This window comes from Ursus americanus, chromosome 17 (genome assembly GCF_024610735.1).
Source record: "Ursus americanus isolate L20-20 chromosome 17, mUrsAme1.1.p, whole genome shotgun sequence".
NCBI classification, from domain to species: Eukaryota; Metazoa; Chordata; class Mammalia; order Carnivora; family Ursidae; genus Ursus; species Ursus americanus.
The window spans coordinates 22,652,722-22,724,810 of NC_142143.1; the positions used below are offsets into that span (position 1 = coordinate 22,652,722).

The 72,089-nt window shown below is 39.4% G+C and overlaps 1 long non-coding RNA gene across 2 annotated transcripts; it reads right to left on the bottom strand.

The window, feature by feature from the left end:
- Positions 1–41,735: 41,735 nt before the first annotated feature.
- LOC123780936 (uncharacterized) lies at positions 41,736–46,655 on the bottom strand. 2 transcript variants are annotated; one of them, XR_006776546.2, is made up of 3 exons: positions 46,320–46,655; positions 44,432–44,622; positions 41,736–41,823 (listed from the first exon to the last, which is right to left on the bottom strand). It is a non-coding gene; the product is annotated as an uncharacterized LOC123780936 (long non-coding RNA). The 2 variants fall into 2 exon arrangements; XR_015727229.1 differs by lacking the exon at positions 41,736–41,823 and having other exon boundaries at positions 44,301–44,622.
- Positions 46,656–72,089: the final 25,434 nt, after the last annotated feature.

Here is a 72,089-nt window from a genome sequence, read left to right on the forward strand (position 1 = left end):
CATTTGATTTTTGAAACATATGAAAGAATTATTTAATCAAAGGTGTTGTAAAGTCTTTGTCCTCTGGGCACTTATAGTTTAGGGGTGGAGACAGAAAATAAAGAGACAGTAAGTATATAACATAGCGTCTAATGATGACAATTACCAAAGATGAAAAGGAAAGTTCGGTAAGGGGATGGAAAGTGAAAGATGTGCTATTTCACGTAAGAGGTCAAGGATGGCCACTCTGAGTAGGCAGCAGTAAAAGATAAAACTGCATGAAGAGGGACCATGCAGATATCTTGGGAAAGAGAGATCTGGGGAGAGGGAACAGCAGTTGCCAGGACCACACGGCAGGAACATACTTACACTAGTCGAGGTATAGTTTGGAACTTTCAGAGAGGTAACCAAAGCGAGACTGTGTAGAACCTTATGGGTCTTTATGAAGGCTTTGGATTTTGTTCCCTCTGTGATTAGAAGATAATGGGATTCCCTTTATCTTCCGATGCTCTCCCAATTCTTGTCCCTTCTCTGTTCTGGCTTAATTTGCCTCCCCCCCCCCCAGCCAAGATGCCATGATCAACAGTAAAAATGTTCCCTGATCCTCCCGCTGCTCCCTTTTGCCAATCCCCATTCTTGAACAAAATCTCCATCCATACTGCAATGCTAGAGAGTGCCACATGCATGGAATTGAGGGACATTCTCCAGTTGTCACCTGGCAAGAGATTGGGACCACTATTACAACAATCTTCCAAGAATTGAGTGCTCTCAGCAATTATGTGAACTTGGAAGAATTTCTTCCACAGTCAAGTCTCAGGTAAGATCATAGCCCCAGCTGACTTCTTGTTTGCAGTCTTGTAAGACTCTAGAGAGAACCCAGCTAAGATGAGCCCAAAACCTGACCCACAGGAACTGGGCAAAAATAAATATGTGCCATTTTTAAGCTGTTAAATTTGTAGTGGTATTAGGTAGTAATAGATACTCAGTCCAGTATCAATCTATGTTCTCCAAACACTACCACAGGCTTTATTATGGCTTTTATCGCTTGCTATTGGAAGTCTCTGCTCACTGTCTTTCTCCCCTCTGGCACTAGAGATGTGTGAGGGAGATGATTGCATCTTTCTTCACATCCTGAGATCCTGATACCATGTAGGGCCTAGTTGGTACTTAATAAATGTTCATTGAATGCATTTCCCTTCCTATAATGCTTTCCAAATACTTGAAGAAAACCAATTGGATTCTTGATTGTGTACAAAAGGATAAAACTTGTTTTGCAAGTGAATGACACTGAAATAGATCACAGAGGAGTAAAAATGACAACTGCTGGTGACATGTGTCTAATGCCAACTTTCCAATGGAATCATCGTGATTAATGAGGTCCTTCATTTGTGCAGTCACTAGGAAAATGAAAAAAGGTCTATTTTCTCTTACAGTCTACTTTCAAAGGCCCGGCCTTCTCATTATGAATAATCAAATACTATTCTGAAGGAAGGGCAAACTCGAAATGACTAACTTTTAGCTTTTAAGGCCTCCTCTTCAAGTAAAGTGTAAAGCATTTTTTATAAAACTGATGTTATGATTTCACTTGGATAATTTAGTACTTTGAAAAATGACAGTGTTTCTATTCCATCTTCTGGTTAACAAATCTGTTTGAGGAGTCTCCTCGCTGAGAACATTCCAAGGGTTTGTTTTAAATTTTTTTGAGCGAGTTAATGAGATCAAGTGGCATATTATATATATATTTTTTTAATAAATGGGTTTCCTGTGAAATTAAAACACACATTTCAGACAGAAACCACTGTGACTTAGTATAATATTTATTTTGTACCAATACATATTTATTAATGTGAATTAAATCCTCATGTTTATTGTAAATACAGCACAGGGATCAACGTCTTTGGAATTAAATGATGCAGGTTTGTGTCACAGATCCAACTACTGCCAACTATAAAACCTTGAAGAAACCTGCTGATGTTCTGTGGGTATCACTACTCCTACTCCGGTACCTAAAGCCTAGAGACAAAGGTTTAGGAGGACTATGAGTGCTTGATGTGAGACCGACATCACTACTGATTTAACATAGCACTAAAGGTCCTGGCCGATGTTGTGAGGACAGAAAAAGAAACAAAAGAAATGAGGATGGGAGGAAAGATTTTAAAAATAATAATTGAAACTGACAAACTATTGGGACTAATAAGAGAGTCTGACAAAGTGGCTGATACAAGACCAAAGTACAAAACTTCATAGCAGTTTCTACAAAAGCAGTAAGCAACCAGAAGATTTAATTAAAATTAAAACTACCCACTAAAGCAACAAGTATAAACAATTTTTTTAAAAGATTTTATTTATTTATTTGACAAAGAGAGAGACAGCCAGAGAGAGGGAACGCAAGCAGGGGGAGTGGGAGAGGAAGAAGCAGGCTCCCAGCGGAGTAGACTGATATGGGGCTCGATCCCAGGACTTTGGGATCACGCCCTGAGCTGAAGACAGATGCTTAACAACTGAGCCACTCAGGCGCCCCAAGTATAAACAATCTTAAACAGGAATAGGTAAGACTTACATGGAGACAACCTTAAAACTTGAATAAAGAGAAAGAAAATGTTCTGAATAAGTGAAGAGACATTTTATGCTCTTGGGTGGTTCCATCCTTATGAAGGTGTAAATTCTCCCCCAAATTAATCCACACAAAAGCAACCCCGGTAAGATCTCCGTTGGATGTTTTGAAGAGCTCAGTAAACTTAGTCTAAGATTTTTATGGAAGATTAAATATCCCCAAATAATCACGTCAACATGAAAAACCACAGTTAAGAAGGAACAACTTGTCTTACTGACGTTGAGACTTCTCACCAAGCCAAGGTGAAGATGTCAGTGCGACCCGACTCCATCTCTGGAGTGAAGGTAATCACAGTCACAATCCAACAGGGCTTTTGTGTTTTATTTTGTGGTGTGTGTGAACTGTGACATGCTCATTGTAAAATCCGTATGGACAAGCAACAAGCCAAGAATAGCCAAAATATTCCTATTGGAGAACTATGTGGGAATGTGGCACACAAAATATCAAAACTTATAATGAAGCTTTAATAATTAAGGTAGGGTGTCATTATTGCAAGGGAAGACAAACTGATCAATGGAGTAGAATATGGAACTCCTCAAACAGACTCATGGATATATAGAAATCTAATGATAGATATGAAATTACAGAACGGCAAGGAAACGATGGATCTTGTGGTAAATGGTTCTTGGAGAGTTTTTATACTGTATCATATGCAAAAATCAATTCCAGGTAGATTATAGACAAATATGAAAGGCAAAGCTATAAAACTTTTAGAAAACAATATAAAGAAATATATCTGTAATCTTGGGTTGAAGAAGGATTCTTCAATAAAACTTTAAAAACATAAAGCATAAAGGAAATTATTGATACATTTGATTACATTAAGTTTAAGAACTTTTCATCAAAAATGGCCGTAAAGAAAATGAAAAGACAAGCTATGCATTGGGAGAAAATATTAACTGCTCTCACAGTCAATGGATTAGGGACCAGAATATAGATATCGATATCTATATCTATATTTATCTATCATCTATCTCTCTATATAGATATCGATATCTATATTCTGCTCCACATATCTATAGATACATAGATATCTATATAGATAGAGAGAAAGTGAGAAAGAGCTAACAGAGAGAGGAGAGATACAACTTCTAAAAACTAGTAAGAGAGGGACAACATTAGAAAAATACACAAAAGACAGAAGAGGTGATAAGAGGAATGAACAATAAATATATGAAAAGATGTTCAACCTCATCAATAGTCATAGAAACACAATTTTAAAGCACAATGTCCGTCCACAAATTACAGTAAGTTCACACAATGAAATATGAAATGAATGCAAAGATAAATTGGCATAATGGAATTAGGAAGGCACACAGAATGTTCTATTTCTTAAACTGGATATTGTGTGTATATGGGTTCTTTATGCTCTTATTCTGTCTTATACATACCTTATAACTATCTGTTTCGTCGAATAAATACTGGATCTGAGCTATTTTTTAAAGGAAGGCATGAGTGTTTCCAGGTGTGGAGATCTTACTAGAATCTGTCCTATAGGACTGTGTAAATGGGCAGGTAGGCCTGAATAGGAATGCGAAATATGAACCAGGGGATTTGGAAGCTCAGGAAGAAGTAGCTTTTACTTTAAATATCCTTCATAAATTAGATACTAAAACCGAGATTGTATTTTTTGGCTTAAGTAACTGTAGGAGTTTTTCTTTCTTAAGAGAAGCCAAGGAAATTATGGGGCCCGACCATGTTTCCAGGTGGGGTAAAAGGAGCTTTATCCCTGCACAAATTTAAAAAAAAAACAACACCGGGCGAGAGACAAACAAAAATGCTTATGATTATACCCCATAAACCCTGCTCATTCAACCCACTTCACAGGGCAGTTAAGGAAATCAAATGAGATAATGACTATAAAATAGACCTGCTGTATGCGTAAGTGCAACAAATATTAGCTTATATAGTTATCATTACCTTATCATAAGGGAGAATTACAAAATGATTTTTCAGTTTTCTTTGCAATACCATTATGGGAATTTTCACATACATGGGTCTACTAAAAGCAACCACTGAATTTAGGAGAATTAACTAGGTTACTAAACTTACAATCCATGAGAATTGCTGATGCTGAAGTTTTAAAAATTTGCAGTGTTCAGACAATTTGCTTGTTCAGAAGAGCCATCAAAGGCATAGACCTTCCCCAGCAAGGGGCTTGCAGGAACGGTAGTCACAGTGTGCACGTTGCTGCTGTAAACCAGTAGCTGACCTGTATGCTCACATGCAGCCATTGTCTGCTTTTAACCTTTCCTTTCTAATTCATGTCTTCATTTACTTATTTGTTAAGTATTTTTTAGGGGGAGAAACTAAAGGCTACTTGTCAAATTAAGAGTTTGAAACTTTGGTCCCAGGTTTCGTTTCTTGTTTTGTTTAGTTAACACAAACTAGAAAACAAAAACAAAACAGAAGTTTGGGGCAAATGCTAGTCCCCAGTGTGAGCGTGATGTAGGATTACTGAGTAGAGTCAGGGACCTAATAAGAAATGTCACATATTAGTGATTTTAAAAATAAATATAAGTAGAAATTTGAAGTATCAAATTGTATCTGGGGACGTATGTAGGGAATGACATTGGGATCATTTGAGGGAAAGGGGACAAGAAAATATTTGGAGGGGTTTATGTAATAAGTAATTATAAAACAAAAACAGATAGCATTTTGTAATGTAATAGAAGGTATGCTTTATGTAGTTTTCTGCCAAATAAGAATTTGGCGACTTAATGTATCTACAGGGAAGTCAGTGCTTAACATCCACATATCGGGAACTAAAATAACCAAACCGTGTGTTTGTTTGCGGTACTGTCATACCTTTTCCTTTAGCCTTACTCTTATGCCTAATGTGCCTTGGTTATGCTCTTTTGGAATCTTTATAGCATCGTGCATAGGATGGAAAAAAGACAAAACCATATGTTTGTTGATGACCTGGGTCCAAGATGAGAAAGAGAAATGATATTTTTATGTTTTATGTATTTCCTATGACCAAAAATGTGATTTTCTAGCTGTTACTGTCTCGCAGAAGTACGCATGCCCTATGGAGCAAATGCACTTCCGTTCTGTTTTCATCAAGATGACCAGCTAATTCTGATCAATCCCAGGCCCCAAGTCTGACAGACCACTCCTTGATTTCAGACTATGCCTAATCTAGAAAACTCAACACCGAACAGGTCTCCCTATAAATCGTTCTTACCTCCGATGTATTCACCAGCCCACTGGTCCCTAATCCACCATTTTTTGTCAACTCTTAGTGGAAACATATTCTTCTCTGTTACTGTTGTAAAATGCCAATGTTGTAATCTGTAATTAGAACCACTCCAAAAATCCATCTTTTCTTTATCCCCTTTCCCCATGAACTTACAGAAGAATAAATGTGCCAGCATTATTCTCACCCACAAACAAGAATCAATCTATACCAAATTCCCTGGTGTAATATGTATTAGCTTGTCACCAAGGACAAAATTTATATTTAGTTAAAAATGTGTCACTCCACACATAGCTTCTGAGAACTGCAGTAAATAAAAATGCATGCCTGTTTAGGCATTAAAAAAATAGAATTATTTTGAGAAATACAGTCCACTTACACAATGAAAAGTCATGGGATAAACGTACCATATGCCAATAGTGATGTGCTTCAAAGGGTAATGAGTTCTATTTTGGTGCCTTGCTTTAAAGTGCATTGACATTATAGCCAATATATTTACTGCTGGCCTGTGAACAAAGCCCAGGTCCCAGGTTTCTGAATAATGGTGTAAAAGAACGATGTGACGGAAAGATGCTGTGTGCAATTTAGCGTTTTGCATTTTTTTTTTAATATGGCAAACTGCCTCGCTAATTTCATTTCTTCTTTCTATTTGCTTTGGAGTAATTTAACTTACAGAATTTCATAAATACAAGGTTATTTTAATAATTAATCCTGACATATCAACTTCAAGGCAAGTCAGTCCATTTATAAGAAATCCTTTTACGTTTTAAATTCAGATTGGATAAGCTCTTCTTGGGGGGTTACCTCTTTGAAGATGCTTATTTAAAAAATGGCAGGGCATAAAGACACTGTTTTCTTGCAGTCATTTGTATTATTTTTACTCTTTGCTAGAACCATGCATACAGCAGGAGTAGAATAAATGCCTGCTTCTAAGAATAAAGTATTAAACTTCTGGCAGGTTATATTTTTCTATTAGAATTTACGTAGTCTAATAACTGGATTTTTATTTTTAAATCACAGTTTGAGACGACCCGAAGCAGGAAAAGTCAGCATAGGATAACAATAATGCAAATGAGGGGCGCCTGGGTGGCTCAGTCGGTGAAGCGTCTGCCTTCAGCTCAGGTATGATCCCAGGGCCCTGGGATCAAATCCTGCATCAGGCTCCTGCTCAGTGGGGAGCCTGCTTCTCCCTCTCCTGCTCCCACTGCTTGTGCTCTGGCTCTCTCTGTCTCTGTCTGTATCTCTCTCTCTGTGTCAAATAAATGAATAAAATCTTTAAAAAAAACCCATAATAATGCAAGTGAAAAGTTAAGTCTAGAGTTGGATGTAAGAGATTATGTATTGCCTACCCTAAGTACTGTGAATGTAATTAACCCTCCAGAAAAAAAAAAAAAAAGACAAACAGACCAATAACGGACAAAAAAACAAAACTAATTAGAAAACTGAAAGATTTCCTAACCACAAGCTTCAAAAAACTAATTATCAAACGAAATCATTATATTAATGTTAACAATATCCATTTAACCAAGGTATCTTTTTAAAGTGACATTCACTACAATTACAGCAATTAAACTAATGCCAGATTTCCTTCTGAATTAGGTTAACTAAAATTTTGCTTTTCTTTGAATATTTCATAAGCCAATTTTCCTAAGTCTGGTCTTAGAAAAGAGTGGAATACTGTCCTATCTTCTGGCTCATAATTTGCTTTTTGTACTCCTGAAATGCACATGAGAAAGAAACATTTGGAAGAGTGGGTGTCCAAAGTTTTCTAGACAGGTTTTATGTGTTTATCATGCAAGTAAGTATTCATTCGCTCAGTTTTTAGTGAGAGCCCACTGTGCTCTAGGAAATGTGCAAAGAAAAGTGCTTACAGTGATGAAGGAGACAGCGAGGCCCCTGCTCGCACTGAACTTAGGTTCTGTTGGTAGAGAAGACAGAGCAAATGAGCAGACAAATATGTGGAAGTATTGATGATCGTGTCGTGTTTGAGAAGGAAACACATAGGATGCTTTGGTCAAGAACAAAAAGGATGGGGCCCTCCTTAGATTTAGTGCTTAAGGAAGGCCTCTCAGAGTTAGCGGCATTTGAGATGAGACTTGAAGGATAAGAAGCTGGACGTTTGGAGAACGGTCCAGGTTGAGGGAGCACCAAATAAATTGGTCCCGAGGCAGCTAAGAGCTTGTGGTTCTGGGCATTAGCAAAAGACCACGTGGCAGGGAGTGGAGAGCCACACGTGAGCGGCACGAGTGGAGGTCGAAGAGCTAGCTCAGGACCTGGTCATTCAGAGCCTTGCAAGCAGGGTGAAGAGTTTGGATGTGGTTATTTTATTCTAAGAGTACTATGGTGCTACCAAGGCCTTTTTGTGAGAGTGCGGAGCGAGATGTATGAATTTAAGCTTGACACAATTACTCTGGCTACTTTGCAGAAAATGTCCCAAGTATCGTAAGTAGAAGGGAAAGATCAGTTAGCAGATGCTATAGTGGTCCAGGTGGGGGGATTCAGGTTTAACCTGGAGTGGGGACAATGGAGATGGAGAGAAATAATGAATGTACAGTAACTTCAAGGCAGAATTGACAGGACTTAGACCAAAGGCACGGATGTGAATAGCAAAGGAAGGGGCCAAAGGTAATCCCTGGGTTTCAGTATCTTCCTTACTTGTAGGGTAGAAAGACAAACTTTTCCCTTCCCATGGGTGTAAATTACATGGCATTTGAATTTGATAAATGTAAATGCCTGAAAATGTAAGATAGCCTAACACTGATAAACTCAGAAGAAATATTACAGACACTCACGTAGTATACTATGGAGAACGAAAGTACTGTGCTTTATAATTAGCCGGACATTTGTCCTCAATTCCACTGTTTTCTTTGTTATTTGGCAAATTACTTAGTATCTTTGCAGTAAAGTTGTTTTTTGTTTCCTGTAACACTGCAGTAATGTCAAGCTCAAAAAACTACTGTGAAATTATTACAATAGTGTATGTGAAAGTGTAATATGGAGTACTAGGAGAGAAATAAGCTTTATTAAAATATTTCCATATGGTTTATCTGACATATAGAATATGAACATTCTATTATGTCAACATATAAAGGAACATTCTGTATCAATGACCAACAAGTTTTCATAACTACTTTTTTCCACCGGAAGACAGTCTTTAAATGCCTCGTACTATGAAAGAAAGCGTTCATTGAAACCAGAATGATAGTAATTAGCTTCATTTTTTTGGTATGGTGAAAATATTTTGATGAATCCTCTATAAGAAAATTATAATATAAAATAATACCTATATGAATAAAACGTTTTATGTTAGAATGTGTAAAAGTACATTTTTAAAAATTTAATTATAATTTTTCTAGAAGAGAGCTTCTTTTACCTCATTCCAGACACACAGTATTTAATGAACAGCCTTACTAATATTTTTAAGCCTCACCAGATTTTCAATCTACTGACATTTTTCTACTACAAGATAAAATAGAAGTGAAAATAGAAAGTACTCTCTGAAAAAGCCACAAATTATGATCATCTGAATGAGAGAGAGAGAGAGAGCAAGAGAGAGTACATGTAATCCAAGCACAGCAGAGTATGTAATTTCAAAGGGAAGAGGTCTTCAAGGGAACATAATTCTATGTTGGACCAAGTCTTTATGAATACAACCCCATTAACTAATTATACTGTGTGCTGAAACACATTACTGAAATCTATTATGTGAAATAAAACTTAGTATTGAAGCATAATTTTCACATACTGCAGAGAGTTAATTATTAAATATATTATCCATTGCACAAAAACCACAGTGTGGATAATGATGTTTTTGCAGGGCCCAAGTGTGAACGACAGAAAACAAATATTATCATCAGCCTATTTCACACTGATAAAATCATTTTATTAGATTTTACTTCTGTGGCATACCTTTTTTAAAAATACAGAAAGTAATACATTCCAGTTATGTAAAATTGAAAAAATAGAGGAAAATATTTATCAGTATTCCCTGTCTTTACCATCCCATCCCAGTGCTTAAATTTTGTGGAATTTTTTTCTAGATACTTTATACGTATTGCTTCTGTATTTTTGTAAATCAAAAACCAGGAGCAATACATTCAGTGCATATAACTTTCTATCCTACTTTTCTCACTTCATATTGTGTTGAGAAAATTTCCTCATATTATATAATATTCTTTTAATTATGGTTTTATTAAGTATATAATATCCTCAGAAGTTCCATTGGAATTTCATTAAATTTATTGATTTATGTATATAAAAAATCTTCACTAGGAATTTTATTTCCATCCAGGCAGATCACATTTTCACCTTCACTTAAATCTTCTTCTTCTTTTTTTTTTTTTACTTCAACAGCATCCAAGTCTTTTTTCCACATAGGCCATGCACATTGCTTGTTCAGTTCATTGCCGGAATTTTTCCTTCCTTTGTAGATAAGAAGCCTTATTCTAGAGGCGCCTGGGTGGCACAGTGGTTAAGCGTCTGCCTTCGGCTTAGGGCGTGATCCCGGTGTTACAGGATCGAGCCCCACATCAGGTTTCTCCGCTATGAGCCTGCTTCTTCCTCTCCCACTCCCCCTGCTTGTGTTCCCTCTCTCGCTGGCTGTCTATCTCTGTCAAATAAATAAATAAAATCTTAAAAAAAAAAAAAAAGAAGCCTTATTCTACTCTAATTTCTAACTGCTTATTGCTGATAAAAAGGAAAGGCTATTCATTTGTCTGCTTATTTTGTCAGCAGTCACCTTATTAAATTTACTTATGGTTGACTCTCTGGGGTTTTATTGGTAAAAACATATATCATAAGCAAATAAGAAATTAATTCACTTTTTTCAGACATTTTTATTTCATATTTTTCTTGACTTATTGCATTAGCAACAGTTCCTAGAATACTGTTAAATTATAACTATTACAGCAAATATTCTTGGTATTAGGATTAATTATAATTCTTCTAATAGTTCATTGCTGGATATGATATTGCCTGCCATCTTTATACAGCTATTTTTATCTTATTAAAGAAGTTTCTTTTCTATCTTACTTATAAAAGTTCATATATTTAAATCAAGAAGGGTATTAGACTTTTATCCAAAGGTCAACATTTCTGTGGGTGCTGACATGCTATCTTACCTATAATCTATAATAATAATGGTAAGAATAAAAATAGCCAAGTTTATTGAAATTTAATACTTGCCAGGTACTAAGCTAAGCACTACACAAAATATCTTATTTAATCCTTATAACAATTATATTAGATACTGTTATTATCTCCTACTAATAGTAATTATATTCACATTATAGACCTAAGTTTCTAATAATGAAATATATCTGCATTTGAGGAATAAACCTTTCTTGTTTGTAATGAATTATTTGTTTATTATATTGCTTAACTCTATTTACTAGTCTATTATCTAGGATTTTTACATTTATAACAATAGAGACATTTGTTAATAGCATTACATTTAATTCTAATCACAAACTCTATGAAAGAAAGGTGATCTCTAGTTTCTAGGTGAAGAGACAGGAGCAAAATGAGGGCATAAGTTTAGAATTCTTCTAAAGTTGCATAGCTAGTAAATGATGAAGCTGAAATTTGAATCCAGTAGGAGGAAAAAAGAAAGCGTAAAACCCTACGAAAAGCTCAGTGTTATGGATTGAATGTTTGTGTGCCTCCAAAATTCATATGCTGAAACCTTAATCCCCAATGTGAACGTATTTGAGATGGGGACTCTGGGAGGTAATTAGGTCATGAGGGATGGGATTAGTGCCTTTGTAGGAAGGGACATGACCAGAGAGAGCTTGCTTCCCCTCACTCTCCACTATGTGAGGAATACAGTGGGAAGGCAGCTGTTGATGAGCCAGAGGGGCTCTCACCAGACACTGGATCTGCTGGCACCTTGATCTTGGACTTCCCAGCTTCCAAAACTGTGAGAAGTAAATGTTTGTTATTTGAGCCACCCAGTTTACTGTATTCTGTGACAGTAGTCTGAACTAACTGAGACACTCATAAAGAAAAATACACCAGGATGGTTCATGGGATGAACTGTGGAGCCTCTGCCTTTTCTTATAAATCTGTAGAAATTATTTACCTATTTTTGGATACTAGTTCTTAGTTGGTTCATATATTGATAATAAATTCTCTCACTCTCAGACAGTGATTTCATTTTAGAATAGTAATAGATTACACGGAGAAAAGCATCTAAGAAATATGCAACCAACTTTTTAGAGCAGTTACCTTTGGGAGAGTTACCTTTTATGATAGTGGTTCATAATGTTTGAATTTTATATAATTATATCACATATGTGATCTGAAAAAATATGTGATGATATTAAAAATGTTTTCTAGGTCTTCTTTGATAATCTTTTCTGCTATTTCAACCACTCCTGAGAAGCTCTCTCCTTTTTCTGCTGTGTCGGCATAAGCATGCATGCTCTTATTTGTTTTTTTTACGGATTTGAGATGAGAATAATTGGTTTTGTCCTCATTAGATATTTGAAAACAATTATATCACAACTCCTTTAACCTTTCCTTTTGAATATTTAACATTTCATGATTTCAAAGAAAGGTGACAAGATAACATTTTAAACAACTGTAATATTCAAGCTAATTAACTTATTTTAGATATTAAATTGTCTCTTTACTCTGAAGTATGGGCTAGAGTAAGAAATACCTTAAGAACTAGCCTAACTTTTCTCATTAATTATTTTTGTTCTTTGAACAATATTGGCCCAAGCCTAGCTATAAATGAGGATTAGGCAGAAAAATTCCTTCCTCAGGCAAGAGCCCTTTTAATTTGAGGACAGTCATTATAATACATAACTCGATATGTGTACCTTATAGGTACTTTCCGAAATAAGCAATAGCAAATAAAAGGGATTTATATTATAAATCATGTTTAATATGTATCCCTGTGTACAAATATATCATTATAGAGCTTATGTGTGCACTTCCTAAATGCATTGTCCTGGTTGTTTTATTTTGGGGACATTAATCATGTTTTAGTACTTTTCCAGTGGACCCAGAAATCTGTTGGATGACCAATGTATTTTTTCTTCCTATTATAAAAATCTGGTCATCCTTGTTCAGAAATAAGTGCTGCTAGATTTCAAATTTAAATATTTATGAGGGGGGTAATTCAAAACATGTCCTGTTGTGGAAGGAAACACACACTCTTGCTTGATTTGTCTCATGGGAACTAGGAAGCACTTTTCTCCCCTTGTTTTCTCATCTCATTTGTACAGAAACAAATTTCATTAATATTTAAATCTAAATATAAAAATAAACAAAATTTCAAACACAAAACCTTTGACGTGCAATGCCTCTTTATGGATCTGTGTTTGCCAGGCTTATTGTCAGCACTGTAACTTTACACAACCATCAATTCTGACTAGAAGTCATCTATTGGAACGCAACATAGGCCTCTAAGGAATTGTGTGATACAAACATGGGCTAACAACGGAAGGGCCAACCACTCTGAAGAGAGACTTGGGAGGTGCTTGGGTCCAAACTGTGAAGAATAGTTTTGATTGAAAGTGCCTCTTAGACATAAAGAAAACAAATTGGCTGAACCCCTCAGGCAAGCAGTACAGGGTCAGTTTCTAGATAAGGAGATAGGAGGCCAGGAGCAGAGGGTGAAGTCCGGGAGGTCAGTAAAAAGGGGTAAGTTCAAATAACTCAGTAAGTTCTCATTGCTCAGATTTCCTCCGAGGCTCTCTTCTAGGGACTTACGATCCGGAAATCTCTGCTCCAGACGTGAAGCAGACAGTGACCAGAAGACGGACAAGCTCTGTTTTCGTAAAGCATATGCAGTAGCAGAAAGATGGGCAAACAAGTAATCACAAGGTACTGTGATTTCTTTTAAAAAGGAGAAGGAGAGAAAGTACAGGGTGCTATGGAAACATAAAGCAGATGGACTTACCCTTGGCTGTGGGATCAGAGAAAGTATCTCTGGAAAAGTACTATTTAAACTGAGATCCAAAGAAACGACAAGTGTTAGCAAGGATGTGGGGAAAAAGGAACCCTCGTGTACTGTTGGTGGGAATGCAAACTGGTGCAGCCACTGTGGAAAACAGTATGGAGTGTCCTCAAAAAGTTAAAAATAGAATTACTTTATGATCTAGCAATCACTCTACTGGGTATTTAACTCAAAGAAAACAAAAATACTAATTCAAAAGGATGCTGCACCCCTATGTTTATTGTAGCATTATTTACAATAACCAAAATATGGAAGCAACGCAAGTGTCCATCAATAGATGAATAAAGATGTGGTGTACACACACATAAATACATTATACATGTATATATTATTCTACCATAAAAAAGAATGAAATCTTACCATTTGCAACAATATATATGGAGCTGGAGAGTATAATGCTGAAGGAAATAAGCCAGTCAGAGAAAGACGAATACCATATAATTTCACTGATATGTGGAATTTAACAAACAAAACGTATGAGTAAAGGGAGAAAAAAGAGAGAGGCTAACCAAGACACAGACCCTTAACTACAGAGAACAAACTGATGGTTACCAGAGGGGAGGTAGGCGTGGGGTTGCGTGAAATAGGTGAAGGGATTAAGAGTATGCTTAGGATGAGCACTGAATAACATGTAGAATTGTTGAATCACTGTATTGTACAGTGAAACTAATATAACACTGTATGTTAACTATACCGGAATTAAAATTAAAACCAAAAAAAAAAATAATCTGGGGGGGGTGCCTGGGTTGTTCAGTCAGTTAAGTGTCTGAATCTTGATCTCAGCTCAGGTCTTGATCTCAGGATCCTGAGTTCAAGCCCCAGTTGGGCTCCACACTGGATGTAATGCCTACTTAAAATAAATAAAGAAAGAAAAATAGACATACTAAGGTCTGAAGCATGATTAAGTATTAGCTAGTTCAGAAAAGGAAGATATGGACATTCCGGGAAGAAAATGTTCCAACACTTCCTGTCTGAATAAGGACTGGTACAGTTGCACAAAGCTGTAGGCGTTTCATTGTTCTTTGTCATATTGTTCGTCACGTGTCTTCCCTGACAAACTGTGAACTCCTGAAATAGGGGAGTATGTCTTAGTCATTGTTAAATGTCCAACACGTAAGGCAATGCCTGCCCGTAGTAGAACTTCCATAAGTGTTAATTGTCCGTATGAAATATTTCTGTCTATTGAGATGCCTACAGGAATGTTCATTTTCTCCCTGGTACTGTCTGAACTTTGGGTTAATTTCCCCTCAGTAGACAATAATACCTCAGCTTTTTTCTTATCATCCATGTTGTTGGGTTTCCCAAAGGTATGGTTAGTTTAGATAAGACATATTACGAAGCATAATTTTTTATTTATTTATCATTTTCCCATTACAAATCAGACCTCTATTATACTATGTATGAGTAAAATACATTACTTTAACATAAATTAATATTTTAAAGTGTTATATACATGTCAGAGGAACATTTTAAAATATAAAAATGGAAAACAATCTAAAATTTGTTAAAAATAAGTGTTGATTTGGGACTCCTGGCTGTTCAGTTGGTAGAGTGTGTGACTCTTGTTCTTGGGGTTTGGGGTTCAAGCCCCACATTGGGTGTAGAGATTCTTTAAAAAAAATGTTTAAAAAAAGTATTGATTTTATGGATTATTGTCTCAAAATTTCCTTAGTTTAACTTAGGCTTACAGATTCCTGTAGGGCAATCTTTTGGTAATGCTATGAATTGTGTCTTCGTGATAAAAGTCCCAAAGCCTTTGGGAAACAGACACACACACTCACATACATATGGAGATATATATAGTATTTTGGGATTTCGGAGCTATATGGAATCAACTTTTAAAGAAATTCTCTCTAACAGTAGGATCCTAGTTACTTTCACATTTATTAGAAAAAAAATAGATTAAGTATCTTAATAATAGTCCTTTTGGCTATTTTCACTCAATCAATATTCTCTTTTCTTAGCTGAAATAGTTTGAGAAATGACAACATATATAGCATGAATCACTTGTCCAAATATAAACCTCATGATGGTCTTTGTTGTTTCAGGCATAGTCTTCTTGACAGCTTTTAAGATAACCAAAGGAAAAAAAATCCAATTTGAGATGCTCTCCAACTTTCTTCCTTCTTACCTTAGGCTAAAAATACATTTAAACCGAATATAGGAAGATTTTTGAATGAACTCGGTTTCTTCCAAATGACATGATTTTCAGAAATCATTTTTTGTTTTTGTTTTTGTTTTGAAATCTGCTTCCTAACAGGTTCTGTTTTTAATTCTGCCATGTTGGGAGGTTCTTTAGAAAACAGAGATTATTCATCAGGTTAAAATAAACCAGACTTTAAAATAGTTTCTCATTAAATTTGTCTAAATACTAATTGATTTGCATAAGGCTTTGTTTTAGCCTTATTCGTTTTTGAGTCCTCAGGACTTAGCACTGTGTCTAGCAGTGCTCAATAGACGTTTGCTAAATAAATGAAAGCATGGACTGCCGATACGAAAATCCTTAAAATACCTGCATTACTAGAATTTTATGTAGTTCAATTAGAATGCTATTTGAGATTCTCAGAAAAGAGGTTCTATAAAGACATATCATCAATAATAGTAACAAGCCTTATTATTTGGGAGTGACAGCCTATCTTCTGCTTCTTTAATGACTCATATGCCACAGTACATAATGTTTGTTTGATAATGAAACATTGCATCTTCTAGACAGTATGTGAGACATGATGATTTAAGTGGCTGAATTTAAAAATATCTTCCAAGCAGTCTCACTAAATGAACATGCCATACAATAAGGACTAAGTGGAATGTTTAGTTTTCAGGTTGAAAATTATGGGTAGCAAGTCTAACCTATTTTTATTGTGTGTAAAGCATTATATACCCATAATTTCTCTCCCTAATTTAAAACAAAATTTCTATTATAATAAAGTATAGGATAAATGGATGTTCCTTATTTGTTTTTCTTATGTACTGTTTAAGTCCACAGCCAGAATGGATAAAGTATCCACACTGGGTAAGCAAAAATTGGATCTGTGGAAAACCACCAAATACTATACTCAATGTTATTCCTGTGAGTAGCACAATGATTTTAACACAAGAACCAAGTGCATTGTAAGAAGGAAGGGGAAGGAAAAGAAACATATTTCTTTAACACCTTGTAGCTGCTGGTTTTCTCATTGTTTTACTCTGTTCTGACTGCTATAATAAAAATAACATGAACTGGGTAGCTTATAAACGACAAATATTTATCTCTCATAGTTCTGGAGTCTGAGAAGTCCAAGATCGTGGCACCAACAGATTTGGGGTCTAATGAGAGCCTTCTATCTGATTCATAGACTTCACAGTCTTCTCACTGTGTTCTTACGTGGTGTAAGGGGAAAGGGATCTCTCTGAAGCCTTTGTCATAAGGGCACGAATCCCATTCGTGAGGGTTTCACCCTCATGACCTAAGCACTTTCTAAAGGCCACACCTCCTAACACCATCACTTTGGGGTTAGGATTTCAATGTATGAATTTGGAGGGGATACAAGCATTCAGACCATGCACTCATAAAATCCTCATGCTCCAGCCTTGTGAGTGAGGTCTGATCTGGCTTTACAGGCCCAGAGCCATAGTTAGGAGAGCACAGTAGGGAGGGCAAAATGCATGTGGATACACTTGGAGGCTCTCTGTTGAATAGAGGCACCATGCTGGGCACTGGCCCTGAGCCAGGACCTGCGATGGCCAAGAGGGGGTCACTAGTATGGGTTCCCAGAGGCCACAACTCATCTGTCGTCATCAAAGCCCACATCATCACAATTCCACCTGGACATGAGATTCACTTTTTTTCCTTGGGACTTTTTATCATATGCATGGATGTCTGACACCCAGCTTACCAAAGTGAGGGCTGACGTTTATCCCGAAGTAGCAATCTCTCTCTGTTAGAAGACTTCAAAGAGATCACATTTACAATGATTTAAAGTAAGCCAAGACTTCTGGGAAACATCTGCTGCGGTAGCGCCTGGAGGTAGAGCCCACACTCACCCTGTCCTACGAAGTGGGCATTCTCACTGTGTGGTAGATACGGGACAAAAGTTATGAAAGTTTAACTTCTCCATGTTTCCACAGCTGGGAAGCAGAGGAACCGAAATGTAAGTGTGAAGACAGCTCTGTGTCCCAGTCATTAATGGGGAGCCTTACTCTCTTCATGACGCCATAGTTGCATGAAAAGAGGTGGAGGAATCCTGCTGTACCTAACGCCGTCCCAAAACGGATAGAAAAACTCTCGTTCTAACCCCACTTAAAAACTTTAAGGGACAATTCATTGCTCTGTGGAATACTGAGAAAGGTGGGACCAAAACCCCACCTTTTGCCAAGACAGTGGTGGCTTTCCACTTGTGGGAAGAATGTAATGATATGAGCACTGATGAACTGACACAATTCCAGAACTATCTCATCCTCGCCACCTCACGAAGAGCACCAAACTAGCTGTCCAAACATTTGCACGAAAGTACTGTCACCACGTACATGTTCATTAAGTCACAGAGAGGCACCGACTGGCAAACAAACTTCAGCTCCGCCAAAATGTAACTTAGAAAGAGTGGTCCAAATCCAATGGAAAATGGGCTCTTACAGCACACTGACCAGAGAAGACATATTCCAGCTCTGTGCTCATGCTTCTGAGCTTAACTGGCTATTGCTAATGTATCCAAACTCCAAAGAATGTGCAAACACCCAAACTCTTCGTACAACAAAGCAGCTACCTTGCATTTGGATAACCTTTCGTCATTTACAAAGTACGGTTGCATACGTGGTATACTTTGAAATGTAGCGTAGCCCAATTTGAAAGCCATGCTGTAAAGGTGCTTGAGTTTCTTTCTTACCTAATCCATCCTTCTTATTCTATAGAATTTCAATGTGGAATTACCCTCTTATTCCCATGTTCCAAACAGCTCCTGGTAACTGAAAAGATTGAGCCAGGATAGAAGTAAACAAACATAATTTCCTGCATCAAAGACACAACCGAAATATGTATTTCCTCAGAAAGAAGGAAGAAAAGAAAACCACCTCATCACAATCTGAATGCAAAACAAGCTATAATATTCAGCACACATTTTTTCTCCTTTACCTCCTGAAGTTGTTTCTCCCTCCCTCCCTCAATTTCTTCACTTTCTCTCACACACAACAGGTTTTGTATTTCATTATCCAAAAGAAAGCCAAGAAGCCCTAGGCATCTACATTAAGACAATAAAAACTTAATGATAAAGGGATAATGATATTAGGCATAAAGTGTTTGTTTTTGCTTTTGCAAGTTCAGGGTTCTGTTGAGTCAGGAGATTTTCATGATGCTGAACAATGAGACTTTGTCTTCCTCAGCTTGCCCCCTAACCTGATGACCAGACATGTGTGCTCGTCGCACGGCAGCGCAGAGATCACCCAACATGGAGGGGGTTAGACACACCCATCTGGGTTTAACAAATCATGGCTACAGACATCTTGAGGAGAATCTTAAAGTTCCCTATCAATTGATAAAGGCCACTAATAGTTAACTTTATACCAAGACATTCTCAGAGACTGAAAATCACCTCCAAAAAAAAAATAAGGTCTAATACTACCAACTTCAGCACAGACGATGAGAAATGCACAGGAAACCGGGAGAGTCTGAATAAAGAATCCATAATGGGTCAGACTTTTCTTTCAACTTTATTGTTGAAGGGTTGTCACCACTTTCTAAGTAAGGACAAATTGGTAGTTCATTTCAGAACCTAGAATACATACAATTTATCATTTGTTATGTATGTATAATGTCCTAGTCTATTTATAGTATCATGTCATTCTCAACCGTTTCTTTTGTTTTCGAAGTCTCAAGTTAAAGCCCCTCCTGATGGTATTTCATATTGATTCCTCTAGTGTATTCCCTCAAAGGCTATTTCAGTAAATGTCAGGGATCCAGAATGGCTGGGTATAAGCAGGTAAGCCGCGTCTTCCAGAATGTCGCCTTAACAGGGCTTCATCCTGTCAGTGTGCTACGTCCCATCAAGGCATTGAGTCATTTAAACTTTTTATGACTCTGTTGTTGTTTAGTATAACGAGAACATGTAATCATAAAATGTTTCATCCTGTTTTCTTCTGATATTTAAATAAGCTAGCCTTTTTATCTGCTTCTGGGAGGCATAGGAATTATCTCACACAGTTTAGAGAAGAGTAAACAGGAAGATAGAAGTAAAATGACTTGCTTAGAGGCACAGTGGATTCTCTGGAAAATGAAAAACTGATATCAGAAGTCCTTCCCCTCGGGGCTAATTCTCTATTGCACTTCCTTCCTGAGCAAATATACCAGAATCAAATCATCTCTCATCCTTGTCTTAACAACATCTACTTATGTAAGCTCTGCAAATTCAAAATCCCTACAAGAAAAAGGACAGAGCATTTATAGTTGTGACCCACACGATTTAAAGTTAGCTGGGAGGCTGGCAAAACACAGTGTCATGCTGAAGTTATTTCCAGAACAGCAGGCATCTCTTCAAGCAAAGCAGCTAAAAGGATGTCAAACTTGCCAACCTATTTTCTCCAACACAGTTCTTTTAAGATTGAGTGAATGGTAGAAAATTTTATCTTCCCATATATTCAAATTAATTAACCAGGAGTTAGGAGTCAGACTATAAAACAGAGATCCCAGCAGCAGCATGGATTTTGGAGTTGGGCTGTATAGTTTTGAAGCCTGGTGCTATCACTTACTGGCTGGGCAGCCTTAGTCAAGTTACTTAACCTCTCTGTGCCTCAGTTTCCTCACTGATAAAATGTTGGTTATAATAGTACCTGCCTCATAGGGTTGTAATGAGGATTGAGTTAATTCATGTGAAGTGCTTAGTAATGTGGCTTGTAGTAATTACTAGCTGTTGTTATCCTATCCCCAGCACCTAGTCCAAAGTCTGTCACATTGCTGTCTTTTAATAATGTGAGCTGTACCCTTGAACTCGAAGAAGTTTTTATTCTAGTTGGGGGACTAGATATACATATTAAGACAAGAGTAACCAAATAGTATGGAAAATAAATATGCAAGGGAGTATTTATTATACAACAGTAGATCAGATGAAGGAATGGTCACTGATGGCCAAGTAGAAATAGACGGTTCCATGAGAGCAGCCAAGGTATCTGTGTGGAGAACTGGATATTCAACAGATATGTACATAGCATCCACAATGTTTTAGAAACTATGCATAAAAGTTGACTCCCTTGACATCAAGATTAGTTGAAAACTTTCGATGAAGGAAATGGAAATTGAAGACCCATGATATATCAACTTCAAATGGCAAGAGAAATAATCTGGTTAGGCCTCCTGAATCCTATGTTTGGACTTAGAGAAAAATCTGGAAGTTCTTTCCTGGGAGAGAAGTTGGGAGACATGGAGTCATTCCATTTTTACTCCTGTTTTAATTTTTAAAAATAATTAAAAAATAATTAAAAAGTAAACAAAAGTCGTGACTATGAGTTTTAATGATCCTTGTATGCCTAGTACCTAATGCAGTGATAAGAAAATGGTGGGCATCCAATATATTTTTGTTGAATGAATGACTCAAATAGTCTTTAGATGAATTAGAGAAATACCATTGCAAAATCTCTCCACCCAAAACTTTAGAGAAGCAATGATCTTAAAGAAAACAAAAATTGACTTGGATGAAGAAGTGGCATAAAAATTCACTAACGTAGGGATCTCTGTCTTATATTCTGGATGGTACTATAGGAAGAGTCAGCCATTGTCCCTTCTTCCCCAGAGAGACCAAGAAAGGCAGCCTGTGGGAGGGGGGAGAAAGAGCCTGCTTCTCCCTCTGCCTCTGCTGCTCTCCCTGCTTGTGTTCTCTCTCTTGCTCACTCTCTCTCTTTCTCAAATAGGAGAATAAAATCTTAGAAAAAAAGAGTAAGGCATTATTACTAATCTGGCCTAACAAGTTTCTTGGCTAAACAAAGGCCAAAGACTTAAACATCAAGGGTGGAATGAGGAATTTGAGCAAATTTGAGGGGATTCTCGTTAAAATGACCTAGCAAGATTCTTGCTAAGGCAGGTCACGGTTGCAGCTTGGTTAAACAGGGAGTCTTCATCAGGAGGCATCTCTAAGGACTGTGTTTTGGAGTCTAGCTGTGTACAAATGTTTTCTACACTAATGAAGCTTTATGTCTTTATCTTTTATGGTCCTCTCTTGGGAATCTTAAGACATGATGTTTCAGAGAAAACTAAAACATGAAGCCAATATATTAGGCAGATGTGGGGATCCTTGCACCCTGAATTCTTCCCTTTGAGATACAACCCCCCTCCCCAATGTCCTTGGGCACCTATAGCTATTTCTGTGTTCTGTTTCCCTGCTCCTGTAATACAACCCAGAATATTATGCAGAGGTCCTTATATTCCTCATTCAAATCAATCTTTCCTTGATATTTTAGATAAAGGGGTTTTGCAGTGATATTTTTCTCATTCATTTAAAGCTTCTTTGACTCATTTATTTATTAACTCAACAAATATACACTGATTGAGTATCCACCATTTGCCCATCACCATGCTAGGGACAAGGCATATAAATGTCCTTTCCTGGCCAGTGCTGGTTGGACCAGAGGTTGAAAAGAGGTCGAGTAACTCCTAAAGTTAAACAGAATGAATGGGATTATCCTTATGGGAATATGGACAGGTGAAAATCATACTGGGCCATGGGCAAGAAGAGATAAGACAGTTGCAGAGGCATTGTCTTCACACGCCATGTCCCAGAGCCAGCCAGTATAAAGCAAAGCTGAACCTCCAGCAAATGGGTCCTGTGAGGTCCTTCTGTGTTCTTAATTGGCAAAGTTTTTGTTCTTCATAAGAAACTGTGCCCCAATCAGTCCATCCAGTGGCACCATAATGGAAGAAGTTGTCTACATTTTTTCCTATGGGAGAGCACTGCATCTACCCAAAAACAAACATAAGTGATGGCTTGATGATAACCCACAAAGATAAGGTATAGATCACTGCATTTGTGCCATCTCTGTCCTCATTTCTACTTTCATTTTTGCCCTCAAATCCTAAGAATTTATCCAACGGGAGAAATAATTGCTAGGAATAACTTAGTAACATCACCCTAAATCATAATACATTCAAGGATCCTTGGGGTGCTAGACTGCCTCACCCTGTATACATCCAAGCCTAAAGGGGTACAAGACTCCTGATGGTCCACGAAAAATGATTCCAAAATGAGATAAACTCAGATTTCTGTCCCACAGTCACCTGTAGCCCCAGCATTTGACTTGCAAGTTTGCATTGAAAACATTATCCAGCAAGGCTTCCCTCACTTCTCTTTTTCTGGGGAGGTGTTACTCTTCAGGCCAAATTTAACATTTACCATATGCTAAGATCCTAAGAATTCCTGTATTTTATCTGTATGTGCAAATTTGCCTTTTGCTCTAGAGAATAGGAGAAACTCCCTTCCCTCCCACTGACTTTAAAGGTATGTTCTACTCACAATAGCCCTGATTTTGAACTTTTATGGAGTGGGGAAAATAAGTTTAGTGTCTTAAAAAGGACTCCACAATGGTAGTTCAATGTAAAAATCATGTCTGATGATTATCAACTGTGTGATTTCACTGCACTAAAAGCCCTCTGAATTGGGTCCATTTCTGAATAAAGATTGCAACTACTCTCCCAAACACCTCTGCTCTGCTGGAGCTCTGGTCCTTAAGTACACTTTCTGGTCTTTTTAGATTCCTATCACATTTGCTTCTCAAATTCTTTTTCTTTCATGAAAGCCCAAGTGATAAAGGGTAGGTAGCAAATATAATCATGGGTTTCAGCCATGAAAATGCAAGCAGGGTAACAGGTTTCCACCAGGACAGCTTCAGTACTCTTTCTCTGTGAAGGCTGTTTCCCACTGAGATACTAATGATAAAGTAGCACCAGCTATGGGGGGAAAAAAAAGAAGCAAATGGAAAATTGCAAAGACACTGGTAGTATTACAATTTCTGAGTAACAGAGCATTTTATCTGTTAGCAAAGCTGCCCTATGTCAATCTGTTATTCAGTCCGCTTTCTTGGCTTTATTAACATGTGGATAAGCAGAGTGTAACTGGCTGTCCCGGGGCCAAAAAGAGGATGCCCTAAAACAAGAAACCAGACATTCCCAACAGAATGAGCTTGCTGATGGGGGAAGCAGTTTCTCAGACAGAAAGAGAAAGTACCCGAATATTATGATGGCTAAGTTGACAGTACAGCAATTGTATTTATGAGAGTACGACCTGGGATTGTCACAGTCCATGGATGTCTGGAGTGGTTAAATCCAGTGCCTGTATAGACTCTGAGGGATGGTGTTGGTTATCAACAAATAGTAAAAGAATTTGCATGTTGATCAGTTTCTTTTTTTAAAAAAAATTGTTTATTATGTTATGTTAGTCTCCATACAGTACATCATTAGTTTTTGATGTAGTATTCCATGATTCATTGGTCGCATATAACACCCAGTGCTCCATGCAATACTTCCCTTCCTTAATACCTGTCACCAGGCTAACCCATCCCCCCACCCCCTCCCCTCTGAAACCCTCAGTTTGTTTCCCAGAGTCGATAGTCTCTCATGGTTCATTCCCCCTTCTGTTTCTAATAAGGAGAATGATTATGTTAGTGGACTAAAGGTAATGTACATTTTTTTTTAAAGATTTACTTATTTTAGAGAGGAGGGGAAGAGAGGGGCAAAGGGAGAGACTCTTTAAGCAGACTCTCTGCTGAGCATGGAGCCAATGTGGGACACAATCCCACAACCCCAAGATCATGACCTGAGCCAAAACCAAGAGTTGGATGCTTAACCAGCTGAGCCACCCACGCACCTGGATGTTGCACATTGTTAAGATCGTAATGGATACTGATGAGTATGGAATCACCTAGGATATCAAAGCCAGGTAGCAGTTCTGCTTAGACTAAAATCAAGAAATGAATTCAAGAAGCAGCCAAAGTCAGAAGTACAAAGCTAGCTACAGATAAGGAAGTAGTCAGGTCTCTGGAACCCTGGTGGCTGTCTATTCCTGAGAACAGTCTTGAAGACTTGCAACCTTTTAGTGAATCAGAAAAAAGTCTAATATTTATTGACAAATCCAGGCAAGGTTTTGGCAGCAGGAAAGAATGTTGGGTAACATCAGCCAGCCAGTCACTAGGTACCAGTTCAAGGAACAGGATGCCTTTGTCTCAGGAACTGAGGCTGCAGGGAAGATACAAAGATGAAGGAACAATGGTAGAAAAATCAGTCATGGGGTGGGAGTCAAAGTCCAAACTGAAGGTGTATTGAGAAAGACCCAATGCGAGGTCCAGAGAGAAGTGTTAAGAATCACTCAAATTCCCCCTACCCCAGGTCTGAATTGGTCTCAATGGCAAGGAGGTCCCCATTTGTGAGAAGAGAAAGCAGGAGATTAAAAAAAAAAAAAAAAAAGTGCTTGCCATCGCAGGCAATCCCCAGATGCCGCTTTGCCAAAGAGCAGAATGCTAAATATTTTGAGAAAGTCTTTCTGGACTTGACAAGGGAAAAAGAAAGCCAGTCTTGTCATTTGCCTTTTAAATGATCTCCTGGAGGAAGGTTATCTTGGAAATATTCAGCATAAGGGGATCTTTTTAAGGCAAAAGTAAAGCAAGAATTTTCCCTTGACAATAACCTTAGAAATTACCATATGAGCTAGAATATTTCAAGTCCAAAATGATGGTAGGCCAAAAAAATGCCAAAATCATCATGCAATATTACAAAAGATATGAGAAACCTGGCTCTCAAGTAATTTTTGGAAGTGAGTACAAGTAAATGCTGAGTGTAAGAACTTCCTGATGGGTGATTTATATTAAAAGGACATCTAAAAAGCAAAACTTGAGAACTTAAGTTCAAAGAAAGAACTACCCAAAAGACTAAAAGGGTAGTTTCCTAATGGTCATGTGACAATGACTACAGATGATTCCCATGCCATAATCCTGGATTTTGTTGCCCAGGCAAGGAATAACACTTAGAAGAAGAGAGATCTTGTGATGAGAGGAAACTTTGAGCTGAGCAAATCTCCTCCATTTTTAGAAGAGGGAAATTAAATGTCATGCCCCAAACTGAACAGTTAATCAGTTTCAGTGCCACCACCGGATGTGGGACCTTGTAATTTCTAAAATTTTTATTATTCCAAACTAGAGCCTTGAAGTCCGAACCATATCATCAAGTGTCTTGTTTCCAGAAGAGTATTCCTATCTTTCTTCCCTTTGAATTAGACTCATTCAGAGTGGCTTAACCGATAGCTTAGGAAAGTGTTAACTCATCCTTCCTACATTGGGAAGGAGGTGGGCACCAGTAGCTGGTCCCCTCGCAACCTCTCCCCAGGCTTAGCAATTGCAAGCCCTGCTTTCCAGTCTCTGCACTGGGCATCCAAAGGTCCTTTGAGGCCCGTGAGAGTTCAGGTTCTCAACTTGCTACCGGGAAATTGAGCGCCAAGAGGCTCTGGATTGTTAGTTATCTATTGAATGAACACAGAGCCTGGCTTTCGAAGAGTCCCTTCCATGGTGTAAAGGGAAAAACAACTCAGGAGGGAAAGAAGTACTACTTTGCTTACTATAAAAATTAAACCTTCTCTAGCATTTGCTTCATGTTCAAACAACTCCAATCCTTTGGGGACCCTGCTGACCCCAATTTTTTTATTCAGTTTAGGCTGTGCTAATATTTAGCATAATTAAAGACAAAAGTAACTTAACTGTCCAAGATGACAATGTCGAGGTTGTGATAAGTGCTTCCGGCTGCGGAAGGCAGGCTGGTTGTGATTGAAACACCTCCCGCTCCGTGCCCAACTCTTATCGGGCGCTGCAGTCAGCATCTTTGACCTATATTTGATTCCTTTTGCAATATGTGCTTTTGATCACGAAACTACTGGGGAAAGGTTCCTTCTAAATCACAAAACAAGGTAAGCTGTTCCTTATTTGTCTGAATATACAGGAAGCTGGTGACAACCAATTTTCTCCTTCTGCATCTAAGCAATCGAAAGGTCAGGTGTTAGGAGGGATTAGGGAGAGTTTATGAGGCAAAGAGCCCTCCCCACCACAAGCTTTATCAGAAACAAGCCCAGCTTTCTTTCATAAGCCTCCGGTGGGTATCTTATGCTTAGAACCACCATGGCTGGTGGTGTGGGTTGCACAGTTTATCATCAAGCAGCATCTTTGAAATGCCAAACTTTATTTATTGATCTTACAATTCTCTGTTATCTTCAACAAGCCATGGGAAAAGTAATACATTTTGTATGGATTAATCCTTGTAATTCTACACAACGTACACCCAGAGATAACTCAAGCTCGCTTTGTCTTCTCATTATCTAAACAGACATGTCTTTTTTTAAGTCATCAACAGAGGTCATCTCCCAAATGCCCTTGTGGAATATTCATTAATCCAAGAACTAAATTGAAATGGACCTTCAAAGCATTATTCATTTCCCCATCATTCTCCCAACATCAGTTTAAATGCTTTGTGGGTATAATGATTAGGCTGATATTTAATTAATTGTGAAATTGTGAATTAAGGCTATGTTAAAAGATAAATCATTCTTCAGTGTATGTGATAGAAAGGGAGAGAGAGCCAGAAAGGGCAAGCGAGCTTGATTGGTGGCTTTCGTTGGGGATTCTTAGCAAGTGACCCTTTATTCACAGCACCATGACAACACCCGATTTTTAGGTTAACCTTTGTGGAGCCAAGCTTATTTGTCCATTCCTTCTCGATGGACTTCGGATTCGTCACCACATCAATGACAAGATGCTACAGGCCATCGCACAAATCGGGGTATAACCTGCTACTCTTAACAAGTTTTATTGTAGGAAAAAAGTAAAAGAAAACACATCATTGAAGACTCCGGTATGGAAATCTCAGCCGTGGTCTTGTGTACTGTGCATGTTGACCAGAGCGCTGTCCTTTGAACCCTACGGAGTGCAGGTTTGATTCCAAGCGGAGGCGTTCCCTGACCCTCACGGCCTCCACGCCCCCACGGCGCTCTAACGCTCATCCTCATGTCAACACATCTTTACTGTTTACATTTTTAAACCTGTCTGTTTCTTCCTCTTTGACCGGTTGCTCCTTGGACTTCAGGGTCCGAGTCTGACTCATCTTTATATGCTCGACCTGACATTTAAAGCCGCGTTCTCCAATTGGGCAGAGCTGGGTTTGGGTTTGCTCTTCCCTCGTCCTGGAGCGCTCTTTCCCCGTGTGCCCCTTGGATCACTCCGCGGTTTCATTCACACGGCTACTCAGATGTCATTTCCTTGGTGAGACCTACTCTGATCCCTGTCTTGGTCCATTTGGGCTGCTATCCCAAAGTTCCACACCCTTGCCTGGATTTATTTTTTTTTTTTCATGGTTGCACTTACTATTACTTAATACTACAGTTCTATTTGTTTGTTTATTGCCCATTGATTTCTTTTTCCCTTCTGGATACAATCTCTATGAGGAAGGAAACTCACGAATTCTCGCACCACTGTATTCCCTATGCTGGTGCATAGTAGGTGTTAAACAAGTATTTGATTAATCAAATAATAAATGATTGGGGAAAGAAACTTTCTTTTCACTGTCATTGCTAGACTCTCAGAAACTACTGCAAGAAGAAAGTCTGGTTGAGAAAGAAGTCAACACAAAACACGCAGATCCCGGAGATAGACAGTTTTTTGATTGGAGCGGTTGGGCCCCCTGTGTCGGCAGCAAACACGCGCACATGCACATTTCAGTTTTATGAGCAAATACATTTCCTTGTTTATATAAAATGGTTTATGTGAAGTTTCTTTCATTTGCAACCAAACGAAAACTCAACAAATTCACAGTCACTTGCAGGTCATCCATACATTAATTTTATTATCTTCCACCTGCTTAGAGTACCAGCTGGTTCCGTCTTCTGTGATCTGTCAGTGCAGCGACATTCCCTCACCCCTTATGCACATCAGCTTCTCCTCAGGCTCAGTCTTTACCCCTGTCAGTGTGTCTAGTCGCCAAAGCTCAGCCCTCCCACCCTGGCCCATCTCAGAGTATCAGATGCCCACCTCTATTTCTAACACTTCAGGCAGATGGAACCTGTCCTGACATACCTGCTCTGTCCCCCAGCTAGTCTCTAGGAACCAGTCCCACCTGGTTTTGCCCACTCCGGTGTCTGTCAAGCCCTGGTTTGGACAGACCAGTCTCTCAGATGTAGAGCACTGTAGCATGTCACTTATACACAAAAGCCGCCCCAGCAGCTGCCTGAATTGGAATGTTAGCTCCACTACTTAATGACCATATAACCTCGTGCAAGTCACTTAATCTCTCTGTACCTCAATTTCCTCATCTGTAAATCCAGAATCATAACACTGTCTATCTCACAAGATTGTAAGTGAGATAATCTATGCAAAGCGCTTAGAATAGCACCTGGCACGTAGCAAGTATGCAATAAATATGGCTATTATTGCTTTCAATAATAGAACCAGCCCTTCAATGAGATGCCAGAAGGATGAAAAGATTTCATACTCCCTCATGTGCTTCGTTAAGCTCAATTGAAAGCAAGACTGTCTTTTTTTTTTTTAACCAATCTTACTTCCTGACTAGACAGTGAGTTCCTATAGGGTAACGATTGTGTTCTGTCTTTCTGCGGCTCCAGTCCACTGATGACCCTTAAGAGCAGGCACTATACGTGTGCTTGGACTGGTTATTAATATCCCATAATTAATAATGGTTCTTAATATCATTAAGTACAAATTTTATTAACGAAAAATCAGGGTGATTAGTGACTAGTCTCTTTTCCCTTGTTCTCCAATAAGCTTTCCCCTGGGTTAGATTCCAGGGGACACAGGCACTCTTCCTGGACAGGCGTAAGCCGTGCCCTATATCCTTGTCTGCTCTCCTTCCCTGGAGAATTGAGTGTCCCTGGAAAGCACTTATCAATATTGTGTTTCTTTCCCTTAAAATATTAGGCCTAGAGTGAGCCCTAATCAGCCAGCTGGACGGCTTCACCTCTTCTGAAGTAGAAGCTTGAAACCTGCTCAACACTTCTGAGGCCAACAGGGTATCCAGAGTCCTCAGGGTACCAGCAACTTCCTTAACACGAGGCTAAAATGAGTTTCCTAAAAGCCCTTTTCCTTCAAATCCATTTTAATTACCTCTCTATCTCACTGTCCTAAGAATATCTTGCATAAAATAGTCACTAATAAAATTCTGATTTTTAATGGATTGATGAATGAATGGATCAGCCAATCAATGAATAAACCAATGAATGAATAAGAAATGGACAAGGGATGTTTATTATCATCTCTATTCTAAGGCCTGGAGGGAGAGGCATTTATCTTCTAGATCACTCTCGTCTCTTTTCTTTGCTGGCTTTCCAGCGTTGTTTACCTCCTTTATTCTTCAAGAACTGACCAAAACCCTAAGAAGCTGGGGGAGGTAGAGAGAGTGGATCCAGTAGTACCACCTGCCAAAACTTCACTACTCTTTAGAGCGGCCTAGAAGCGACTTTTGAATATCTCTTTGCTTTTCACGGAGGCAAAGAAAACTCATCCTTCTAAGTCCCAGGAAGAAATTGTTTTATGTCTAACTGGCTCCTTACATAAGCCTTCACAATGCCACCTCCCCACACTCCCAAACAGCTACTCTAACAGGAGTGGCTCGGATGGAGGGGCCACGAGCACTCGCCGTGCGGTGGGTGACTTGCAGATCCCATGTTGCCAACCAGGAGGTTTGGCTGAAGCGTGCAGATTGCCAACTTGGTGAGATGGCTGTTGTGGATAAACGAATCAAAGTAAAATCCACAGGTCAATTACTCTGAAGAATGCCCTGCTAATTTTCCTTTTTGTAAAAAACACCTGTAAAGGTTTTTAAATGACTCAGAAGCTTTCAACCAGCTCAGCTGCTTTGACTAACAAGTGTTTCTGAACCCTTGGGAGAGCGGCGGCGAGGTCTCTAGGCTACAGGAGCTTAGAAGGTACCTCTCCAGAGTGGCACATCCCTTAGCAACCAGGAATGCAACTAACAAGCTACATCTTGTCCTGAGCAAAGCAGAGCTTTCTTAAAATATGCCAAACATAGTAAAAATCAATTCAAAATTAAGGCCACCTTTCTTTTTAAAACATGAATGTTCCGAGAAGTGTCTTGTAATTTCTCCTGTGGTTGTTCAGCTCCGAGGCTGCCCAATGAGATGAAGCAGTTGGTTGAGACCAGGAATCCAAGACCTTTCAATCGCATGAATCAGTATAATCTCCTTCCTGCCCCAAAATATGAAAAACCACCACAGGGTTGCCAGCATTTTCATTTGCAAAATACAAGCCAAAAATTAAATGACACAAAATAAAAATTACTTTTGACTATGATTATGGTTTAATAAAATAAATAATAGCTCAACATATATCAAAAATGTAGAGAGGATATAATTTCAGGAAGAAAATGCAGCCCTTTAAATGGAATTATTTTAGCTTTAAAAATTTTTCCATGTTTTTCGTATTTTTCCAATTTTACGGAAGATGGGTGCAAACATTACCTCTGCCCTGGTCTTCAGAGTAGCCTCTGAAAACCAGTGGTTTACCTCGTAGCTAGGTGGGTAAGTGTTTGAGTAAACAAAGGCGGGGTAGATGTAGGAATTATCGTGACATGTGCTTTGAGGATCCATCCATGTCTCCTAGCTCTGGCCCTTTCCCTGTCTGGTTTGTCCTGGTCTCTGGGTACCTCCCTCCTCCCCATATCCAGGTCAGATAGCTCCTGTCCTCCAACAGAATGCCCCTTACTGATTTTAGATACAGGAGCCTTCAGAAACTCCCTCCCTGGGCTTTTTATTCCTCATCTGTAGAAGAGAATGCAGCCAATACGCTAGCCTTTAGAATCCGTTCCGTTCTGAAACATCATAATTCCAAAGATCTTTACATTATCATCCCCCAGAAAGCTCTTTCCTGCTTGTTCCAGGATCCTATCAGTGATATTTCTTTAACATACCTCCTGTTTTCCTAATAACAGAACTGCCCCGCCCCTTGTGATCTCAATTCATGTGGCTCTGGTGGGGCTGAACTCCACAGCCCACCCCATGCATCACAGATTTGGTACATGACCCAAGCTGGGCCACCTGGAGGGGGGTCTTTGTGCTATAGATAGTGGGAAAGATGGTTTCGCTGGGTGTAGCAAGTTGAATAGTGTCCCCTTAAATTTCATGTCTACCTGGAACTTTGAAATAGGACTTCGTTTAGAATAAGTTCTTCGCAGATGTAATTGAGTAAAGGATCTCAAGAAAGATCATCCTAGATTTAGGGTGGCCCCTAAATTCAGTGACTGCTGTCCTTACAAGAGAAAAGAGGGGGAGATTAAGGAGACACAGAGGAGAAATGCAGAGAAGAAGGCAATGTGAAGGTGGAGGTAGAGATTGGTGGGATGCCTCTAAAGGCAAAGGAATGCCAAACACCGGAAGCTAGGAGGGAGGCACAGAATAGATTTTTCCTCAGAGCTTCCAGAAGGACTCAACCCTGCTGACACCTCGATTTCGGACTCTGTCCCACCTGAACTGTGAGAGAACAAATTTCCGTTGCTTCGAGTTACCCAGTCTTGGTGGGCGTTTGTTACAGCAGCCCTATGGAAATAATATACTGAGTTCCCTGAGAGCCATCTTGAGCGCCAGAATCTGTCCTAAGAATGGAGAGAGGGAGAGTGAGCTTTGATCACAACGTTGCTCCCTGGTTCCAGCTGGGCATGGAGTCAGCTGCACCTCTGGACTTGCCAGGGGGTGAGCCAATTAATGCTCTCTTTTTGTTCAAGCTCATTGGAGTGCACTTTCTGTCATAGATAAGCTGAAATGCCTCCGATGACAACGCTGCTCAGCACTGAGTTCATCACATTCATCTTCCAAGGCCCAGCCTTCGTGGTGTTTTCGCTACAAAGCATCCCCTGGGCTCCTCAGCCTGAAAGGTTTGTTTCTTCCCCTGGGTTCCTACAGCTCTGTTCTCCTTTCATACACGATGCTATTAAACTCGTCTTATCTCCCCCACTAGAACTTTAGCCTTTTGAAAGCAGGATCCCCATCCTTATCTCTTCTTTACCGCACAAACTCTATTCCATTTACAAAGCAGGCACTTGGTGCATATTTGATGAACAGATAAATGGAAAAGTGAAGGAACCAAGAGTGGGATTTCAGTGTCAATGGCAGAGCGTGGAAAAAAATAATTTTGTAACAGGGGCTCTCCTGGGGTTCCTGATCATACCAAACACACAAATCCCCAGTCGGCTTCCTCATAAATCACCCTTTTAGGGCAACTAGCCAAAGACCAGGGTTGCTGTGAGCAAGTGTTGGGGTGGGTCCCTCGCCAGCATAATAACCGCTGAGGTCTTGGAAAGGGCAGTTGTTACTGAAGGACCTATCATATCACTCTCTCTTGTTTGAAACCTCTCAGTGTCTTCCCACTGCTCTTAGGAAAAAGTCCAGACTCTTGTTCATGGCTCACGAGGTCCTTGGAAACCTGGCTCCTCTTCATGTTTCTAATCTCACTTCCCCAAATGCCCACACCTTGAATCTGTGCTCTGGCTTCCTGCAATGCCCTGATTCTGTCAATGGCTTCCTCTGCTCTCTTCTCTTTGTCTCCCTCTCTCCTCCAGGCCTTTGTTCTTCTTCGGGAACCATCCCTCTGCCCCCAGCTCTTTCACCAGGCTTACATTAGACCTCTACTCAGTCATTAGTACCTCTGGGGGTCTTCCTTCACCCACTGGATCCCCCCCAGTGACATGATCCCATAGCACACTGCTGGGATAACTTACTCTAGCATAACTTACTGCACAACATCGTGATTGCCCATTTGTTTGAAATCTCCTCATTCTACTGTTTGATCAACATTTCATCCCTAGTACACAGCTGGGTAGAGATGCTTAATACATAGTTGTCAAATGTTCCACTGGGTACATAAATAAATACATAAATACATAAATAAATGCATAAATAAATAAATAAGGGGGAATTTAATGGTAACTCTCCACATCTAACTGGAGCCTCACTATGTCCTCCTTTGTTCATTTCTTCACTCTCAAGGGGTGATTAGCTCCTCCTACCTGGGCCAGAGTGGAAGAGAGGGAAACAAAGTCTGCGATATCTTCAGAGAGAGGGAGATGGGTCATCTTGAACACAGAGCCCCTGTTCCTTTAGCTGTCCATGAGGACAGTCATGGGAGATTACCATAATATATTTAATATTTTAAAGGCCTGAAAAAGTCTTACATGTGTCTATGACAAGTCTGCACAGGCTCACAAAACCAGACGGGCTGGGGTGTCCGGGGCAAAGTCTGCATATGGTAGACAGTAGTGTGCTTCATTTCTGCTTTCCTCCTAATGAAGTTCTTGGGGGGTTGCCCTTCAACTTGCAGGCAGACATGGTGAGGTGAGCAGAAGAGCTTGCGTCTCTTCTGATGGAAGCATTAAATTATTGCTCCCAGATTTTCTAGTCTGATCTTCCCTGGTCTCAGCAAATGGGGCCCAGGCCACCATGGAGTTTTTACATGGACCTCGTAGACATGGTGTGAACAAGAAACTTATTGGGCTAGACCACTGAGGTTATTTTAAGCTTATTTGTTATAATAGCATAACTTAGTCTGTTTCAACTGAAGGACTACGTTATTCATTTTTTAATCTCCAAGACCAAGCATGGTGCTTGGCACGAAGACACATGCAGTGTCTACCGAATGAACAAATGAATGAGTGGATGAGTAGAAAACAGTTAACTGAAACCATCTCACTGTAGACCCTGGCAAATCAGAAAACAGACTTCGAGGACTAAAAAAATTACATATAAAATCGATGCCTCCAGGGATTGCTTGCCACTGCCTTATTCCTGTAGTAGGAGTAAATAATTTTGCCAGTAAAATTCAGTTAAAAACACACATATTTTGTAAGAACCACTGCTAATAAATCTAAGCTCTTTGATTATCTCAGTCATGAATGACTTTCTCCAAAATATCGGGATGTAGGACTCATTGATATTGGTCTTAGCTGCTCAGTGGGATTTCTAAGACTTCATAATGAATCCAGGAAGTGGTTTGCCACTCACTTGATCAAACAAAAGCTTCTGACAAGTAGTATTAAATCAGTTGGGGACCAATTTTCAGAATCTCTTTCGGTAGAACTTTGTGACTGTGTGACTATGGGCACCTGTTGGAAATAATAACATGGCATATGCTGTCGTGTTTGTCTTTGCTCCCGAGTTTCCAGAAGCCCGCAGTTTGACGTCAATACTGCAGGCAGGGGCTTTCTTCTCTAGTATATGGATTTTAAATTAAATTAACTCTGATTTTTAGGTCGTCTCCTAGATTATAAAAGCTGAATGCCTCATTAATGATGAAAACAGTAGAAGTAAATGTATTGGAGCAGGTTGAGCAATTTAAGTGCTTTGAAATACAGCTAGTCCGAAGCAAAGGTATTGCAAGCTATCCAATTAAAGGTTGATTCCAGACATGCCGATGGGGAAAAACTACTTGAGCAGAGTGATGCTGGGGAAATAGTTGGGATCTTCTGAAGATAGCTCATTTCTTGCCCTCTACTCTTTGGGTCCTTCTGTCGTGCTCACATGACTCTTGTTTTCCACCTGAGTCACCATCGGCCATCTTCTACCACAACATCCTCCACTTTCAAAATAGCCTATTAGCGATCTATTGCTGCATAAAAAATTACCCTAAAAGTTAGTGGCTTGAATCAACGATATTTATTTTCTCATAGCTTCAATAGGTCAGGAGTATGGGCACAGCTCACCTGGATCTTCTGCTGCAGGGTACCTCGCAAGCTGCAGATGAGGTGCCAACTGGGGTGCCAACAAGTTCCTTGTTAAATGGGCCCATTCACAGGGCAACTCAAAACATGGCAACTTGTCCCATCAGAGCAATCAGGCAAGAAAGAGCCAGGGAGAGAGAGAGAAGAGAGAAGAGACAAGAGATAGCAAGACAAAAGTCACAGATTTTTATAATCTAATTTTGGAAGTGCCATTCCAACACTTTTGCCATATTTTATTCATTAGAAGTGAGTCACTTGGTCCAGCCTCCCTTCACAGGGAGGGAATTTCACTGGGCATGAATATCAGTTGGTAGGGATCATTGAGAGACATCTTGGAAGTCAGCCCAGCATGGGGGCACCTGAGAGGTGCAGATGGTTAAGCATCTACCCTTGGTTTTGGCTCAGGTTGTGATCTCAAGGTTATGAGATCGAGCCCCACGTTGGGCTCTGGGCTCAGCACGGGGTCTGCTTGAGATTCTCTCTCCTTCTCCCTGCCCCTCCCACTTGTGCTTGCTCTCTCTCTCAAATAAATAAATAAATAAATAAATAAATCCTAAAAAAAAAGTCAGTCCAGCACAAAAAAGAAGTGCATGGTTGATGGTTGCAGAAGTTGCTTCTCGGACATTTTCTTCGACTCTGTCCCATTAGAAGAGGATTGAAACATCAATGGATATTTGTTCTTGAAAGAGCCTTCTGTGAGTGAAAAAATTCTATGGTATGTTTTAATGTTAAAATTAAGGGCATTTTGCATTTTTACTTTCTCCATCCCATCATGTAACGATGGTTAACACACACAGGACTTATCACGTTCTGGGCACTATTCCGAGTGCTTCACACACAGTCTGTGCTACTTGTTACGGCAGCCCTCGTAAATTAATATACCTGTCATCAGGAATATTAATGTCCCAGGGAGACATGACATATAGTAGCAGTGGTTTCCAGTATCCCCTGGCACCTCCCAGTTTCACTAGCTCAGGTGTGGTGGCACTTGGGATTTGGCAGCCAAAGCAAGAATGATCTTGAGCATGTAAACTCAGGCCAGCTCCATAACTTTCTGTAAAGTGAGGCTAATAAGACCTACCTCACAGGGCTGTTGAAGGGATTAACGAGATAATGTGAAAGTGCCTGGCACAGTAGCTGACATATGTTAAACCCTTAGTAAATGTCCTTTATTGCTTAAATGGCAAGTCACTTGTTAAAGCAATTACTAAAGACACATAACAGACGCATGGCCCCCTGTTCACTCTCTATGTCCATGCTATTGTGGAAAGAGATGGAAAAAACTCTGTCTTTCTTCAGTGCAGGCATTCTCTTTGTTGGTCCATTGCAATTTTTGTACATACTGGCCCAGATCTCTACTACTATCCTAAATGCAAAAATATCAGAATTCCAGAATGGTCCAGTTTCCAGTATTCTATTAACTCTTTAGACTGAAGATGATTCAGAAAAATATAAGACTCAGTGTAACAAAGAACTCCATCAGAGTGGGCTCCAGTTCAGTTCAAACAATGTTTCCCGAGTACCTAAAATACCAAGGAGTAAGCTACTTGCCCATAAACTGCAATCCAGTGACTGACACAGTGAACACAATCTCAGTTTGTATGGAAGCAGGAAGGGTTACAAGAACAGAAAAGATACTAATTCCTGGGCATTTTGTATTGATCAGATCACATTTGGAACATTGTTTTCAATTTTAGACACCCTTTCTAAATCTAGAAATTAACTAAGGATAGAGTAGTGCTCATGGGATGGTGAGAAATCTGGATGAAAAATCATTAAAATAAATGGGGATATTAAGCCTAAAGTTGAGAACTAGGAAGGACACTTCCAATGTTTTAAATTCTTAGAAATCTGTCTTATAGAAAGAGATCTCGTCTCTGTTGCTCTTGGTAACAAAATTGTGACTTATAGTGAGGCCAAATTTACTTCAATAAAAATAACAATGTTTGCTAGGGACCAAGTTGTGCTCTCCTACCCCCAGTTCATACGTTGAAGACCTAACCCCCCAGTGTGACTGTATTTGGAGATAAGGCTTTTAGGGGTAATTAAGGCTAAATGAGATCATAGGGGTGATCCTGTAGAACTGATGGCTTTTAAAGAAGAAGAGGGAAATCCTTTCTCTCCCTGTGCGTACACCAGAGAAGGTCACGTGAAGACAGTGAGAAAGCAGCTGTGTGCTCCCTAGGAAGAGAGCTCTCACCAGGAACTGAATAGGCCAGCATCTTGATCTTGGACTTCCCAGCTTCCAGAACTATGAGAAAACAAATTTCTGTTGTTGAAGCCAAGCATCATGGTATTTTGTTGTGGCACCCTGAGCTAAGACAATGTCTAAAAATTGAAATTGAATGATTTAATGAGCACTGAATAGCCAGCAGAGGCTCAGATGCCTGTGTGCTAGGGTCCATTATAGAAGACGTTTCCAGAGTGGTTTAGACGTTGGAGTGGCTGATATTTATGGTCCCTTTCTCCTCTGAGATTCTACGACTTCACAAGTCTTTATATGGACATAGAGCCATCTTCTTACTTTATGGAAGACAGAGACTAGACAAATTGGTTTCATCTCTGCGTCAACCCTGATTAATTGACAGTGGCTGCCGGAAACACTGTTTTGAGAAGGATTTTTGAAGCTGTGTGAAAAGAAATCTATGATTAAGAGAGTTAATGCTTATTGGGTACTTGTCATGCATCTTGCCATATTCTTTTATTTAATTTAATTAAGTTAATTAATTACTTTATTTATTATGTTCAGTTAGCCAACATACAGTACATCATTAGTTTTTGATGTAGTATTCAATGATTCATCTGGCCCTATTCTAATCACAGTATTTGTATTAATTGACTTTATATTTGTAACAACTCTAGGAGTTAGATCCTAGTAGCTTCAACATATTTTTTTGATAAGAGAATCAAGGCATAGAAAAGTAACTACTTAAAGGCCACATGATTAGTAAATGTCTTCAGACTACAAACCTAGTAGTTTGGCTTAAGAGCTTTTGCCCATAACTATTGCACTATATACTTCTCCAACAATCCATTCGCGATATTTAATCTAAGTGAAGGAGGTTGAAGAGTTACATGCTCTGAGGTCCTTATCCTGGGATCTGTTTTGGGGAAAACTCAAACCAAGACAAGTGGCCATAACATTTTCATTTGAATGCCATCAGCATTCAGACGCACACCAGAAGAAATGTAAAGACTCTAACAGTAGAGTAACAGATTAATGCTCAGTATTTCAGATTCTGCAAATTATATGGAAGCAGCGTTTGAAATTCCATTATTTCTTCCAAAATTCTGGGACCATGTTCTCCCATTTCATGCTATGATGGGTAATAGAAATAGGTAACATCTGTTATTCAACCACATTTCTCTGGCTCTTCCACCATGCATCATTGCAGGGACTCCAACTCCTTTCTTAATCAACTCCCACCCTCAGGTACCTATTTATGTAACACCCTGAGGATCACGTATGCTCAATACTTGCTCCAGACACCTCCTTCCTCCCACAGCTCTCTTCCTCTCAGAATTATCTGCTGTTGAGTTTTCTTATGCAATCTCTTGTTCAAGTTACTGATAGCTACAAAACCATTTCCTGTTTCATCTCGTCACCCAGCTGTGTCTGTTGAAAGCAATGTCATTGTCCTTCTCTTCTCTTGTCTAGATTTGGTCAGTCTGCTCAGATACCCATGTCTGTTGAATACTCAATCAACAGCCACCAAATTTGACACATAGAAGTAGGCTCTTCCCCACAAGACAAACGCAACCTTCTCTCCCATTAATCCCATCATGCCCCTCAGGATCTGACAGGCAAGCAATGAGAGGCACGGATAATTCCATGTCTATCCCTGCACAAGTCACCATGTGTCTCCCTTCAGAATTTATTTAAAGTAATCCTTTCTATCAAATTGGCCTCAAGAGTCCTGCATCTTTTCTCCTTCCAGAGAATCCCTGTGTTCCCTTTATTGTAGAGAAGGCTAAGGGAAGATGATAAAAATCTACAGTCTGTGATCCTGCATTTTAAAATGCAAGATGTTAAAATCAAATAAAGTAGGTTAAGGCTTCTCCGTATTTAGCAGAGACTAGTGCTTTCCCATATCAGCAAATATTAAAGTTGATAGGCAATCAAAAGTGCTATATCTTCCTTTAGTATAAGAAAATGTTATTAAGAAGCTAACATTCTATTTTTATCTTAGCCAAAGAAATGGAGCAAACCAACTATATAACTTTATTGCTTACGATTTTGTAGATGGCTATTTTGTACACTTAAGTAGAGGTACTTTATTTTGCATTTATTTGGACAATGAGTAATAGTTAAACACATTCAACTAACTAATTATGAGTGAAGTCTGCTTAAATGCAGCCTGGGGTTGAGCTTATAAAACCCTCAGGGGTTTGAAGCAGTATTTAAAGTTGGAAGGTCTGACAGAACAAAATGGAGGAATGCGCGAGGAGGAATACTATTTGAATTCAAGGCTAGAGGTACCTGGGGAAAACTTTAAGTCTTTGGTTTATTTTGAGATTGGAGAGAGTTATGAATATCCTCCATTATTCTGGGGCATAATAGCACTCAGTTGGACAAACATAATAAACTGTGAAAGTAAAATTAAATGATGCCGTTATTCTTCCTAATAATAGCAACTGTAAAGTCTAGGGTGCATGCCACATTCCTTTAATGAAAAAAAAAAAAAGAATATAAAAACCTCTAAAGCAGGCTAACACTATTAATACAATAAGTTATTTCATAAAAATTCACCTCACTAACATCAAGGAATGATTTTAACAACAACTTGCAAGGTGAAGAGAAGATGTTGCCTTTAGTTTAGTGGAGAGAATCATTGGGTTGAAGGACTTTGTCATGGGAGGGACTGCAAATTGAAACCTCGAGTCTTTTGCCTCCTTTCAAATGTGGCACCCAGACTCATACTTGTGCCTCTTTGAAATTGGAGTCATTGCTCTGTGAGGAGTTCATGAACTCTGCAGCTAATCTGTCTCTCAGAGTCCATGCGACTCCTCAGAAGGTGAAGCCCCTTATCTCTGTCAGAGCTCAGCAGTAGCCAGGTCCAGTCCTTCAAAGGAAGGAACACTGGGTTTGGAGCAGTTGGGGTGCTGGCTGCTGGCTTTGGCCTGGATGCCATTCACGGGTTACTACCCCCGACTTTAGTTTTGTATCTCTGATACTTTCTCCAATTCGGTTTTGATCTAGGACCTATACTGAACCCGTCTCTGAGTGTTTCCAGCAGACTCATGCTCCACACCCCAGTCACTTGACTTCCAACCTCTTCTTCAGACTTCAGATAGGTCTCCAAACTTCCTGGCTCTGTTCTTAGGCTTTTTGGAAATATGTTTATCTGAATGCCTCCCTTGTAAAAGAAGTTCCTCCAACCCTAGCCAACTACCTGCAATTTGGCCTCGACATTCTCCTAGTCTAAATCGGGGGCTCCATATCCGCTATTTGCCCTGTGCCATCCTCTGATAACACAAAAGAACAGCCCTACCTGGAATGCAGGTTGGCCTTTTAGTGGCTGAAAGTACTCTTCTTGGTGCGTTTATTTTCCTTATCTCTTTCTTTGGGGCACAATGAAATCTAAATGTATAGGGCTTATCAAAGGAAGAGGAGGAAGTGTGGGGGGAGGGAAAAAGGGAGAGGGGAGAGGGAAGAAGAAGAAGATGATGAAGCTGTCCACATACAAGAAGGGATTGCTGCAAAGGTCACCAACACGATCATGCGTGTGACACGGTTCAACATCCTGACCACTTGGTAGAAAAGAAAGCTCATGGACTAGCCCAATGGGAAAGTCTTTTATCAGCTCAGACCTATCCCCACCCCAATAAGTGACTATTCCCGAGGAAAGAGCGAGCTTCAAGCTATCTTTCTCTTCTGCAACATCAAGAAGTCTAGGTTAACAAATAAAAAGCAGTATCATAAAGAACATAAATGCAGGTCAAATTCACTAAACTCTGTGTGTGTGTGTGTGTGTGTGTGTGTGTGTGTGTGTGTGTGTGAGAGAGAGAGAGAGACATACACACAAAGAGAGGGAGACACTCTGTCTGAATTTAAATTTTGGGAAATTTTGGGAAACCTGAAACTTTTACAATTTTGGGAGCCCACTTTAAGAAAAAGAACACAAAAATATAAATGACAACTTAGTTATTAGAATAAATATTTTAGAACAAGAATAGAAATCGTAATAAATGATAAGCTTTTGACAGCTGCCAAATACCACAAACATTGCAATAATAACAATGTTTTTTATTAATTAGCTGCCTGACATATCTCTATATTACTTCTGGCTGCATATTCTCCGATGTCTTCTTCATATGACAATAATTTTGACATATAATCCTTCCTAGAGAAAATAGAAAATAATTAGTTTTCTAGCATTATTAATATTTTTTATTATCAATAATTTAGAATAATTTCTTTTACCTTTAACACCAATTACTGGTAACATTTCACAAATTTGAGCAATTTTGTCAAGTTTCTTTTACAGGTAAGCATTACAGATGTACTTACTATCTGTAATACCGATACAGGTTTGGGCCCTACGAACACAGGAATGCTGATAAATTCTATTTCTCACTATTACCTTCAAAAAAGTGAATGTTTGGTACATTTGTAACTGCATATACCGTATTATGAATATCTTCCTTACAGGAGAGGATTTTGGTTCCGCCCAGACACCAGTGAGAAAGAACGCCTCCATTTTCAATTTTACATGTTTGCTGGCTGAAAGATTTTCCACAGACCAACTTCTGCCTGTACCTGTTTCAAACCCTGTGTCTCCTCCGGCCCCACGTGCTTCCTGCCTGATTGTGACATGCCCTCCGGCCCTGCCCCCTGCTGTAGTGAAGTTCAGTGAATTGGAGTCCTGAAGGGCAGGAGGGCGCCTGGAAGCCATTTCATCTTCAGGAAGGCCAGAAACATTTTAATTATTTACGGCAGAGACCGTGAGCCACATAAATATATCCCACTAAACACAAATTAATGTATAAACAACTCAATCTCCCTTACTTGGATCTCCAAATACCTGCGGCGGCATCCACACTACCTGTCTTGAAGGGAAGTACGGCAAAGTGGAGATTGGAGTGGCCTTAAGCAATTGTGGTTGCACTATCTTAGTCATGCAAATGTTAGACAGTTACAGGGGCTCTCCCAGAGCCCTGGAAGGGGCTGTGCAATTGAAGTGTTCTGAAGCTTCACTTCATTAGCTTTACAGTAAATCTACCCCTGGCACCAGCCGGCATTTTCTTGAGTGTTTAAGAAATATGGGAAGCCAAGCCCTCCATAAAAATTTATTGATAATGACTTAGTATTTGGAGACCATCCTATGAGAAAAGTGATTATCAAAGACTAGAGATAAGTCATGCTTAGTAATTAGGGTCCTACAGCAAGCTATAGACATTTCTCTGAAGGTATCAACTGATAGGAATGGCACGGAACAGATTGCAAGAAAAATCCAAAGGGGTATTGAAACATTCCCATAGATCTTCTAGTTCCTTATTAAGGAGAAATTCTATTTTGCTGTCAGGACCCAGAGTATCTTATTCATCAATTTTGAATAAAGGAATATGTTTCAAGACATACATCATTTTTTATCTTATAGATTTCAGACATTCTCAAATTCTGCTGTTGTCTTTGTAAACCTTTCAGGCAGGTAACTGATCTCTGCGGACGTTACAGAACTGTTATAGTCCTGGTTTTTGTGGCCAAGTTGGGATAAGGCAGGATAAATGGGCCCCACATAGAATTCTATCTCACTGAGACTTATTTCTGGGTATGCCACAAGTTACACAAGAAGAAAATATCCTAAGGACTGAAACAATCACTTATGTTATGAATACACTACTTGTAGTAGCTAAAACTGCATGGTCTTTATTGGAAGTTTCAACTCTAAACTTATGGTAGCTCTTAGGTGATACATGGAAATTGGAGCAAATGAAGAAAATGGTGACGATAACTTCAAGCAAATGATGGATGTCTGGCACAACAAAGTTTAAATGAGACTTAAAATGACAATTATAAGCTCCACAACTATTTGTTGTAAAATAAACCACTTTTCTATTATGAAGGATGGGTATCAAAACACCATGAAATCTGGGAGAAAAAGTTTCTTTTATTGAACAAAACTGAATGTGAGACATGGAGAGTCAGGAAGTCAAGGTTCTGACTCAGAGAAAAATAGAAGCATAAATTATCAAGACAGCATTCTAGGGCATAGCCTTTTGCTTCTCAAAAGCCTACCTCAAGTTACTGGGAGGAATCAGATTTGCTTTATACATTTATCCACTTCTTACATGTATAACAAAGAATTTAAGAAATATAGGGATGAAAACACCAAAATGGGGTTACCTAATTTATTTTTCTTTGGGATAAAATTGTATCTAATCCTAGATAAAAAACATTTTCCATTCCCAAAGATGTCTAGAAAAAGAGATCTAAAGCCATGCTTAAACAGAATTCTAGTGTTTACATTGCTCTCAAAGATGAATTCACAGATCTAACTATCTTACAGAGTGATCTTGGTTTCTGTTTTGTTCCTTCTATAAAAAAAAGACTAGCTTATTCATAATCTTTTACATTTTAACCATTCATGCAATTTTGCTAAACTCTCTCCAAGTTCTGTATTTTTGTCTCTGACCAGGAAATTTCTAGTTGCTTTGATATTTTCTCACATAACTCTTAATCCATTTTTTATGACTCTTCCCTTAATTTGATCCCTCTTTAGTTGTGCAGCTCAGTTTAGCTCATCTTATATAAAACTTTGTTATTGTATCAGTCAGGAATGTGTTTGCCTGAAAGTCACAGAAACGTCAACAAACAGTATCCTAAACAGGAAAGGGGTTTATTTGTCTTAAAATGCAATAAAAATACAGGAGTAGGCAGGAAAGGGCATGTTGGTAGCTCAGTGATGTCATTAAGGATCCTTTCTTTTCCCCCATCTTCCCTCTCTTTACCCTTAGGATGAGGCCTTTCTCAGCATGCTTATAACCTCCTGGTCATTAGATGACTTGCACTTCCAAGTTCACGTTTGTGTGACACACAGGAAGATGAAGGGAAGGACTTCACTCTTCTGGCCAGAGCCGGAGGTAATTTCTCTACCCATTAAATCTGGGTTGGCCTTGTCACTTGCCACGACCAAAAGAATCTGAAAGAATTAAAGATATACCAGTTACAAGCCTAGACCTTAAGCAGTCCTGCACTCTCTTTTGGAAACCTGCTTTGATGCCACTAAAACAGCCTTCTAGAGGATGAAAGACCAGGTGGAGCAAAGATTAGCTGTCTCAGTGGAGGCTACATTAGATTAGTAAGCTCCCAACCGACCCGCATCTAGCCACAGACACTTGAGTGAATCAGCCTAAATTAGGAAGACTGTCTAGCTGAGCCTCCACCTAAATTGGTAACCAAAAGAATCATGAGCTAAGTAAATGGTTGTTTTAAGCCACTAAATTTTGGGGTCTTTTCTTATGCAGCAAAAGCTAACTGATACACATGAGCTTTTCCAAATTACACCATTCCCACCCAGTAGTCCCACTGACTTAGATGTTCATTGCAGTTCTAGTTGAATGCTTACATCTCATTTATCATCAGTAGAAATTGAGTCGTCCCTTTAGTTTCTTTCTGCAAAATTTCTACTTGCCAGTTTTAGACAAGACAGCAATGAGCCCAAGTGGATTTCTCTTATGCATATAACGTACATGGTCCCATGTTTTTTACGCAGATTAATTGTAGGAGAGCGGGTTGCCTACCAGTCTCGTTCCTTCTTGCCTTCAGATGTTGCTGTGGGTGAGAGATCCCAGTATGCAATATCCCCCAAACTCAGAGCATAGTTATCGAACTCTCTGAACCATCTTAAACTCTCTCTCTGTTGGCTTGAGGTAAAGGGGGAAATACCCTTCTTACACCTTAGTGAATGGATGGGACTTAACAGTATACCAACTGACTCTAAAAATCCCTCTCTAATCTCCTATAACCCAACACTTGATACCCAACTTGGGGTACTGGGTTAAGATTTCACTGATTTTTGATCATTCTCTTGCACGTTCCACATCAAAGCTTCTTGCCTCACATTAAAACGGGACACATTTCCATTTTATCATCCCGCACACTGACATAAACTGAAAAATCTGCATGTGGAGACTACTTTGTCAGAAAATACTGGGCTCATTTTGGGCCAGAGGTAGACAGGGGAGGAAGTTAGGTAACTGCTTCCCAGAATTCAGAATTTAGCAGAAAGTATGCCACATCTTCCCTCAAATTTTAATCAGAAAACTTTATATTCACTTGAATAGTATCCGTCTCACTTGGGATTCGAGCTACCTGAAGGACCATCAACAAAATGTAATGAATGTCAGTGAGAAGGTGTCATAAACGTTGAGAGGACTCCTGGTGGGGGCTGCAGGAAGCAGCTGCCCTACAATGTCTGTTCTTATTTAATATCTTCATTCACAAGCCAGAATAGGGAACAGACAGCACACTGATGAAATTCACAGATGGTACTCATTTGGGAGATATTATGAATACCAGGGATATCAGAAAAAATGATACAAAAGGACCCAGAGAAGGAATAACAATGAGACTTGACTTTGAAAATGCAAAGCGATGTGTCTGAATATAAAAAGAGAAAATCTTCAACATTTAAATAGAGGGGAGAAAACCAGAAGTCAATGTTGAAAGTGACATCAAGTTGGGATAATGGAGTTAAATTTAAAAATGGGCCCTTTGAAACACAGCAGTAAAATTACTACTGTATTTCTTAATTTCTCTGATCTCTAGAAGATGAATTAGGTGTTGCTACTTTATACTCCTGTATTCTTAGCTTATCACATTGTTTTTATAAATTACCTTTGGATTTGTCTATCCTTCCTCATCAGACTCTATGTTTCTTGAGCACGAGGACTGGGTTACGTTCCTTACTATAAACAAACAGAGTAGGCACTGGAAAAATATTTCTTGTAGGTAGAAATGAACTGCTTCCAACAGCATCTCTTTGGATGAAATGTGATGGTGAAAAGTTATCAGATAACACTTGGATTTCAGGACTCTAAGTAAAGAGGGAGCGAGAAAAAGTTACCCAGAAATCAGGAATAACACTAACAACCTTTCCTTTGTATAGAACTTTACTAATTAGTCTTTATTTTTTTCTCCTCAAACAGTAAGTCGCATATTCAAAAGGGACAGAGGGGTTGAATTCCTCACTATGGAGATAAGGGTGATTGATAAGTGGAGACCTCTGTCTGATTTGTAGAAGCTACGTCTGTCTGGGCATCACATTGCACTTGCAAGGCATGTTAGCCTAGAGTGGAGAACGGGAAAGTTGACATAGTTCCCTGAGTACCATTTTGGGACCTCTAAGTTTCTTAATTCCTTCAGGGGGTCCACACACTCAAAATTATTTTCACATTATACTAAGATGTTACTTGTCTCATTTAGTCTCATTCTCTTCTGAGTGTACAGTGGAGTCTTCCACAGGCTAAACAATGTGAGGACATCATCGCCCTAAGGGCTAATGGAGTGTTTGCTCGTGTATTCTTGTGTTTTAGATTTTTCACTGTGCAAATTTCTAATGCAACAAATATCGATAGCTATGCACACACAAACAAAAGCTTTTGGAAGTCCTTAATAAATTTTCAAAAATGTAAAGCCATCCTGAAACCAAGAAATGTAAGAATTACTTGCTTTGAATTCAGACTTTGGGCTCAAACAGACGTAGGTTAAAATTCCCATTATACTGACTGCTCAGTTATTTATATTTCCTAAGTCTCAGTGTTCCTGGCGTAAGAGTGACATTTACTTCATGGAGCTGTTGTGAGGATGAAATATGAAAATATGAATGAAGAACAGAGCTCAGTGCTGAGCACACAGTCAAGCCTTAATAAGGGGTTTATCATCATTGTTAAGGAAGGATAAGGTGCAGTGACTTCCAAGAGCATTTTTATGAGCCTTTGGAAACCAGGTTTCCTTCATAGGACTGCATCCATCCTCCAAGGACAGTAGAGGAGAGGAGTTAAGAGGGCAGAGCCTTCCTTCCTCCTCCTTGAAATCGATGAGAAATTGATGATTCTGCTGCTTCTGACTTCTGGAGGCTGTGAGTTCATTAATTTCAAAACTGCCATGAGAAGCTCCTGTGTGTAAATCAGAACATGAAACAGATGATGTCTCCCTTCTGGTGGTTAGAGCAGGACGGCATCAATTTGGAGTTGGAGGAGCAAAGGGCTCGATGTTTCTTACCAATGGCCTTTACAGAGACAAATCTTTCCGCTGACGGTAGTCCCATGTGGAGTGTATCAGGGACCATGCTTTTTCTTTTCATAGAGAAAACTGGTTCCCGAGGACTACTGCATTCAAAATAGTAATACTAATACAAATATAAATCATAAGGGTAATCAAATTTATATTTCTCTAACACTTTCCAATTCATGCTTTCATATGCATGGATCTATAACACCAGAGCTAGAAGTTTCTTGGTGATTACCTAAACTAAGCCTCTAACATAGAATTGGCCCAGGGAAAATGGGACCCAGACAATTTAAGTTACTTGCCCAAGATTATACAAATAATGGAAGTACAATAATCTTATTAAAATTCATGATAACTTGATATGTGCAGAGTGCATGTTATTTATTACAACGGATTTGCAGATGAGAGAATAGAATTAATATTTTAACTCTGGGGAAAGAGTTAAATATAAGTAACACTGCCAAGATTCAAGTCCCGGTCATCTGAGGGGACTTCACCACTTTATATACAGAATTACTGTCATATTTTGGGGAATGCTTACTTCCCAGAAAAACTAATGATTCAGGAAATGCTAGTAATAGCACCTCTACCCTTCCCCTTCCTTCTCCCACCAAAGAGTATAGTTCTGCTGTCCTCTTGCATGGACCTGTGCTATCTTAAACTCCTCAGTAAATCCCTACATTGGATCCTATTCATTGAGGAGAATGAGTATATTCAGGGGAGATACTGATACCACCAAAGAATTGATCTTCCTTAAGCAAAGTTGATGAATCTCATATAAGAAGCACCAAAAGCCTCTCTTGCTTGGGGTTTTTGTTTTTTTTGACTATTTTGCGGCTATAGTGGAGATCACCCAATACCCATTTATTAACATTAGACTTCTGAAGGCCTTTACTAAAAGAGCAATGCCATTTTGGCAGATGATGCATTAACTTTATGATACATGATAAACTGGCCTTTCAAATTAGCGTCGATTAGTCCTGTGTTAAGGTCAGAAAGGAACAGGGAACTACTAAGGGCCCTAGTGGTGGGCAACTGGAGGGCAGTGGGGAGCAAGGGAAGTCTTACCATAGTTTCCTCTACTCTGATCTTATGAAAACATGTTCTCCTTTGATCTCCAAAGCTATCAAAGCTGGCTCATTTGTGCCCATTTCCATAGGACCTTTTACACAGCTCTATCTCAGACCTTCTCGTCACTAATCCTTCAGTCTTGCTTCTTCCAGCTCATTGGCCAACCAAGAAACCCATTTGTACTGCCCAGAAGTCCTCAGGTATCCATCCCCCAGGCGCCTCTCCTCCATACCGAGTGCATGGCCCACCGCAGCGTACCACCTGCTGCTCTGCACGCTGGGGGCGGCTTCAGGCTCACCCGCGGCGCGGTTGTCATGCAGCAGTAGCACATTCCAGCAGGCGCCTGTACGTCCCGCTGACACATCTATCAACTATGTCTTTGCTCCACAGAAGCAGGAGTGATAGAGGCCTTGCTGGAGCTGGGAATGGCAAGAGAGCTGGGAATGCTGGTAGGCCAGGTGTTCGCAGCGGTCACCATAAAGATGGTGGTGGCAGCTGGGAGACAGGTGAAGTTAAATTGTATAGAGTGTTTCACAAAATTATTTGACCACAGAACAAGTCTTATTAATATCTTGAGGATCCAGAATTTTGTAGAACCCGTGTTGTGTTGTATTGTTATAAGCATGTATCTGTTTTATGAGTACTGAACAAGTTCGAGCTACGTGGATAAATCAGTAACCATCTTCCTGATACTGTAAAAGATCTTCATTCTTCTGTGTAGCCCCTGGTTATGGTACTTAGCGTGTATTCGTGGACACGAGGCTTTGGTTCAAGGTGTTTCATTGCTTCTTATCAACTGTGTCAACCTGAGGAAGTTATTTGACCTCCTGAGCCTTCGTTTCCTCACCTCTAAAGTGTGAATGAGAAGTAGTATTTCATCATCGTGAGTACTAGTTCTGCAGCTATCTCTTAGTCAAGATAAACTAGGCTATGCTACGATAATAAATCGATCTCAGTCTCGAAATCCCATGGTTAACACAACAAAGGTTCTTCACTCGTCCTGCATGTCTGCTGCGGGTTAGTGAGGGCCATACTCAGCCAGCAGGACTGACAGTCTCCTCGATGTTGTAACTCAGCCATGGGAGACAGGAGGCTCTCTCAGTCACCCCAGCCAGGGAGGAGAGCTCTGGAGAGTCTTGTACGGGCAACCACAACCCTCGGCCCAGAAATGACACATGTTTACTTCAGCTCAGAGCCTGGCAGCTAATGTGATTCTCATGAACTCACCTGATTGCATAGTGCCTCGCTAGAGCAGAAGCCCAAAACATGTTTGTTGAATGAATGAAGGAAGGAATAAAGCAATAAATAAAAATAACAATAATTTATACATAGCGTTGTTTCCAGGTGCCCAAAACTGTGGTTTACACATATTTTTCTTATTTAACAATGAAATGGACACAACTAGATACGAGGTTGGCTGTGGATACATTGATATAAATGTACTTTTATAATACATGATTTTAGAAAGATTTTAAATTGTTCTTTTCCCTTCCTTTGCGGCATTAGTTTAGAGGATAACTCAAACTCCCTGAAGTCCCAAATTTGGTTTGTCTCATTTTAAAACTACTCAAAGGAATTTGACAATGACATTAGGCATCTCTGTCATGGCTTCATAGGTCAGTTAATGTGAGCTCGCTTTCAAGCTGGAATCTTAAAGTCCAGGTACATCTTAATCTGAACCCTTTGAAGTTTACCCATCCTCATTTAATGTGATAATGTAATCTATACGTTCAGAACCCATTTGAGGGGCAGGAAAGGGAAAATGGCACGCAAAAGGAAAGAGGAACTGTTCTCTGGGGTGAAATCTATCTCGCACACGCATTTATCTTGGGCAGACACTGTTGTTGAAACTAAAAATAATCACAGTCAGTTCTGTGACATTAACCTGCTTAGTTACTCCTGCATAAAACCAGGAATGAAAATGAGGGCAAAGGTTAGCAGTGAGTCTGAGGATGATTCTGTTTCTATGCTAACACAGTTTCATCCCGCCTGGAGGAAAATGGTGCCTATGTGTTACCGCTCCCGTTGATTTCTCAAGTTATAATTAATTTACTTGGGCTGTTGTTACATATAAAAGATTAGAATGCTGAATACTCTACTTACTCTCACAATGCAGCCAGATTACCACTTAATGCTCAGAGAAGACTTTGCCGTTACTGTGAGCTCCATGTTATTCAGAAAGCAGCCCTGACTCATCTTATTGTCCTTGTCTTTCACCATATTCTAAGTAGGTAAAAAGGTAAACATATTAATGGTCTTAATATATACCTCTCCACCCCAAAAGAACGTGCACAATAACATCTACCCCAGAAAAAGACAAAAGAGAAAAAACTCATTCAGGAAAATCAAGGGGAGGGGAAGGGAGTAAGCATTGAAACCAGAGGGAAAAAAAGGAAGCTGAACAACAGAATTTACATAATGAGCAAAGGAAAAAGGTTAAAGCCTTTTTTTTTTTTTTTAATTCATATGCTGGCTCTTTTTAAGGATGCCTCAAGGATTAGAATAGACATTAGTCATATTCATACCAAATATGAGGAAAGCACGCTTAGGATATTCCTTCTTTTTACGCCTCGAGAAACAAGCAATTATTTCTTGTCTATGGGGGGGATCATTAGGATGGGGCGGTGCCCAGTAGGAAAACAAAAAACAACATAAAAACCCCAAACCCTGAGGAAGTAATGTCTCACACGTCAAGCATTCTGCATGGCTCCGTTTGTTGTTATGAAGCGATCCTGTCAGGTAGTCTTAAAATCTTTTTAATTCTTCCTCACCAAGTTCCCCACTTCAAACAAGGAGTTGTCTACAACAAAATGACAGTTACCCAAAACTAAACAAAATGGCAGTTGTTGGCACAACAGTCGGTCTGTTCAGACTGACTGCCGCAGACAAAATGAAGTGGAGAAATCTCCAATAGTTACGTCTTGTAAGATGAATGCCTCCAGTATTTCCCACCTTCTCAGAGTGCCCCCGAGATTTAATTTTTTTATTTTTATTTTTTTGCCCCTGTGATTTTAATACTGGATCGGGGACACATTTCTTAGCTTCTCTGATGGACTCCGATGCTCCTTTTTGTGTTCTAGTGGTTCTGTGTGCTTCTCGTCTGTAACACTACCACGGGAATTTTGATTGTTTTAGTCATGTTCATGTTCCCTACTCATTTGGGTCCCTGACGACAGTGGACGTGCCTCTTCCTCGTTCACCACTGAGTCCTCCCCTCCCAGCATGGGTCCTGGTAAACGCACACATCTGATAACACCTGTGTTGCAGGCATGGCGGTAGAGAAGACCATGAACTAGTCCATGCCAAAGGTGGGCACCCTGACTACCTGAATCCCTTCAGCAATTTTGTCTATTCACTACATCCTTAATCTACGTGCTCTTTACCCAAGGCCTATCTTCAGTAACTTTTTCTTATATGCATAAATTTTATTTTTTAGAACACTTTTAGATTGACAGAGAAATTGCTAATATAGTACAGAGTTCTCACATGCCCTGAACCCATTTTCCCTCTTATTAACACCTTATATTAGTATTTGTTTTAATTCACGAACCAATGTTGATATTATTTTTAACTATTGTTAACAATATTATTATTAACTAGAGCCTATACTTGATTCAGATTTCCTTAGTTTTGACCTAATGCCCTTTTCTGTTCCCGGATCCCATCCAGGCTACCACATCACATTTACTCATCAAATCTCCTTAGGCTCTTCTTGGCCTGTAACAGCTTCTCAGACTATGCTTGCTATTGATGACATTGACAATTTGCAGAGTACTGGCCGGTATTTTGTAGATGATCCCTCTCCTGGGATCGGTGTGAAGTTTTTCTCATGATTAGGCTGGGGTTATGGATTTGAGAGAGGAACACCACAGAGGAGAAGTGCTATTTCGATGCTATCACATCGTGCCAAAGGTACATGTTTTTAACACGACTCATCACTGAGGTTGTTGACTGTGGATCACCGGGCTGAGGTTGTATTCGCCAGGTTTCTCTATGGCGCGCAGCCACACTCAAGGATCTGGGAGTTACGCTCCACAGTCCTGAGAGGGCAAAGTCTAACATGACTTGGAATTCTTCTGCATGGGAGATTTGCCTATTCTCCCTCATTTATTTGTTTGTTCAGTTCTTTATTTACATCAGTAGAGCTGATGCATATTTATTTTGTATTTAAGGTTATAATCCAATACTACACTATTTATTTTGTTGCTTAAATTGTTCCAGCTTTGGCCACTGGGAGTTTTTTTCAGTTGGTTCCTGTGTCCCTTTGACATACCCTCATCCTTGTGAGGTTTTGTTTTGCTCTGTGTTTGAAGTCCTTATTTTCTGGCATTGTAAGAGTTTCTGGGATCATCTTGTCCTCTCCCTAGAATCAGCCATTTCAGCCATTTCTTCAAGGAGCATTTGTTCCTTTTCTTGGAGAATGGTATTTGAAACCAAGATGGCGCTGCTAAATGTGCTCGTTGTTACTGGAGTATAATTACTTCTAGAACCTCTCAGCTGAAACAGCAAGGACATGTATATGTGTCTAAATCTATAGTACATACATATCTGTACACGTTTTTATATGTAACCATCTGTATCTATGTTAAGCTCAACACGAGTTCATAGTGATATCTCCGATTCTAAGTCACGGCAACATGGATCACCCCAGCCTCCTCCCCTTGCTTATCTGTAGACTTCCATCCCAGCAGTGATACACTTGGCTTTCATCATCCCCCATCACTTTACTTGATGGTTCTATTCCAGGCCACACGTACAGCAAATATCAGAATAGTTAACCCATACCTTTATGGAATAGACTCTATCAGCTAGAACACAGTGCTTCCTACACTCACTCTAGAGTTATTTCAGCCTGCCCCTCCCCCATCTACCTCCTCTAGAGAGGTTTTCGTACATTTGCATTACATTTGGATTGTTTTGTGACATTCTGCTTTCCATCCCATTATTTCCAGACCTTCTAAATGGTTTCTAAATAATTAGCAAAAATTACAATTCACTCTTTGTGCTATAAGATTCAATGGATTTTGATAAATGCATATTATCATGTATCCACAATGACAGTATCACACAGAATTGTTTCACCACCTAAAGAAAAAAAAAAATCACCTGTGCTTTACCTAGTCAGCCTTCCTTCCCCTTTCCCTCAAATCTTTGGCAGCCACTGATTTTTTTTTTACTATTACCAGATTTTTGCCTTTTCCAGGATACCATATAATCGGAATAATCCAGTGTGCGTTCTTAAACTGCCTTCTTTCACATAGCAATATGCATTTAAGATTCATCTATGTTTTTTTGTGGATTGAGAGCTCTTGTTTTTATTGCTGGGTAATATTCCCTCATATGGATGTACCACCGTCTATTTATTGAAAGCCATACCGGTTGCTTCCAGTTTTTGAAGATTATGAATAAAGTTGCTATAAATATTCACTTGCAGGTTTTTGTATGGACATAATTTTTAAATCCGTTGGGTAAATATCTAGGAGTGCAATTGCTGGATAGGGTCTCCAGTAAGTTTTAATAACTACCAACTAAATCTCATTGAGGGGTTAACTGAAAATATATTTTTAAACCAACATTTACTGAATACTGATTATATTCCAAGTTTTGCAGGAGGGACTTTTATAGCCCTTATTTATTTATTCATTCTGAAAATACATATTGAATCTCTAGTACTATGGCCAGACTCTGAGGCATCGTGGAGGGAGCCATGAACAGCAACAGGCCTTCCTTAAGGACCTTTTATTCGAGTTAGGGGAAATGTTATAAATGAACGAATGACTGAATATGTTAAATAGCAAGGGAAGGTGAGCATTTATAACAAAGCTATGGACGGATAAGGTGGATTAGAGTGTCAGGAAGGGTGTATTTTATGTCAGGTGGATTGGAAAAAGCTTCCCATGCAAGGTGACATTTGCTCAGAAACTTGACCGAAGTGAGAAAGTGGGTCAGGAACAGTTGAAATTCTGTGCAGAGGCCCTGAGGCTGCGATAGACCTAGCATGTTCACGTTTCCAAAAGAGCAAGGAGGCCAGTGTGGATGAAGCCAATGAGAGAAGATGAGGATGTGAAGCAAAGCCAGAGGAGAGAAAGAAGTTAGGAGAGCAGATTATATAGGATCTTTAGGCCATGGTAAGGATTTTGCATTTTCTTCCGAATAAGACAGCAAAGTTGGAGCAAAGGGGAGATGTGATCTACCCAACACTTGCCGTGGTCCCCCCTTTTTCACTCACCAGTGAAGTTGTGCACCAGGGAATGGCCCACTAGAAAATGGCCAGTATGGTATGATTTCAGCAACAGCATTTCGAAGATAAGGTTGGACAAAATTTTACTCGAAGGGGGCGCCATGAGGGAAGGGTGTCTGATTCCTGCAAGTGCAGTCATGATGCCACCATCAGGGCATGGCTGTAGAACGTCGTGTGCACGCTCTCACTTTCATTCTATGTGTTAGTCAAGGACGACCGTGTCCTATGTTAAATTCCAGGAAATTTAGGCATAATCATTTAAAAACGTTAGCCTGCCTCTAACGTTTCATGAACACTTATTACATGCTGAGCATTTTCCTAGTATACATATATTTTTCTACAGTATATATATGGTTTAATCTACTTAGTTTTCCAAAATTCTATGAACTGAGCCATTTTACAGAGGAAGGAACTGAGTTATAAAGGGATGTATCCTGCTCCAAGTCACACAGCTGAAACATGGTAGAGGCAGAAGTCTTCTACTCTGTCCGGCACCAGAGCCCTAGTTCTGAGTAGACACTCAATTGCTTCAAAGTCACACGGCTTGTAGATGAGAGACTTGATTCTCAGTTTCTTTCCAGAAGGGCACCCATAACTTAGTTCCCTCACACGAATTCTAGACACTTTCCTTGGGAGGCTCTCCCACTCCGCCTAACCAGTTTACACTGTCGAGCGCTCCTCCTAAATCCAGGAGTGTGTGTGGCTCGGTTCTGGCCAGAGGTCCTGGAAGACTGATTGGTTCGGGGATGGGCATGGGACCCAAATTGCCTAAAAAGATTGAATTTTGGGACCTTTTTCTGTTGAAAAGAGAGGATCCTTATTTCCACTGTGAAGCTATTAGCTGACATCTTGCCAACAACTGAAGTGCGGAGAATCTGTCGGCTGGGAGTCAACGGTCAAGAGAGTTTCTCCTGAACTTTTCCATTATTTGAGCCAATAAGTTCTTTTTGCATAATCCACTACAACTTGGGTTTCTCTTATCTAGGTCTAAAGAATTTTCACTGATAAAATAAGTTACCAAGTAAATCATAGTTACAGAGCCCTAGATAAAGCTTCATTTTACAAATCTCAAATTCAGAACTCTGAATTTTGCTGGCATATGTGGCTGAGGGAACACTGGAGAGAGAGGGGCCCTAGCATGGCATTAGAGGACTGGGGTCCAAATGTCAGCCCTGGTAGGTGGTCTTTAAGTAGTTTCTGAGCAGGTGATCCGTTCCCTGAACTTCATTTTGTCCCATTGTAAACCAGGAACTGTGTGAAAGACCTTGAACGTTGTAAATGAGATAACATACATGAAAGCATCTATCAGAGTACCTGGCACATAGTAGGAACTCAAAAAAACAGTGGCTGTAGGTCAGCTGTCCTGTACCAAGAACAACATTTTGACTAGTAGTTTTCTGAATTCTAGGACTAACGGCTTCAGCATCTATTAACTATGCAAATACTGTGTTAGACATTGTACCAGGAGGCTAACACGATGTGAGCGTAAGAGGCCTTTTTTTCCTACGAGAAAAAAAAAAAAAAGGCTCAGAGATGTAAAGAAACTTAATCGAAAGAGTTTGCAAGTGGCAGAACCAGGATTTGAACCTAAGTAGGTGATGATTGCAGCCCATACTTCTTCCCATTCATGGATATTCCTCCCCAAACAGACTGGCTCACATGCATCGGAAATCAAGGTGATAAGCTGAACATGTCTCCTGACTACAGCACATACCCAGGGAGGCCAGATTTAAACATATTCAATTGAAAAAAATCAAGAAAAGTTAGGAGGGCACACTTTTTTTTTTTTTTTTTTTTTTTTACTTTGGAGAAGATGCTGGAAAATCTACGCCATTGAGGTCCAACCATTAATTCAGTGAAAAAGAAGAAAATGCTTCTCTATCTACAGTTCCCATTTTCCTCCTAAAAGAAGCGGGGGGGGGGGGGGATCCACATCTCTTCATTAAACTCTCTCCTCTTATTCCCAATCAATCTTAATTTTTAAAAGGATCCTCTGAATAATTAAAGTGGTCATTGTGGAAAGAGGCATTATGATACAAGGAGACAATCGGTTTTATATTTGCCAAGGTTCTCAGGCCTAGGAGACTTGAATGCTCAAATGAGGGAAATGGTAATATATTGCTAAAGAGTTCATTCATTGTTGTTTGTTCATCAATAATAGATACTTTCACTTAGGAAGGTTAAGTGACCCATACGTTATTTGCCCAGCGCGGTTTTGTAGCCTAAAACACACCCAGGAGGCAACCACATTCTTCCCCCCCTTTTGGACCTCGCCTTGCACCTCGAGACTTGTTTTAGCCGGCTTGCTGTTTAACTGGGACTGCAATTTAATGCAATTTCTCGTCCATTTCACTGATTGCAACTATTTAGTACATTCTCAAAGAAAGATGATTACAACTGGCTGGTTCTTAATGCTTAATTTATTTACATGCATGCCTGCTACAGTTATTTTATTCATCTCCCAAATGATGGCATAAAATCATTGAAAAATGATGGGCAATAAACATGGCTATTTCGCGGCAGTCCTCAGTGGAGAATAACACCCACCGTCACTCTGAACATTGGTTGACCTGTGGTCCACTGCTCTTAAAACCCAGCCATAATGAAGGCAGCACAGACATAAAACTCCTTTATTGCTACTTTGTTCTGACAATACTTGCACAATAACAGATTATTTTAGTTAAAATAAAACCCGTACCAAATTGGCATTTTTGTGTTGGTTACTGAAGCAAAACCACATGTATATTTCCCCTTTTCTTTTTTGTTCTTGCCTTTCTTTTCTTTTTGAGAGAATGTCATATTAGTTGGAAGAAAGGATGAATTTTTGGAACCACGACTGCATTCTAACTGTCTCTTCTGTTGTTGCCTGGGCAAGGCTATTCACATTAAGCTGAACAAATGCTACATTTGCATTTCCGATAAGTGCTAGCAGTTTTCGCATTTCTTTGGCAATTCTTGTTTCAGTAAGAACACCTGAAAAGTTACCGGGGTTGCTCATCATCCCATCAAAAAGGGGAGGGGGAAAAATGGGATTTTTCTCCAAATTGCAAAAAGTCTTGAATCAGCAGAAAGACTTTGCTCTTTCTATTTGGGGATTAGAATAAGAACGAGACAATAAAGTGAAAACGGGCAGAATGGGTGTTTTTTTTTCTTTTTTCTTTCTTCTCTAACAAAATAGCAGAGGCAAGTTGGTGCCAGCAGTCAGTATTAGCCCACATGCCAGACGGCAGAATGCATTAATGAGTATACTCTCCCTACTACTTCTTACCCAAACAGCATCTAACAGCCTTACATTCCTCCATTAAAAAAAAAAAAAAAAAAAATGCAGCGTCTATTTTTTCCCAGCCCAAACAAAATCCACAATCATGCTGCCTCTTTCAAAATCACATTATGTTATTATAAATAAGGACAAGACATTTTCCTTCAAGGAGGTTGCTGAAGGACTGCCTTGCAAGTATTCTTTGTACTGCAATTACTAGAACTTCTAATGATGTTTGGTTACACAGAGATGGTGGAGAGGAAAAAATCAAAGGTAACCGAGCATTCTCTCCCCACCTCATGACCTTCCATAGGAGAATCATCGCTGTTAGATTTTTGAACTTATTTTTGATAAGAGCTAGAGTAAAATGACTTTTGAAAATTAAACAGCAAACAGAAGAAGAAGGAAGGAAGAATTTCATGAGAATTACACATTTCTTTCTCTTTTTTTTAGCTTTGAAAGGATTCAGACTCAGCGTGAGGCCGTCCTGGTTTTACTGAGGTATAGGCACACCTCTGACTTTCTATCCTCAACTCATCTGAAAGAAGAGCAGACTTTCCTTTTTCATAATTACAAATGTCTCAATTACCCAAAGAGATGCACCAAAAACCTTTCTGCGGTTTTGTCTAAAAGTCTGACCCAAAGGCAGGGCATGGTTGTCTTTGAAACAATAGGAGATGATAGGACTATAGATATTCAGTCTGACTCAGAATGCTTCAGCCAAGAAAGGGGAAAGAAAAAAAAAAAAGGAAAGAAAAGTCTGTTTATTACAGATCCCTCTGTAGAAAGAGAATTTCAAGCGAAAAAGCCGTGAAAAACAGAGAGAGAAGTTGCTTGTCGGACCCATGCTCTGCTTCCCCCCGTCCCACCCGCCTGGCATTTCCCCACCGTCCGTCCTTGGTGCTTCGCTCCTTTTCTTAGGTACGGAATGCTCCGAAATGATCATTCTCACCTGGTAAAAGACATGGTCGTTTCCCACACAAGCCTGGGCACAGATGTGTGAGCCTGCCTACAAGTGTGTGCATATTAATTAAGGAGTGGCTGCAAATCAGAATCACCTGGTGTTTTTGGTTGACTGCTGCCTCCCACCCCCCAACGAGGTCCATGTCCTAATGCCTGGACCCTGCAAATGTACCTTATTTGGAAAAAGGATCTTTGCAGATGTAAATAAGTTGAAAAGTCTTGAGATCAGATCGTGCCTGATTATCCAAGTGGGCCCTAAATCCAATGAGGGGTGTACTTACAATAGTAGTCACATAGAGGAGAACAGACGTACAGAGGCAAAAGTGACGTGCGGACGGAGGCCGAGATCAGCGTGATGTGACCACAAGCCAAGGTGCCGAGGAACGCTGCCAGCCCGCCGAGGCTGCAAGAGGCAAGGATGGATGGTCCCCTAGGGCCTGCAGCAACTGTATTTCAGACGTTCAGCCTCCAGAACTCGGAGAGGATAAATTTCTGTTGCTCTAAGCCACCTAATTTGTGGTCATTTGTCGTGGTCGCCCTGGGGAACAAATACTCCTGGGGAAAGAGCAAAGACTCTCCTTCCAGGCTGCTCAGGCAGAACAATTAAAGAAGACTCTGCAGGTAGGCTCTAAGCATTGGCGAGTTTTAAAGTCCTCCCAGGTGATCCCAGTGTACGCAAAGGCTGACGACCAGTGACTGTGGCTCAGGCTGCTTGCACCTGCTTACCAGCTAAACCCACTTGCGTGCAGACCCCGAGGCAAGCCTGACTGAGGAAAATTTTGCCTTTTTGAGACTGTCAGTTTGATTTTTCTTTCTTTTTTAAAAAAATTTATTATTATTATTTGTATTATGTTCAGTTAGCCAGCATATTATGTTCAGTTTTTGATGCAGTGTTCAGTGATTCATTAGTTATGTATAATACCCAGTGCTCATCACAACACGTGCCCTCCTTAATACCCATCACCTGGGGACTTTTCTGATGGAAGAGCTGCTATGTTCTCAAGCTCGCACAAAATGGTCCATTTATCCTGCTGTGATGATCATAACAAGATCTTGAATACCTACTCGGTGCAGGTACTGGGGAGTAAATAAACCAGGCAAACTTGATCCCTGTCCTGTGCAACTTACACACTAGAGAGGGAAAAAGATATCACTGTAAACAGGCAATTATAATATGGAATGGTGAGCCAGGGGTGGGGAAAGGGCTTTGGAAACTCATGGGGTGAGGGCACATGACCCAGAGTCAGGCGTAAGGCAAGATTCCTGGAAGAGGGAGCCCCTGAGCTTAGGCAAGAAAAATGAAAGCCCAACTAAAATCGGGCTGCTCATCTGCAGGGCAGGTGGAAGGCGTGCCAGGCAAAAGGAACGGATAGCATGATTGAAGGTTCTAGAGCATTGGTTAGCAAGCTCCGGCCCCTGGGCAGAATCTGCATCCCTGCGAATTGTCCCCACCCTCCCATATGCTAGTTTTATGGGCACACGGCCACACACATTCGTCTATGTATGTCTGCGGTCGCTTTGGCCGCACGATGGCAGAGGTGAGTAGTTGTGACAAAAACCGTTTGGCCTATGAAGCCTGAAAAAATACTGACCATCTGGCCCTTCACAGGGAAAGTGTGCTGATCTCCGCTCTAGAATCAAGCAAAAGAGCTCACGATACTGAGAGAGATCCCCGAGGACTGGAGTTTGGAGTGTGAACCAGACAGTGGTGTGGGGACAAGTCAAGGGGGAGTCGGGGCCCGGAAGCCACAGAACCTACCAGCCAGAGCGCAAGGTTTGGCCTTCGGGCAGAAAGCAAGGGTGAGCCACGGAGCAGTTCCAAGCTGGGCAAGCACCTAGTCAGAACCATTTCTCGGAAAGAAAATTGTGACTGCAGTTTGGGCTGTATTGTTAATAAAATCCATAGCGAGGCTTTGAGCTCAGAGCTCTCTGGGGCTAGAGGCCAGGCTGTTTGCCTCGCTGTGGGCTGACTCCTCCAGGAGAGGGGCACTGCCTGCCCCAGGCTTCCTAAGAAGGCAGGCTGATGGAGGGACAGACGCCCAAGGTCTCACTGAAAACTGTGTCCTTCTCTCTTCAGTCTGACCTTCAGGCCTGGCAGGAGGGAACTGTGGAAGGCACTGGGGTCACTTCAGAAAGAGAAATAAAGGCCTGGTGACCAGCAGAGAGGCTGCTGGAGGCTGGAAGGCATGATTTGTATTTGTCGGTCTACAGAGCTCATTTTCTTCCAGGATGCCGAAGGGCAGAAGGCTGTTCAGGAAAGAATGTGGGGAGATGGGGAGGGAAGCACTGAGGTGGTTGGGGGGGCAGCTATCCAGAGAGTGCCCTTGCTGAGAACCCTCCAATGGAGAGATTTCTTCTAGGTGTTTGTCAGAGAACTCCAGCTCAGTGACCTGCCCTACCCCTCCTCTAATGGTTTGTGTGGTTGCTGTTCAGAAGGTCAGCTTGGCCCATAGTACCCACCCACCCTTCCTGCCTGCCTGTCTTCCTACCTCTCTCCCTCTCTCTTTCTCCATTCCTCTCCACCGCCCTCCTTTCCTCCATTCCTTCCTTTCTTTCTATTTTGGTTTGGAAAGTGTAGGTATTTCTGCATCTATTTAAGTTGGATTTCAACCAATTGGAGATTTGTCAGTGAAGGGAGTCACAATAAATAAAGCGCTCTAGACTATCTTGGAGTTTGAAGTAGCAATTTTTTTTTTTTTTTTTTTTTGTCAGAGGCGGTTTTCTGTAAGCCTTTTTGATGAGTTTTGGAAAAACAAAATCCATGTGGGCTGGAATTCTCAAACTTAGTTTCAGGTTAAAATTAAAGATAAACATTTACTGAGAGTTGATGTTTTGCAAAAAGAAAAAAAACGTCTTAAAAAGAAAAATTGTTTCAAAGCCTTTTACAACTCCAGAAAACTTGGCACGCTTTCTGAAATTCTAACTTTCGTGTTGTTAATCTTCCCCAAGCCGCAGTTATGTGACATACCTGAAAAGAACTAACTTAGGAATAACATTTAAGCAATCAAATTGGTTAACCTTTCAACACTGGCAAATCAGCTTCGCAAACACTATGGCAGGTGCCATGTGTGATGGCTGCGGTGTCCAGATGGGACATCAGCTAATGGTCATGCCTGTCACTGACCCATCACTCCAATGGAGAGGAACAGGACTCACTGTCTTACAGCCCTGCAGACACACTCCACTGACGTTAAGCCCACCCATCAGTTGTGTTTTTTTAAAAAGTTATAGCTTATGTTATCTACTCACCAATGAAAGCATAGTATAAGCAATTTAAAAATAGGATAATCCTACTTGCTGTTGAAGGGACTTTGTGGGGTTGAGAAGGTAGAATAATGTATGATTATTGAAGGAGGGGTTTGTATATACATAAATCCTGGAGATACAGGAGGAGTGAAAAGCGGAGCAAAATGATTTGGAAATCCCCCTCCCGACCAAAGGCAAAGGTGACATGCTTGCTTCCTTGCTCGTACGCCTGGGTTTGAAGGCTATTTTTTAATCGTGGTTGCCCAGCCGATGAATAGGAGAAGGTATTTTTCACCTTGTCTGACATGACAGTCTGGAATGGTTTACAGTGAAATGTTAACAATCGAAAACGATGTACATATTGTTCGAGGTCAGCCATGGAAAAGCAAGACCTTGACTTATGACAGTCCTGGTGCAAACTTGTAAAGGGCAGACGCTCTCCTCAATGGTTTAGGAATTTGGATGGTGACAGCTCCAGTCACTCGTGAGCTCTGTATTTTGGCCTCCACAAAATCTTGTGAACATTTTGGTTTTATGCCACTATGTCCATTACCACTGATTCCTATCATGAAATTCATTAGGCCTGAGAGATCTTCCTCCCAAAAATGTTTCTACTTCCTGTGTAATTATTAAATTCAAAGTCAGCTCAAACTCCTGTAGGGAAAGTATCTTTTGAGGTATGAACCAGCCACACAAATTTGAGGTCGGTTCCCTCTCTTAGCCATGAAGGCAGCTCCAGGCAATATAAAAGAGGAGCAGAATCTGATCCAGCTATTCTTCCCAAGTTTACCAATTATTATTTATATGGAAAATTATTTCATCTCCATTGAGGAAAAATGAGTAAAGAGAGTCTTTGAAACGCTCTCCCTACCCCCAAACTAGAAGGGGAGATGTGGTGCTCAGAACACATTTCACATCGCTTCTTAATAAAATTCAATTTTCTTCTTCAAAGGTAACAAATAGAAGGGAGTTGCCACAGGTAAAACATTTGGTAAAATGTCTTCTTGCCTTTTAGCAGCAGCTGGGAAAAGTGTCTGCACAAATGCAGTGTAAATAATTGATATACTTTTGGACAACTTCCCAATTTACATTTTCCTCTAAAAAAAGGTAAAAATAAAACCCAAACCAAAAAGCAACCCGTGGAGATCAACTAGATGTGTGAAACTCACTTTTTCTAAAATAAAACAAACCCAATTCTCATCCCAGCTTGGGCTGAGATGGTATGCGTGCTGCCATGTGGACTGGGAAAGACATTTCCCAAAGGGCGAAAAGCAGGAGTCTAGTGCCTGTTATTTTAGTAGTCACCTGAACTATGAAAGCTTGAGAAAGAAAGAAACTGGAAAAGATTTACCTGATTCGTGCATTTACGTCTGGCTCTCCTCCAAGAAGCTGTTAATCCGATGGCTGATGGACAGGAACTCCAAGTGGAGGTGGGGTACTTGTGCAGTTGGCAACCTGTAGTTGAGGGCTGAGACTCTGGAATCAGTTAGCTGGGGTCAAATTCCGGACTTTCTAGTACTTTGATCTTGGGCAAGTCACTTAACATCTTTGGACCTCAGTTTTCTCAAGTAAAATGGTGATGATGATAAAAGGCCAACCTCCCTGCGTTGCTAAGATGAAATGAATGACTGTACCGAAGGCACTGGGAGCAGTACCTTCCACCGAATAAACTCCACATACTATGTTCCTTTCAGATCTACCCAAGCTAAACCTGAGTGGGACATGGTGCAAAGAGGTCAAAGTTAAGTACCGGAGACATGTTGGGCCTGCACTATGGAGTTCTGGTTGTACCACTAACTCAACAATAACTGGTATTAACTACATGTCACTTAACTTCTCTGAGCCTCCAGTTCCTCTTTTATAAAATGTGGAAAACACAGCCTAATTCCATAGCACTGTCATGAAGATTAACTGAACATAAAATTTCTGCAAGTCCTATCCTGTAGTAAGTTGTCAATAAATATTTATATTCATCTTTCACCGTTTTCCCTGCCCTAACTCCCAAAGGTCTTCTCGCAATTAAAGTCTAATAGCCTAAAATATCACTACACTTGCCAAGATGTTGTACTTGATCTAGAATTAATGCTGTCAGTGAACTAATGAAGTAGACTAGGAAGCGAGGCAAAAGGGACTTTCTTGGCTCCTAAAGTCTTATCTTGAAGGTTGACCTATCCAGAAGCATCATATTCAACCACAAATGTTTATGTTTATTTGGACCCAAAAAAAGCTAGTAGTCAAGGGAGTTACAATAATAAAAATATCATCTTTTCTGGCTATAGAGAACTTACATTAGAGCAGAAGAGAGAAGAAAAGCTCACTAGTAGCTCTTCTGCATAATGACTATGATTCATACTGACAGATGTACAAACCAAATGTTACAGGGGCTCAGAATAGTAAGTGAAACTATCTGGTTTGTCCATATGGAAAAACTTTAAGACAGAGGTAATATCTGACGTGATCTTTGAGGCTGAGTAGAGTTTGGATTGGTTGTAAGGTAGAACAAATACATACCAAACCAATGGCCATTGTTATGGAGTGAATTGTATCTCCCCCCACCCCAAATTCATAGGGTGAAGTCCTAAACTCCAGTACCTCAAGATGTGACTGTATTTGAAGATAGGGTCTTTAAAGAGATAACTAAATAAAAATGAGGTCATATGGGTGTGACTAATGTTCTTATAAGAAGAGATTAGAACCCAGACACACTCAGAGGGAAGACCATGTGAAGACACAGGTAGAAGTTGACCATCTTGGTCCAAGGAAAGAGACCTCATAAGAAACCAGCCCTGCTGACTTGTTCTCAGACTTCCAGCCTCCATAACCACGAGGAAACAAATTTCTTTTGTTTAAGCCACTCTGTCTGTGGTGCTTTGTTTTGACAGCCCTGGCAAAGTAATACAATCATCAACAACAAAGTCTAGAATTTGGTAGAATGTATACTCAGGGAAAGTGTAGTTTTTCTCTTAGATGATCTGGGTAGGGGATTAGTGAGAGATAAGAGTGAAAGGGGGATTTATGCAAAAGAATGGAGAGCCTTGGACACAAACTAGGAATCTGGATTTTATTCAGTACATGAAGGATCATCATTCAAGAATTTTGAATAGGGAATGGCAGTATTACACTGATCCTTCAGAAAGATGACATGGGTGTGGGGCATATTAGCATAGGAAAGACTGGGAGGCAGAGAGCAGTCCGGAGGCCATTTAGGCAACACTTGTGAAAGATACTGAATTGTGAGGTTGGGGGGAGGTGGATGGCAGCAGTGAGAATGGAAAAGAAGCAACACCCATAAGTGATGGGGCTGACCGGATGTGGTGGTGGAACGGAGTAATGAGATCAGGCGAACATCTGAGGAGGGAAGTCAGAATGGAGCAAAGTTGATGAATTCAAATTTATATAGTGAAATGTAAAGTAAACATGAGACTTCCTATGTAACCGTACAGTGGCTGGAGAACATTTGGATCTGGAGCTGAAGGACAGAAGGCAAAGCTCAAAGGAAGATATAGAAGCCTCCTGAAGAGTAGAATAATTGTCACCACAGCAGTGGATGGACAGGCCAATGGAAAGTGTACAGTAAACCAATGTTTACCTATAATTGGGAGCTGAGGATGATAAAAGATTTCAAGATGGATGGGATAGTTAACATTGCTCAAAGTTACAGAGATGGCAAGTAGAAGCACAGAAAATCTGTTGTTTTTGGTGAGCTTTGAGAGAACAGTGAGAATGGAAGCCAGACTGCTAGGGATTGTGAGTCAAGCATCACAAAGAAATGCCTTGCAGAGCAAGGCAGGCAATGCAAAAGAACAGGTGGTATGTGACACTGACCATGAGTGTCCCCTTAAGTTTTGCCCTCTACTTTCCTCTTGCCTCACCCTAATCCTGGCCCTGTCATAAAATGAAGTGGGCTTGGCATGAGGCAATGGGGACTCATAAGATGGCCTAAATGGAGAAAGAATGACAAGTTCAACTTATTTTTAAACCTACTTTATTGTGATAGCATTTATATAAGATAAAATGTGACCATCTTAATTATATAGTTCAATGAGTTTTGATAAATTTTTTTGCGACCACCAACAAAATCAAGATAAAGAATATTTTTTCCAACACAAAAGATTTAATTATTTCCTTTCTCATCTAATATCCTCCTCACCCCAAACCCCAGGCAGGCCACCGATCTGCTTTCATTCACTATATATTAGATTTGTCTTCTCTAGAGTTTCATAAAATTTGAACTGAGCTGTAGGAACTATTATATGTCTAGCTTCTTTAATTTAGCATAAATGTATTTGAGATTAGCATAAATGTATTTGAGATTTACCCACTTTTTGTTTTTGTTTTTTCTTTCTACTAAGTAGTCTTCCATTACCTGGTTGTACCATTAAAAAAATTATCCAAAAAATCAATTTACCTATTCCTAGACATATGGCTCATTCCTCATGTTTTTACTATTATAAATAAAACTGCTATGAATATTCATGATGAAATTCTAAATGGTGTGGTATTTTGAAATTTAATATCCCAATTGTTTATTTTTAGTATGGAGAAACACTTAATTTTAATATTTTGCTTTGTGTATTTTAGCAATGTGTTCAAATGACTTCGTTCTACTAACATTTCTGTAAATGTTTTTGGATCTTTCATGTGTCCAAGGAAAAACAGAATTTTACTCCTTCCTTTGAATCTGTGTGCCTTTAATTCCTTTTTCGTTCTTAATTGCACTGGCCAGCAACTCCAGCATAATGTTGAATAGAAGTTGTGAGAGTGAATATCCCTGTCCCAGTCTTAGTAAGAAAGCAATCATCTTTTAAGTGTTAGCGAAAGATGCCCTCTCTCCAATTAAAAAGGTTTCTTTCTGGGGTGCCTGAGTGGCGCAGTCGTTAAGCGTCTGCCTTTGGCTCAGGGGGTGATCCCGGCGTTCTGGGATCGAGCACCACATCAGGCTCCTCCGCCAGGAGCCTGCTTCTTCCTCTCCCACTCCCCCTGCTTGTGTTCCCTCTCTCGCTGGCTGTCTCTCTATGTCAAATTAATAAATAAAATTTAAAAAAAAAAAAGGTTTCTTTCTATATCTAGCTCCATCAGTTTTTATTGTGAATGGATGTTGAATTTTTGCATGCTTTTCCTGCATCTATTAAGGTAACCATATTCTTCATTAAGAAATTACATTGGTGAATTACAATGGCAGTGAATTAAGTTAATTGATTTTCAAATGTTAGACCAATCTTGCATTCCACTTGATCATTGTGTGTTATTATTTTTACATAGCTAGCTTTGATTATAATACTTTGTTGAGGAATTTTTTGATTCTATGTTCACGAAGAATATTCTGTAGCTTTTTCTTTCTTATAGTGTTTTAGGATTGGTCTTATGTCTTCCTTAAATGTTTGGTAGAATTTACCAGTGAATCCATCCGGATCTGGGGTTTCCTTTTTAGAAAAGTTTTAATTATGAATTTCATTTTTAAAATTGAGTGAGGATTTTTGAAGTTTTCTAGTTCTTCTTAAGTTCTGTAATTTGTGTCCTTCAAAGAATGTATCCATTTCACCTAGGATGTCAATTTCAGTGGCATGAAATTGCATAAAATATTCCCTAATTATTCTCTTAATATCTGTATCTTCTGTGGTGGTACCTTCCCTTTCATTCCTCATTCCTCCTCCACCCTCCATTATAGGTCAGTCTAACTGAGATTTATTAATTTTATTGACTTTTTCAAAAAGCCAACTTTTGGCTTTATTGGTTTTTCTCTGATATTTATCCATTTTTCTATTTTATTGATTTCTATCTTATCTTTGTTATTTCCTTTTTTCCACTTATTTTGCTCTTGCTTTTTGCTATTTTATTCTTAAAATGGAAGAAAAAATAATTTGTTTTAGACTTCTATTGTTTTCAAGTGTAAGCATTTAACGATATTCATTTTTCTTTAACCATTGCTCCAGTTGCATCCAGAAAATTCGATAGGTTTTGTTTTTATTTTCCTGAATTTCAAAATATTTTCAATTTTTCTTGTGATTTTTTCTTTAACCAATAAGTTTTTTTAAGTATATTACTTAGTCTCAAATAGTTGAAGATTTTGAAGATAAATTTTTTGATATCCATTTTAATTCTGCATGGTTATAAAACATATTTCCTATGATTGCAATCTTTGTCTTTTATGGTTCAGAATATAACACCTTAGTGAATATATCTGTGCATTTAAAAAGAATATATATTCTACTCTTATTGGCTGGGGTATTCTCAAATTTAAAATTTGGCCAATTTGATTGATAGTGTTGTTCATTGATATTGTTCAAGTCTCCTATATCCTTCCTGATTTTTTTTTGTCTATTTGTTCTATCAGTTGTTAAGAAAGAGGTTTAAAATCTGTAACTATAACTGTTAATTTATTTATTTCCTCTTTTCTTTCATCAGTTTTTATTTCATGTATTTTGGAATTCTATTGTTAGGTCACACATTTAAATTTGTTATGCCTTCTTCATGAATTGGTGCCTTATTATTAGGTTGTGTCCCTTTTACCATTGATAATATCTCTTATTCCACTTTCTTTGATTCAAATTTAGCCATCTAGCTACACTATAATTGGTGTTGTGTTGTATATCTTCCCTTTACTTGTACTTTTAAACTACCTGTTTCTTTATATTTAACGTCAGTTTCTTGTAGACAACATGTATTTGGGATTTGCTTTTGTTTGAGTCTGTTCAGGCTGCTCTAACAGAATACCACAGACAGGTGGCTTATAAACAAAAGAGATTTATTTCCCACAGTTCTGGAGGTTGGGAAGTCCAAGATCATGGTGCTGGCATGGTCAGGTGAGGGCCTATTTCCAGATCGTAGACTTTTCTCTGTGTTCTCGTATTGTGAAGGGGGCTAGGGACTTCTGCGGGATCTTTCGTAAGATCACTACTCCCATTTATGAAGGCTCCATCCCCATGACCTAATCACCTCCTAAAGACCCCCACCCCCAGGAAAACCCCAAAACTATCACATTGGGCATTAGAATTTCAACATATGGATTTCGTGGGGGACACAAACATTCAGACCATAGCAGCTTTCTTATCCAGTCTGAAAAGATCAAATATTTTTATAATGATCAACATGGTTCAGTTTATATCTATTATCTTGTTATTTGATTTCTATTCATCCTACTTGTTTCTGTTCATTTCTTTGCTTTTCCTGCTTTCTTTTGGATTTATTGAGCATTTTTATGATTACATTTTATCTTCATGATTTATTTATTTATCTGTTTTTTTGTTTGCTTTTTAGTGGTTTCTCTAGGGTTTGCAATCTACATTTTTTACCAAGCACAGTCTATATAAAATAATATTATGCCACTTCATCTATAACATAAGCACCTTCTAGTTGTCTTCTCCCATAATTTGTGCTATTGTTGCCATGCATTTTTTCCTACACGTTATATACCCCATGATATAGGGTTCTTTTTTACTTTAAACAAGTATTCTTTAAAGAATTTTAAAAGTGACAGATGTTTTTTATATATTTCCAATATATTTACCACTTTCTACATTCTTCATTCTTTCTTGTAAATTCAAATTTTCATCTGGTATGTTCCCTTTGCTTGAAGAATCTCCTTTAATATTTCTTGTAGTCTGCTAGCAACAAATTCCATTAGCTTTGGTGTGTCTAAAAACAACCCATTTCACTCTATTTTTGGAAGGTACTTTTACTGGGTATAGAATTCTAGAATGATAGTGTTATTTTTCTTTCAACACTTTCAATATATTATTCCATTGCTTCTGGTTTACATAATTTCCATGAAGTCTGAGATGATTCTTACCTTTATTCTTATATACCTATTAAACTTTTCTCCTTGACTACTTTTAAGATTATTCTCTATCTGCTTTAGAGCAATTCAATTATAACAAATTTGAAGGTGTCCTTTTTTTTCTTTTTCCTATATACTGTTTCTTGGTTTTCTTGGATCTATAGATTTATGATTTTTATCAAATTTAGAAATTTTCTGGACATTATTTCTTTAGGTATAATTTCTGTTCTTCCCACAAACCCTTTATCTTGGACTTTAATCATAGCTCACTCTATATTTTCTTTGAGGTTCTTGGGTTTTTTGTTTTGTTTCATTTTTGTCTTTTTACTCTATGTGCTCAATTTTGGAATAGTTTCTATTAGGTTTTCAAGTAAGTTTATTGATTTTTTTGTAGCGTCTGATTGTTATAAATCCTGTCCATTTCATTTCATATATTTTTTCATTTTTAGTTTCAATTTCTTTTTAATATCATCTATTTATATTATTGTCACATTATATTTTTCCTTAAAAATTTTGAGCACATTGAGCATATCTAACATCCTCATCTGCCAGCCCTATCATCTCTGTCACCAATGAATCTCTTTACATTGACTGATTATTTTTTTCCTGTACAAACTCATTTTCCTGCTTTCTCACACGTCTGACAGAAAATTTTTATTGAAAAATGGACATTATAAATTTTATAACGTTGAGTGCTGCTTTTTATTATTATTATTATTATGTTGTTGTTGTCGTTGTTGTTGTTCTTGCTTGGAAAGAGCATCAGTAGGCTGTTAAGGTACTTGTGGATCATTTTCATCCTTGTGAGACTTGATTTTAAGCTTTTTTAAAAATATATATATAGTAAGCATAGGGCTGGTTTAGTTCCACTTGTGAAGCTGTGAGTGTTCTGAAGTGTCTACTGAATGCCCTGTGTATTCAATATGGTCTCTCCACATTGGCTGGCTTCTGGAAATATAAAATGTTCTAGCCTCCCGTGAGTTCTGGGAACTTTTACCTTATAACTCCCTAGAATTCTTTCCTTGGAAATTGTTCTTTGCTGGATTTCATAGTTTCACTTTACTCATGGCAGATTGGTATTCAGCCAAAGACTCAAACTGACCCCCATGTAGATTTCAGGAACTTTCACTTGTGCTTCCATTTTTTCTGATATTCTCCCCTGAAAATGTCAGCTCCCTCGGCCTGTCCAGAGTATGATCTCTGCTGCCTCGACTCTGAGAGACTGCAGGGCTCTGTTTAGGCTTCTCCTCTCTGCACATTGATACAGAAATTCCCTTTAGGGGAAAAGCCAGAGCAGTCTTAGGGCTCACCTCTGTTATTTTCCTTTATTGGGATCACAGTCCTATGCTGCTTGTGGTCCAATGTCTGCAAACAGTTGTTTACATATTTTGTCCAGTTTTCTAGTTATTTATAGTGGGAGGATGAGTCTGGATCCTGTTAGTCTCTCGTGGCCAGACACAGAAGTTGTCTAATTTATTTTTTCAAGGCTGTGCAAAGTAATCGAATCCAATATTTAGGGCACCAATTTATACGACTATAGAGTGGAATTCTGCTTTTTAATAACAGTTATTCGTTAATGCAAATCTATCGGTATAAAGTGCAGGGCTAGATGCTTTATATGTCTTTCTTATATCGTTCTCATCACAGCCTTTAAAGAGATGTATTATTTTCACTTAACAAATGAGGAAATAGCAGCTGTAAGCAGTAGGGACTAGGGTTAAGATTCAGATCCAGGACTGTCTTAATACTTGTGCCATTCATTCCCCTGTGCTCCTCTCCTCCATCTGAGCTGCATGAGGAAGGATAGTGTGGTAGTCC